The sequence below is a fragment of the Panthera pardus genome, unplaced genomic scaffold (genome assembly GCF_024362965.1).
Source record: "Panthera pardus isolate Hobbes unplaced genomic scaffold, ASM2436296v1 HiC_scaffold_22, whole genome shotgun sequence".
NCBI classification, from domain to species: domain Eukaryota; kingdom Metazoa; phylum Chordata; class Mammalia; order Carnivora; family Felidae; genus Panthera; species Panthera pardus.
In genome coordinates, this window is record NW_026526788.1 from 50,721,048 (window position 1) to 50,792,364 (window position 71,317).

The 71,317-nt window shown below is 41.7% G+C and overlaps 2 protein-coding genes and 1 long non-coding RNA gene across 3 annotated transcripts; 2 read left to right on the plus strand and 1 right to left on the minus strand.

Moving 5' to 3' along the window:
* The first annotated feature begins 257 nt into the window (after nt 1–257).
* On the plus strand, nt 258–26,554 carry RPP30 (ribonuclease P/MRP subunit p30). The gene is made up of 11 exons (XM_019445054.2): nt 258–377; nt 1,790–1,845; nt 2,461–2,517; nt 3,160–3,234; nt 6,451–6,522; nt 12,654–12,743; nt 21,556–21,672; nt 22,246–22,275; nt 22,672–22,709; nt 23,092–23,171; nt 26,359–26,554. Exons 1-11 carry the CDS (start codon nt 296–298, stop codon nt 26,466–26,468), a joined length of 807 nt encoding a protein of 268 aa, XP_019300599.1. The 5' UTR covers nt 258–295; the 3' UTR covers nt 26,469–26,554.
* Nucleotides 26,555–28,776: 2,222 nt separating this feature from the next.
* On the plus strand, nt 28,777–30,661 carry LOC109264640 (uncharacterized). Its single transcript, XR_002078817.2, has 2 exons — nt 28,777–29,235; nt 29,359–30,661. It is a non-coding gene; the product is annotated as an uncharacterized LOC109264640 (long non-coding RNA).
* Nucleotides 30,662–34,482: 3,821 nt separating this feature from the next.
* Nucleotides 34,483–44,289, minus strand: ANKRD1 (ankyrin repeat domain 1). The gene is made up of 9 exons (XM_019445056.2): nt 44,075–44,289; nt 42,989–43,168; nt 41,961–42,098; nt 41,724–41,831; nt 40,164–40,262; nt 38,505–38,603; nt 38,198–38,296; nt 37,961–38,059; nt 34,483–35,349 (listed from the first exon to the last, which is right to left on the minus strand). The coding sequence occupies exons 1-9, from the start codon at nt 44,099–44,101 to the stop codon at nt 35,239–35,241; spliced, it is 960 nt and encodes a 319-aa protein (XP_019300601.1). The 5' UTR covers nt 44,102–44,289; the 3' UTR covers nt 34,483–35,238.
* Nucleotides 44,290–71,317: the final 27,028 nt, after the last annotated feature.

The following is a 71,317-nucleotide window of genomic DNA, read 5'->3' on the forward strand; positions in this document are numbered from 1 at the left end:
AAGAATCACTTTCTACAGTATTTTCTAGGAGGAATGGTGGGAGTTGTGAACCCCTCCGGGGGGGAACCAAACATTTTCATTCAGAAGGAGGCAAAGGATTGGAGCGAGGTTGCTGATTCGGACACACTAACTTTTGTTGGTACTTGAAGGCGAGGCAAGCGCCGCATAACCTTGAAGTGACTACTTAGGAGGAGGGAGGGGCGGACTGTGCAGGTCAACTACAATTCCCAGGATGCCAGAGGGGGCGGGCCCCGCGACTGCGCTAACGGGCGCGCGGCGCTCATGTGACTTCAGCATGGCGGTGTTCGCGGATTTGGACCTGAGAGCGGGTTCCGACTTGAAGGCGCTGCGCGGGCTGGTGGAAAACGCCGCTCACCGTGAGTCTCCCAGGCGCGGGCGGCGGTGCCTGCCCAGCCTCGCTGCCCCTCAGACCATCGGCCACAATCCGGAGGAGCCCGGGGCCTGTCCTCGTCCAGGTCTCCTGGGATCTCTGGGATGTCCCTGGAAGCTGATGCCCCCGCGGTGTTGCTCTGATCCCGGGCGCGGGAAACTCGAAGGCACTTGGGAGCTTTTATCCAGTCTAGCTCCTTCTCTCCTGCACATTGAGGAACACTGAGGCTTTGAGAGGATGGGAGATTTGTGTAGAGCCCCACGGCTGATGGATGGAAGAAGCCAGGGCTTCCGAGTATATACATAATGCTTAGCTTGTACTTTTAGTATTCCCCCCCCGCTTCCTGCCTCACGGCAGTATCGCAGCAATTTGGGAAACGGGTGCACTGATGGGGAATGCTGTGGAGATTCAGAGAAGGGGGCAGGGACCTGAGGGTGACATTGTTGGAATACTGTTATTAAAAAGGGGAGGGTGGTGGGGTCGTACTAGGGAGGGAAGCAGCATGGCCAGCGTGTTAGAATGTTACTCATATTTGAATCCAAGGGAAGCAGAAGCCCTGAGAGATAAGATCCTGTTTTAATTATTGGAGTTAATGACAGTGACTGCTGCCTTCTTCCTTCCACTGTAAAGTGTGAGGATAGAGAGGTTTAAAAATAAAGAGGTTCTGCAGAGCCTGTCAAATACTGGATGCTCAATAACTATTTGAGAGGGGAAGGAAGGAAGGGAATCGGACCAAATCTGATGAGAGGGAGAACCACTCTTTTGGCATTAATAAGCATTATCTTTTAATATTAGTATCCTGTCATCCCCATTGGTGTTTAAATAACTTGAAGATAGGAGTCATGATTTAGACGTATTTTTGGTTGTCTGAATGTCCATAACAGTGCCGCATTGAGGCTGATAAAGGCAGGCCCTGCCCTCACAGAGTTCCCAATCTATTGATGGTGGATAGCTGGAAAGGGGAAGTGAGCAGTGGCATGAGGGAGTTGTTATTCCATTTCTCCCTAGAAAAAGGGCCTCTGCAGGAAGTAGTAAGGGTAAAAAGCAAAAGAAATGAGCGAGAAAAAAGCTGTCACGCTAATAATACACCACAGAGGTCAAACAGAGCCCTGCTTCTGTGCCTGCACCTGCTCTAAAACATCTCTGCTTATTATCTTAATTTTCATGACAGCCGTGTAAGAGAAGTTCTGTTGTTAGCACCATTTGATAGTTGAGGAACCTGAAACTCGAGGTTGAGTAACTTGTAAGTGGTAATGCTTAGATTCGGAAGAAGGCAGTCTGAAGCCAGAGCTCACATGGTCCCTCTTGACCCGTAATCTTGACCTGAGTCAGGCTGAGCCTGTGTGTACAGCAAAGAGGTTGTTACATTTAACAAGAATGTTCAGTTTTTCTTTTCAGTGGGCTATTCAGTTGTTGCCATCAATCATGTTGTTGAATTTAAGGAAAAGAAACAGGTAGGTAAAGAACATTTTCTGAAGTTAATAATAATCAGCTTTTACAATTGTTTTTGTTTATATGGGTAATATAGAAGCTACAGATGAGCATATTTCTTAAATGCAAGCTCTTTGGCACTATCTTATTTTGTATGTTAAGAGTGGGGGAGATGCAGAGTTTTCTGTCAAGTACCAGGGCACATGGAAGGATTCTTGAAGTTGAGTTGATGTTAATTAAATAACTTGCAATAACTTTTAAAAGTATATTGTTATTGACTGAATGGTAATCACAGTATTTAGTCCTTTTTATTTTACTGACTTGGACTCGTTACTAATTGATTTCCTTCTTAAACATGCTAGTAAATATGTATGTTTCTCTTTAGGCCAACAGCTGTACCTTATAGATTATTCCAGTCTAAAAACGATTTTTCATCCCTTTTATCCATTGATGTTCTCAGCTGCTTCTCTGCTTATCAGCTTTCTTCCTTTCAAAACAAAACAAAACAAAACAAAAAATATATTTAGTGTTTCTGGATGCCAGAAATGAACTTTTCTGAAAAGCCCTTATAAGTTTTCTATTATGCTTCATTCCATTCACATGTAAAATCTAGGGTAACTGTTTATCATTTGTTGTAGGAAATTGAAAAACCAATAGCTGTGTCTGAACTCTTTACAACTTTGCCAATTGTACAGGTGGGTATTTTGTTGCTTAAGAAGTATAATACCTATTCAGACATGCCCAGTTTTATGTAGGGTTCTCTAACCTGCTTTGCTCCTTCCTACCTGCCTTACTTTTCCTTCAAGACTCAGCCCTTTCATGAAGGAATCAAGTCAATACTATCGAGTCAATACTTCCTTAATGGTCTTTTTTCCTGAAGTCCTATAACCTTTAAAGAATCTCATTGTGTAGTTTAACATATGTATGTCTTTATTTCACTTATTATATTATAAATTCCTTGAGAAGGAAGAATAGGTTTTACTGATCGTTCCTACCCTTTATTGCTAGTGCCTTTTATTTATTTAAAAAAAAATTTTTTTTAAACGTTTATTTATTTTTGAGACAGAGAGAGACAGAGCATGAACGGGGGCGGGGCAGAGAGAGAGGGAGACACAGAATGGAAAGCAGGCTCCAGGCTCTGAGCCATCAGCCCAGAGCCCGACGCGGGGCTCGAACTCACAGACCGCGAGATTGTGACCTGAGCTGAAGTTGGATGCTCAACCGACTGAGCCACCCAGGCGCCCCTATTGCTAGTGCCTTTTAATGACCATTTTCCAAAATGGAAAATCATTCATTTGTATTTTGAGATTTTTTTGATAGAATGTTTTTGATTATAGGGAAAATCAAGACCGATTAAAGTTTTAACTAGACTGACAATTATCGTTTCGGATCCATCTCACTGCAATGTTTTGGTAAGTTAATTTTGCTTCTTTTTGATCCTGTAAGTTGTATTGGTTGAACAGTGTTGTAACAGTGTTTTCATCTCACCCCCTTCTGACATTCCCTGCCCCCGGGCATGACACCTGCCTGTTCTCCCTGTCCTCAGAATCCACATAGCATAACAATCTCTTCTACTCTTGGCACATATATAGGGATACCGTAATTAAAGAATCCTTTGACAACTGCTATTCGCTGAATTTACATGAATGAGACCTAAGGTGGGTGCTGGGGATATTGCTGTGAATAATACACAGTTATTGAACTTAGGAAGTATAGTTTAATGGGCAAGACAGGCACTAAACAAATAATTTAAAATGTGAGGAATATTTAAAAAAGGTGGAGGCAGTAAATAAAGGATGCTCTGGGAGTGTGTAATGGGGGAGCCAACCTAAGGAAGTTGATACTCCAACTGGGGCCAGAAGAACCAGTAAGTGTTACATAGTACTGAGCAGAAGAGAGAGTGTTCCCACACAGGATGGATTATGTACAGGTCCTGGATCCAAGGAAAACATGGTGTGTTCTGGGAAATGAAACAATACCAGTAGGGCTGAGCCTAGTGAGCTGGTTAACCTGAGATGAGGTTAGGGAGGTAGGTGAGGGTGAGCAGTTGGAAGCCCTTGAAGGTTTTAACTGAGGAAGTGAAATTATGATGTTTGCATTATTAGGAATGGATCAGAGGGGTTGAGTGGATTTGAGAGGTTTGGTGAGGTGGTGGGGGGGGGGGGGAGGGGGGATTGACAGAATTTTATGACTGGATACAAAATGATGGGGTGGGGGGTGATTGACAGATTTGATGATTGGATACAGAGTGATGGGGTGGGGGGTAATTGACAGGATTTGATGGTTGACTGGACAGAGTGATGGGGTGGGGGGTGGTTGACAGGATTTGATGGTTGATTGGATATAGAATAATGACTCCCCAGGCATGGCCTAAGCACCCTCCTAGGTAGATGGCGGTACCCTTTCCTGAGAAGGGATGTACAAAGAGCAGGTGTGAGGGCATCATGTTTGGAACATCATTGTGAAGGTCAAATGCGCAGTTGGAAAAAGGGGTGTAGCCTTCAGAAGAGTGGTCTGATGAAAGATACTGATTTGGAAGTGGTCACCCTGTAGCGAACAAATGAAGTGATGGCAATGGATGAGAATCCCTGGTCCAAGTGCAATGTATATAAAGAGAAGTTCTAGGACAGAGCCTGAGGAACTTCAGCATTTAGTGGTAGAGCAGAGGAGGAGGAGCTAGGATTGGAGACTGAGGAGGGACTGTAAGAAATAGGAAGACAGTGAGCAAAGTGAGGAAGGGTGAGCAGCATCAGTGGGCCCAAGCAGTCCAGCAGGAGAAGGGCTAAAACATGTCTTGGATTTATTGCCAAGGAACTCCTTGGTTGCCTTAGCAAAAACCATCTCCATGGAAATGGTAGGGATGTGAGGAAGTGCAGATGGCGTGTGATGCTGACTTTGCTCGAGAAACTGACTCCACAGGGGAACAGAAGGCACAGGGAAGTTTGGATGAGAACCTGCTGTCTGGGTTAGTCAGGTGGGAGAGGGAAGTACTCCTGCGAATGGGAAGAATCTCACGAAGGAGAGAGAAAGATCCCTGAGAAACTGAGTTTTATCGGGAGCTGGAACAGACTCCTTTGCCATAGAAAAGGAGTCATCAGGGAAAGGCTGGCCTCATTTATAATGATTAGTATTGCTAAAGAAATTGTGGAAAGCCAAACTTGGGGATTTTATACAGCTGCAAGGCAGGGTTCTGGTTCTCTAGGCCCAGGTAGGTGTAAAGGAGCTGACTTTTGGTGGGTCACAAACACGTTCATTTTTTTCTTGTTACCATAATATCCTGGTGGCCCCTTTTTGTCCCGTTTCCAATTGGGAGAGGCCAAGTAGAGGGCAAAGAATCCTAGATCTGGACTTTCCTAAGACCAGGAGCTGCCCTGTGTTAGCATGGGTTTTCCCAGCAGCTTTTCCTGTCTGCTTCAGCTTCTCTTCACCCCTCCCCTTTCGTCTTCTGATTTTTAGAATGCCTTTTCTTTTTACAAAGTAAGAAGTAAACATTTTAAAGGTGCAAACAGGCAAAGAATAAATATCACATATTATCCCATCATTCAGAGACCGTTTGAGTATACAGTTGGCCCTTGAACAACACTGAGGTTGGGGGCACTGACACCCCACCCCTACCCCACGCAGTTAAAAATCCGTGTATGAGTTTTGACTGATAACATAAACAGTTCACACACATTTTGTATGTTATATGTATCATATGCCATATTCTTAGAGTAAAATAAGCCAGAGGAAAGAAAATGTTATCAAGAAAAAAAAATCCATGTGTAAGTGGACCTGTGCAGTGCAAACCCGTCTTTAGGGGTCAGCTGCGTGGATTTCCAGCCTTTTCATATACACACACATACAGCTTAAGTTGGGGATTTTCGTTTTGAAGCAGTAACTCTAACTGATACATTCCTCCCTTTTTAAAAAAAATTTTTTAAATGTTTATTTATTATTGAGAGGCAGAGAGAGACAGAACATGAGCATGGGAGGGACAGAGAGAGGGGGAGACAGAATCTGAAGCAGGCTCCAGGCTGTCAGCACAGAGCCCAATGCAGGGCTCGAAATCACAAACCGCGAGATCATGACCTGAGCCGAAGTCGGACGCTTAACCGACTGGGCCGCCCAGGCGCCCCAGTGTTCTTCCCTTTCTGTCCTAGGACTGTAAGGTATATTCTTGCACATCTAGCATTTCAATTTCTAGTTAAGAGTATTCTCATTGTGAACCTGACGGTATCATACTTAGTACATGTATTTCTTGTCTCACAAAAAAATGGTGAGTTCATCGAGAGCAGAGGTACACCTTAAATGATTTTGTATCCCTCGTGCCCTGCACACAGGAGATGCTCACTGTCTGGCAGGCTCCTCCACTCCCTTGTAGGAGCAAGAGCTATCCAATTTGATTCTTCTATCTCAAGCACGGTTTGGTACCCAGTCACAGTGTAACAATGTAGGAAGGAGAATAATTGGTGGGATCTAAAATCTCATGTGCTTAGGCAGTCTTTTCTGTCAGCATGCAAACCAAAGCAGAAATGGCATATAAGAAGTATTGCATGATTGCAATGTAAGTGCAGTTAGACCCTGAGTCAGAATTCCATGTGTGTGCTCGTCGTTATTGTACAATAACATTCTTTTTGTATTGCCAGAGAGCAACGTCTTCAAGGGTCCGGCTGTATGATATCGTTGCTGTTTTTCCAAAGACAGAAAAACTATTTCATGTAAGTAACAGTTAGTGAAAGAAAATAGGATTTGTTATTTTACGTAAGAAGTCTGATGTTGTGCTTTTGCAGGTGCCCTGTTTCACTCCGTCTGGAAACTTAAGATTTTTCATTTACACTTGGAATTCTGGAATTTCATGAGAGGGTGCTTAGGTGGCATGTGGTTTTTTGTTTTGTTTTATTCATCTTGCTGGATATTTTATGGGCTCAGATTGAAAGAGTCCCTCTGGGTGTTTTTCTGTTTCTTTTTCTCTGCTTCATTCACTTACTCGTTCATCCATTTGAAACTGCCCTTAGGTAAATATTGGTCTGTCTCTTTCTAGCTCAGAAATCACTTCAGTTTCTGCCCTCCATGCTGCTCACTGCTGCCTGTGAGGAGAGAAAGGTGCAAAGTTCTACTATGGCATAAAAGATCTCCTCCCTGTTGTTAGCTTTCTCCTTTGCATGTTCTGAGGTGTGGTCCATATGCCAGCACGATTAGTCAGCCTTTAGTCTTTGAAATCCTTCAGCATCAGCCATCTGCTCCTACTATTACCCTTCCTGTTCTGAGAGCCTTTATGAATTTAATTCCCTTTGTACTTTTAAAATTGCCATTTCCATGACTTCTCAGGAGGAAAGGTTGTTAAACATGTCTGGTCATTTAGTCAAATTGAGACCAAATACATTGAGTATTTTATTTTGTTTTGTTTTACATTTTATTTTTTTTTTTTTCCACACTGGGCATTTTAAGTGATTAACAGGAAAGAAAAAAATCCAACTGTAATTTTTTTTTCCAGGAATATGTTTCACTCTGTGTAATAGGTACAGCAGAAAGTTCTGAATGTTGTCTTCATCTAGATGCAAGAAAATAGCCATCTACCAAACCTATATCCACCCAACGGATATTGTAGGGAAAAAAATGTACTGGTATTTGATGTTTTAATTTTATAGCATGGTTAATTTTTAAGCAAAGTCTGTTCTAAAATTATAGGAAGTTTTCCTTTAAGTTTATCCAGTAGATGGAGCTGTTGACTAGGGAGGCTGATGTGTGATTACATTTAGTTTTTAAGGCAACTATCAATTCTCAATTATTCATATTAATTCACACAAAATGAATTAGCACAAATGAATGAAACAGCACAAATTATCTTTGAATGCCTTTTTAAAAAAATTCTTGACAATTCCCTTCGTAAAATACCCAATTATAGTAATTCTCAAGAATTTTGTTTCAGGAAAAGATGAGTTGGATCAAGTGGTTCTGTTTTCAAGAGGCCCTTGTGGAATTTTTAAAAATCAGGAAAGTCAGATCTCCCACTACTCAGGATTCTGATGTAGTAGGTCTTGGGCTTGAGTATCTTTTTTTTCAGGTTCCACAGGAGACTCTCATTCAGTGTTGAAACCCTAAGGAGGAGGCATGGGTGTGTGGAGCTTCTTTAAATAGCAACTTAGTTTTGTTATTAAGTAACAGCAACTTAGTTATAATGTAGACTGAAAGTTGGCTGTGTACCTCATTTTGTGTTGTCCATTTGTTTGTTGAATTGATTCTGAAGCACACAGTTTTCATTTCCATAGCCATTTACTGGTGATTGGAGAAACAAACAAAACACTTAAAAAAGACATACACTTATATATACTTCCAAAGACTTCTATGTATTATCTTTAACACAACAATCCCGGGAGTAAACTGGACAGATATATTTTATTATCATCATTTTTTAGAAGAGAAAATTGAGAGGCTAAATGATTTGCTATTAATCTCAGGTAGTATGTGGTAAAGCCAGGACTTTAGGTTTTAGAGTACATTAAAATTTCATTTCGCCATTTTATCTTACGACAGTTGATCCTTGAACAACATGGACTTGAACTGCAAGGGTCCACTTTTATGCAGTTTTTTCAATAAATACATTGAATAAATGTACAATGTAATTCAATAAATACATTCAATAAATGTACAATGTAATTTCAATAAATACATTGAATAAATGTATAAGTAAATGTATTTTCCTTATGATTTTCTTAATTTTTTTTTTTTTTTTTTGGTCTAGCTTTGCTATGAGAATAGTGTATCTAATACATAAAACATACAAACCTGTTAATCGGGCCTTGATGTAATCAGTAATGCTTCTAGTCAATAGTAGGCTATTCGTAGTTAAGTTTTTAAAGAGTCAGAAGTGGGGGGTTGGCGCCCCTAACCCTCACATCCAAGGTTCAGCTATCCTTGTTCTTCTCAGATTATTCAAAAGTGTGACTTCAAAAGCATGAACACATGCTTTATATGGTGGGTAGAACTGTCAGAAATACTCTGGGAGATGATTAAAGCTATAAATAACATGCAAGATATTTGGAATTGACTATACAGATATACTCAGAAAGTGACATGGTGACAGTTTTTGAAATTGGAACATCTTCCTCTTCTCTGTCCAGATCTTACCCATTCATTAAGACGCAGTTGAAGTTAGCACTCTCCCCGTTTTCCACAGAAAATCAATTTAAAAAAGACATTTTTCTTTTAATCATAACGTAGGTATATCACGGTCTGGAATTGGGTCAGATGCAAGCAGTTTGTTCCTTAACAGGTTGTATTCTATAAGGGATTTTATTTGTTTGGTTTTTAAGTTGATTATCTAGAATTTAAACAAGCGTCCTTGTAGACGTAATGTTCTAAAACTGAGGTCTCTAAAATGAGTCATAAAAGCAAACACACACACATATGTTAACAATTAGTAGTTTAAAACCTAACCACCTTAAATAGCATTGTTTCCATGGGAAATAACATATGATTTTCCATTCTGAGTGTCTGGAAGATGTCTCATGGATAAACCCTCCCTCTCCATAGTTACCCCAGGGGATAAAGGCGGAGATGAAAGATTGTGAGGGGAGTCCATTAGCCAAGGCTTCTTGGGATGGGAGATGGCAGTGGAATTTGGCAGACAGTGTTATACAGAAGCTTCAGGAACTTTTGAGTTAGTTATTCCCATTTGAGATTTAAAGTAACTGGAGGAGAGGCGAGGAGAATTCAAGTTATTTAGTGCAGTGGTCGCCAAAGGGGTCTCCCTATTGATTTAAAAACATGCTGAACCTTCATCCCCAGTACATGTATGTTTATTTTCGTATAAATTGTTTGTATGTTCCATTATATCAGTGTGATTTACGAAAGAATATACACACACAAAACAGATTTTAAGAGAATGAATTAAAAGTAAATGGAAATAGAAGTTCTGTTTAGTTCTTCCTTCCAAAATCCGTGCCTTACCCTTTGAAGAGCTGTGTTGCAGAGTCTGCTCCCAACACCTGAGGCCCTTGAGGAGACAGGGTACCTTGTGAGGCAGTGCTGCTTCAGCTGTAGCCTGACTCCACCAGCTTCAGAATTGGTAGGGGTGTTTGTAAGATGCAGGTTATTAGGCCCTACTTACTGACTTTATTACTGGGAGGAAGGCCTGGTAATCTCCATTTTAAATAAATGGAGTTTGTATATATATATTTACATATATACGTACATATATGTATGCACACACACACACTTTAGATTGGGAGGTACTGTTTATGGACATCTCTCTTTTCCCTGGGTAAGTCTGGCTCTCTCTTGCATGTTACTTATCATAAAGTACCACCGTGTATTAAACTGACACCCGTGAAGGGGATTTGGGGAAGACTGAATCTCTACCCTCCTGTTTCCCTTGTTTCATAGAATCAAAGGTAAATGTATCTGGGGGTACGTGCAAACCCCTTAAATCCTTGTAGGAGTCCTTGGCCAAAAAAAAAAAAAAGGCGAAGAACAGTTGATATGAATTCATACGCAACTTGCCAAAACCACCATAATGAAGTTCTTAATTGCAAATATTTCTTGAACATAATTTAGTCCATTTTAATGATTTGGAAAGTATTTCATTATAATGTGAAATTAGCTCTTATTTCATAGTTACCGAAATGTATCGATTAAACAGTTGTATTAATAGAAAAATAACAAAAGAATTCGGCTTGAGACATTTTACATTTGAGGTGTTAGATGGAGCAACTGAGCGTTTATTATAATACACGTATTTACACCAACCCAAGAGATATTTTTGAATTAGCTGCTGTTACATAAGAGGGGGAAAAAGCAATACATAAGTTAAAATGTAACCTAATTTAGCTTTGTTGTGGGGAAGAATGCTTAACAGACTTTGAAAAAGTGAATCTGTTTTTAAATGAAAAATAATGATAATAAACTCAAACAATATAGAGCAGTGTGCAATGAAAAGTACGCTTTCTTCCTACCTAAAATTCTCGGTCCCTTGTCTCCAGAGGCAACCGCTACTAACAGCTTTTGTGTATCTTAGAAATAGGTATTTACCTACTCCTTCCTTCCGCTCCCTCCTTCCCTTCTTAACACCATGCTTTTTTTTTTTTTTTTCATCTAACAGTGTATATGGTTCCATAATATCAATTGGAGATGTACCTTATTCTCTTGAAGGACGCAGCATATTCCATTGTTTACAGGGACTGTAATTTATTTAATATAGAGGGATATTTAGTTGCGTCTTTTGTGATTGATATTGCAGTGACTGTCCTTGCACTAATTAGTATTCTCGAGCATTTGTAGGGCAGATGGCTATAAAATATATTTCTAGAGGGTCTCTATAGGATATATTCCTACAGGTGAAATTGCTGATGTGTGTTTAAAATTTTGATACCTTTTGCTAAAATGCTTTTCAAGACCCCGTACTAATTTAAAGACCCAGCGAGTACCTGTTTATTCATTCCCTTGTTAGCAATGGATTACTGAACTTTTTGATCTTTGCTATTCTGGTAGTTTGAAAATGGTGACCAGAAGCTGAACTTGTTTTGTCTTCTGTTCGGAGCTTTTCATCCATTCTTATCAAATTTTCAATGAGTCTTTTATGAGTTGGACAGCTGTAGCATTTGGGATGGGGCAGATTCTTTATAAGCCAAATGTTTCTGCCAAAACAGCATTACTTCCCAGGCTTACTAAGTTACTATGACTGTCTAAAGCCAAGCAGTCTCTGATCACTGCTTGCTTCCTAAAGCCCTGCTGTGGGGGTAGGAATGACCAAAGTGGGAATTCTGAAGAAAAAAGGCGAGGTGTGACATTCCTGTCACTGGTAGAAGGCCAGGCCAGTCATATGGGGGACATTATTGCATGTTCTTTACCCCTCTTCCTTACCCTGTCCTTCCCCTCCGTGCATGTCCCTGATGTTGGTTTGCCAGCATAGCCATCCTGGCAGTTTGAATTTGTTCATCAAGCCTATATGCACCACATTGTCAGTAAGGCTTATTTTTAACACGGTATGAAATGGCCAATTCTGTCACCGTAAATCAAGTCATGGTGAAGTCAGAGCCAGATCTGCATCTTCTAGCAGTGGTTTTGGCCTTATACTCATGCTTGTAACCTTTCCCCAGCTTTGTTTGCTTCCCTGATTTTCCATTTATCCTGTTTTCCTTATCTACTTGTTTGGTTTTGTTCTTGGTAAGCCATTTCTAAAGCCTTTTGGAAGTAAATGCTGACTATTGATCAGTAAATAAGAGCAAAAATTAGAACAAAGGAAAAGGAAACTAAAAGTTGAAAAATGGATTCAGTATCATTTGATTTGTAACAGCTCTGCTTGGACCATTTATGTAGACTATTTCTGTTAGAATTTGAACAGAATGCTGTTGGTAGGGCCATGTTAGTGTTCCTCTAGCCACTCAGTAGACTGATGGTAGCCACAGGCCTGGGGTAATTCCTGGCACAAAAATAAATCTGTGGAATAAATGGACCATGCCTATATTCCTTTGGCTTATTTTTTTTCCCCCTTGGATTTCAGAACAACTAATTGCTTCTTTTCTGGAACAATCTGAAGTTACTTTCCAGAAACTGAGCCTCTCTTAGCAACCCATCCTTATGTAGCAGACCAGGAGTTAGAGGGTCTCTAGGCTCCGTCTGTTGAGATGGTCTGTGGACATATCACTGCTTCAGCTAGATTACAATTAGACCTTTCACCCAAACGTGAAGGAATGGCTAATCACTGACAGACACATTTCAACACAGAACCATTATGATGCCTCTGGAGTGAACCACGTCTATTTATATTCCTTTAAATCAAGTACAACCATATTTCTTAAGATGAACCAGTTTTTCCTTTGGCTTTACCTATTTTTTTTCTTCTTGACAGGTTGCTTGTACACATTTAGATGTGGATTTAGTCTGCATAACTGTAACAGAGAAACTACCATTTTACTTCAAAAGACCCCCTATTAATGTGGTAAGTGTCATACTTTCCATTCCACATGTGAATCTGTACAAATTTGCACTAACAAACTGGAAAGGGGGCAAAAGGAACTAGTGTTCTTTAGAAGGAAAAAGCAAACGCAGTTTAGAAAAGAGGATTTTATTCTTGGAAGCTGACCAAAGGTAGAAAGGGAACTTAAAAACTATCCAGTAAATTATTGAGATGTTTTTAAAAGGCTTTAGAAACCCGAGTTTATGAAGGATATTTCTTAAAAGGATAGCCATAATGACAGACACTTAGAGCCTGAACGTGGAACATGAAGGGGACTGGGCAGTTGAGAAAGAAGAGGTAGGGGGGAAAAATACATCGAGGGTTCCTGAGGCACCAGTGAGCGAGGACGGGTAGGAACAGGAAGGAGCAGGGCACGGAAAGCACCGTAGGCAAAGTCCAAGCACAATGAAAACCTGCACTGATGCCTGCCGTTTTCGCACAAAAGCCCCAGGGTTACTTTTATAATCACCTAAGAGGGCGGCCATGTGTGCAGGGAAGTTTGTTCCTTCCCCTGCGATAGAAGGTTTCTCATTCCCTTTCTACGTAGCTTCTCTTGTTTTTCCCTGCCATTTATCTTCCGTCTGTCACACCTTCTTGTCCGTCTTCTCTCACCGTAAAGGTGGCAGTAGCTCACATCGATAGCCGGCAGGTCAGCACGCTGTCAGCTGTTTGGCTGGGCAGCCAGATCCTGCGGGAGGCTTAGGACGTTATTTTAGAATTGCAGCCCCGAAACCTGTCTCCCATTCTCCAAAACTACTCTTGAAGGAGAAAAAGGGTTCAGCAGACAGTCCAGATGACATGCCCAGTCCTGTCAGAATTGGAAAATTAAAAATGTATGCACTTTTTCAAGATCGATAACTCCCCTATTCTTTTGTCTCTGTAGAATCACAACTTCGTTGGGTTTTGTTTTGCTGTCGCCGCTGCTAAGGAATTGGCTCAATGCCAAGAATAGGGGGAGACAGTGAGAGGAGAACATTGATCTATGTGGTGTGCAAAAATTGAATCCGTGTGGAAAAATTTCAGTTGGCTTATGTTCTACCCCTAAAAATATGCTACTAAAAAACTTGAAAAGTACTCAGAATTTTAAAGTCATATATGTAAAGGGGAAGCTATAAACCATGGCTTTTTTGATAAATAGAGAGTGCTACTGAACATACAGTATTCATTAAGCTCAAATCATTGTTTCCCATGTTCTTACTGGTACTTATAGATAAATAAGTAGACAGTAAGAGAAAACCCCAAATCATCACATTTTGGAGCTGGAGATCTATGTTGTTGAGCAGCTCGCTTATGAAGCGTGGTAGAATGAAGGCCAGCACGGAGAAGGTGTGCAGCTCTTCAGTCATAGGGTTGGGACTGGTCTGGTCGATACCCCGTCAGATGAGATCTCTGCTCTGCCCCAGCTACCTGTGGTAAAAGGCACAGACTAATACAGCACCCAAGGTGATGGCAGTCTTGTTGGCCTCACGTATTGTTCCTCTCCAGAGGTACCAGTCTCTCTAGAGGTTTGCCAAGGCTTTTTACCAGCCTCAACCCGCCGGTCCAGTTTCCACGTAAATGGCACCCCCTAGAGTTAGGAGGTGCAGCCACTGGCAGTTGCTATTCAGCTTGCAACTTGTTTACCTTTCTCTTCATCTTCATGAACAAGGAAGGCCATTTTCCAGAGGCCTTGGCCTGAGTAAACCCACGTGTGGTTTTACCAACCGTGTCCTTGGTTGGGAGGACGTAGTAGCATGTGGTGGATTCTAAGGCCAGGTCTATGGTCTGGAAAGCAGTGCACCGCACACAGTTCCTCACGTCCCATGACAGTGGAAAGCTTCTCAGTGGCTGTTTTGGTAAAGGCTTTCAGTTTTTTGTTTTTGGGTTTTTTTTTTTTTAAGTTTATTTTGAGGGCATGTGTGCACAAGTGGGGGAGGGGCAGAGAGGGAGAGAGAAAATCCCAAGCAGACTCCACGTTTCCAGCTGAGAGTCCCAACGCGGGGCTCAAACTCATGAGCTGTGAGATCACGACCTGAACCGAAATCAAGAGTCGGACACTCGACCAGCTGACCCACTCAGGCGCCCCTCACTTCGTTTCTTTGGAATGTGCCCTACTGTTCAACCCTGATTGTGAGCCTCTAGAGAGAACCACCTGTGGGTTGGGCCTTTTTGAAATTACCCTACTATCTTGCCTATGCTGGATACTTCCTAAAATTTGTCAGTGGAATGAATATATGTCTAATTTAGCTTCCTAAGGTGCAGCTCGTGGAACATGGATAAATCCTGCTCGTCATTAGTCTTGAGCGGGTTGTCAGTATGTGGCAGGAAGCAGAGGCCAGGAGGGAAGTGGGGCACTGGGGCAGCACGAGGAGGATGGCACTGGGGACAGTGGCACTAGGACAGTCCACTGTCCGGTTCCATCTGTAAGTTCAGGAAAACTGATGGATATTTTTGGCTTAATTCCCACATACTTCAATTTAAGAATTCTGAAAAGTAAAAATTTGACAAGTGAGAGGGATATGCAGTATTTAACATAGTGTCTGCTTTTTTAAAAAATCTGGTGTGAACATTTTACATATGTTGTTTAATAAAAACTACATGATGGAGTGGAAGGAAAGGCTGTGCAAGATTATTTTTAGTCTTCATCTAGTGTAGGAGTAGGCTGTGGTGTGAATTGGTCAGGAGGCAGAAAAGTCCCTATTAATTTATTCACCATCCATTTTTCATTTGAGAGAGGAAACTGGAAACATATAATAAGGTAGCTAGCTTATTGTTCAGGGGGAATGAGAGTTGTATGGATGCGTATGTATTATTTGTATCTCATAATAGCTATTCTAGATATGGAGCAACGTGTTTACATCAAAATATGGAAATAACATTCACCACGAAAGTATGGAACATGTAGTATGTGGGTAACCGTTAAGTCTTAAGTCTTAGTCCTTGCATGCTTCTTTGGACTTGAGAGTAAACTTGTCTTTGGCCATGAGAAGTTGATAGGTTGGCTTTATAAGGATCACTCTATGGGGCACAGATCTTAATTTGGATAGGATTTGTACTCTTTTCTTTGTGGTGGTGAAAAGCATTAAGATATTTTATTCACTAGTCCTTTACCCAGAGGCTTTAAGCCATGGGACAGTTATCAGCTCAAAAGGCTGGGATGATTGGAGGATGTGAATTTTCTGTTATAGGAAGAGTAAGTTCTGAGGATCTAATGTACTTGGGTGACTACAGTTCATAGGAATGGCGTTGTGTACTTGAAAGTTGTTGAGAGTAAATCTTAAGCATTCTCACCAAAAAAAAAGTATTGACTACGTTAACTGTCAGGCGAGGGCTGTACAAATTATGTGGATCTTGGTAACCATTCCACAATGTGTATGTGTACCAAATTATTGCATGGTATACTTTAAACATGTACAATTATATTTGTCAGTTATTCCTCAATAAAGACAGAAGAAGAAGGCGGTTGGGATTATGAAGGAGGGGCTAGAGCAGCACACCAGAGCACTCCATTTGTACAACTTACAGCTCACAACCCCTCAGTTGTCTTCAGCACGTGCTTAGGGCACCATGATATCAATTATGTAATTTCCTCTAAAATCTACAAACCTCTTCTGGAGCCTGGGTAACTTGTATGGGAACCACAACTTTACCATGTGATAGTTGGATTTCAAAAAAATTGAATTCAGCTCCTCTTCTTGGACAATCAGATGACTTGTAATTAACTTATGGTGTAGGGCACTCACCTGCTCTAGCCCAGTAGCTGTAGGGTGGGTAGATGTTGATGACCTCTGTTATGCAGATAAGGAAAGTTGACTTGGGAATTGTATTCAGCTCTGATTCTAAATCTGCTATCATTTCCCACTGGGAAATGCTATTTAAAATTACTTTACAGCAGAGCTCTTTGTTAAGCATAGAATAATTTCATAGTTCAAAATGTGATCTTTAGGAATTCAGGTTTTTGAGAAGAATTTTTTTTAAGCAGTACATACTTTTACCCTCGCTTTGATTTTTTTTTTTTTTTTTTTCGGTGTTATTGCCATTCAACAATGACTTCCAGTCTATGGAGTTATTTCGGTGCTTGTATGTGTTCTGCTCTCTGATGGTTTCCTCTCAGCACTTCCTTTAACTGTAATACATTTCTCTCTTCATGGTCCCATTAGTCCCCACTGAGAACTGTCCAGTAAATAGTGTCTCAAGCGGTGAAATTGTTCCAGGAATCATGCCATATATTCTTGAGCTGGGTGAGAGTGCTCTGTAAACTTTCTTTTTCATCACACATATTATGAACCTAAGTGTGTTGAGTGCTTTATCGATCCAATGTTCCACCAGTGCTAGCAAACTTGCCGGTCTCAAAAATTTTTGTGTGGCATAAAAACCAGAAAGAAAATTAAAAGACCAATGACAGACTGGCCTTAGATCAGAGACAAAAGGCTAATCTCTCTAATATATAAAGAGCTCCTAGAAAAGAAGCTAAGAAAGCCAGATGAACAATCCCTTTTCTAAAATGGATTAAGAAAATGAAAAAGACATTTCACAGGAAAGGAAATACAGATGGCTCTCAAACATGAAAGGTACTTAAATTCATCAGAATAGGAAAAACTCACATTCAAATCACCTAACTGGCACAAACCCAGAGGTCTGATGATACGCTTTGTCGTAAGGTTGAGGGAAAGCAGGCATTCTCATGCATTGCTTCGAAAAGTGTAAATTGGAACGATCGCTATTGGGAAGTGGGTAATTAGGCAACAACCATCAAAATCCCAAATGCTTTACATTCTGACCTTGTGTCTTAGTTTCCGGGGCTGCCATAACAAAGTACCATAAACTGGGTGGCTTAAAACAACAGAAACTTATTGTCTCAAGCTTCTAGAGGCTAGAGGTCTGAAATCAAGATGCCATCAGGATCATGCTCCCTCTGAAACCTGTAGGGGAATCCTTTTCTTCCTCTTCCTGGCCTCCGGGGCTTGCTGGTAATCTCTGGCAGTCCTTGGCTTACAGCTGCGTTACTGCAGTCTCCGCCTTTGTCCTCACAGTGTGTTCTCCCTATGGTCATCATTTTGTAAGGACACCAGTCATCCAGTAGACGCCAGTGACCTCATCTTCAGTAATTACATCTGCAACAACGCTGTTTCCAAATAAGGTCACATTCTGAGGTACGGAAGGGTAGGACTTCAACATACCTTTTATGGTATGTTGTCAACCCATAATACCCAGCAATCCCACTTTAGTGTTTATTCTACAAGTATATTGAAACAACCCAACGTCTGTCAGTAGAGGCTTGTTTAATTACATGCCATACCTCTAAAATGAAATACTATGCAGCTGTAAAACAGTGCAGAAGTTATGAGCTGACCTGGAAAACCCTTTGAGTCAGAACAAGAATGTGGTAGGCTACCTTCTGAGTAAGAGGAAAGATTACATATATTCATATTTGCTCATATTTATTTGTATGAAGACACTCTGGAAAAAGACACAGAAATTAATAGAAATTATGGGAGGTGGGGATGGGGCAGATGGGAGCAGAGGTACAAGTAAGACTTTATATTGCCTTCTTTCTTTCTTTTTTTTTTTTTTAATGTTTATTTATTTTTGAAAGAGAGAGCATGAGCAGGGGAGGGGCAGAGAGAGAGGGAGACAGAGTTTCTGAAGTGGGCTCTGCGCTGATGGTAGAGAGCCCGATGTGGGGCTTGAACTCATGAACCATGAAATCATGGCCTGAGCCCAAGTTGGACACTTAACCAATTGAGCCACCCAGGCGCCCCTTTATACTGCTTTCTTATGTTCCTTTCATTTGTGAATTATATGAACAAACTACCTGTCTTAAATAAATGACACGCCAAAAGGGTGTTGAATCCTTTTGAATTCAATTAAGAATTTTTATGAAATTAACAGAGAATCCGTATATTGTCCTAGTAATCAACTGCCTATTTTCATCCTGTCATCTTAAGCTTTGCTTAGTTCTTGGAATTTTACCACCAGTATTTCTCAATTCAAGTATCACACACCTGCCCTTGGTTTGTAGTGTCATTATGACTGTTATTTTTCATTAGTAAAGAAATCTAATCATCTGCCAATTCCAGAACCTTGGTCAGAGATATGAACAAAAGCCAATCAGGCAGGCAATGTCATTCTTCATAAAAGAGGCTGTTAGAAACAATCATTTGATGAGCTGTAAGGCAATTTACATTAGAATGGTCTTGGAAGCAGGCCCAGGTAATGAGTCTGTATTTTATCTATCTAAAATTTAAAATACGGTAGTATTATGAAGGAAATATTCACAGTCTTCAATAGCACACTATGTATGATTTCTGTATCAGACTTTTAGCTATTTAAAAGTGAACTTGAAAAAAAACAAAAAAAAAAAATAAAAGCAAACTTGATTAATGTACTAAGAGCAAAGGCAACTTTTTTCTTAGAAACTAATTAAGCTGATAATTGTCACTTTTCTTCCTCCCATCCCCAAAAAGAGGAGTTTTTCATTTTGATCTTATCCCCAGTGGGGGCTAAAATTGTAGATACAGTTAGGAATACTTTATGACCTGATCACCCAGTTGTGTGTTTCGTCCACATCTTTTTATTTCCCCTCTTCTCTACTCAACTGCATTGTGTTTTAGTTCAGCAAATAGAAGGATGAAGAAAAAATGTCAGCTTCTTTGGCTAACTAGTAGTTCTGGTAAGAGAAGTATCCAACGGGATAATAGTTGAAAGTATGGCTAAAGGAAGTGTTTTGGTTTCTCTGTTGAATAATTAGCCAAGTTCACCCTGTTTCTTTTTAATATGAATAATCCTTGGTGAGCAGCATTATCACATAACCTCTTTTCTGTAAGCTACTGTGTACTCAGAATATACATATATTAAACGCTTTTTATATAAAAGACAGTTACATGTTTTACACAGTACCATGACACCAGCTCTCGAGAAGTGTACAAGACAGGCAGGAGGAATGAGGTGTATATTTAACTATGGCACAAAGACTGTCATAACAGACATCATTCCTGGAAATAAACAACACAGGCCCAAGGATTAGGAGTGGGAAAAAGTTGTCAGAAAAGGGGAGAGGGGAAGGTTGCAGTATGGAAAATAGCATGTAAATTTTAACTAATATCAGATATGTAAGGAAATCTAAAATAAAATCTCAGAGCCTTAAGGCAGGAGGCCAAGTTAAGTGAAGAGAAGATTGGGGGATGGGAGAAAGGCAGTGTCTGTTCAGGGAGGAAAGTAGGAGCCTGAATTAAATCAAGGTGGGCTCCCAGTTCTGGAAGAAGACAGGTTTTTCCATTCCCTGTGGACACTCAGGAGTAGACCTCCAGCGGCCATAGCCCACCACCCCCAACTCATCCTCTGGGTGATAGAAATTCATTTGCCAGACACAGACTTGGACCATACTGCCTGGTTTGTGCCTGCTGTCCTTCCTTTGTTCATTCAGAACACCGCTGCAACCGAGTGACTTTGCCATTGCCCGTGGTAGCATCCTTCAGATGCTTCCCACTGCTGTGTCCTGTCCCCAGTCCTAACGACCTGCACAGTTGGCCCTTCCCATCCTCCTTAGCCTCCACTCCCACCATAGGGGCCCCCTCACTCTGTCTTCCCCAGCCCACAGCCTCCTCCCAGTGCTCCCATACTCCCTCCAACCCAGAGCCTCTCCATGTGCTCCTCCCTCTGAAAATGCTCCTTTCTCTACTGTTGCCTCAATTCCTTCCTCACCCACTCCTAAATTTCTCTTTGATCGCACTTCTCAGAGTTGGAAGTTTTGTGCTTTTGTGTAATTATTTGATAGTCCCCTTACTAAACTATAAGCTCGGAAAAGGGAGGAGCCATGTTAGCTTTTGCTCACCATTTCCACACGTGGTTGGCTTAACACATATCTGTTGTGAATGGATGAAGATAACTGACTTGCTCCTCAGAAGAGATAAACAGTGTAGTGGTGGGTTTCAATTGTTTCCACTCCTTCCAGGCTGTTTTCTTACCTGTGGATGCCTATCTATTGAGAATGCCTTAAGTTGGAAAGAACTTTTCTTTTCCTTGCGTGGGAGGCCAAGCTTGTCTGGTGATCTGGGCGAAATCGTCAAGAGCCCAGGTTTCTTCCATCTTTTTTGTTGGGCATCCATGAGCCCAGCCAAAACTCAGGGACTCTATTAGTAAATAAAGAAAAAGGAGAGAACCAGGAAAAGAAAAAAAAAAAGGTGGGGGAGAACAGATACTGGGGGCAGTTAGCAGTCTGTGCCACAAGGCCTGATAAAGGTATCATAAGGGTTAAATATATGCAGAAGATTCTTAGCACAGTGCCTGGCACTTCCTTCACACTACTTCCTTCATTCAGCGTATGTAATAATTGACTTACCTGAGATGTCTTCCCACGCCTGTTCTTGGAGCTTTTTTTCAGCTCTTCATTTCTTTGTCTCTTCATTAATGGGTCAAATTACTTTTTTTTGGTTTTATTATATTTGCAAATAGTTTATTTACCCTAACTATAGGGAGCATGTCTCCATTTTCCTTTTAATAGTTCATGGAGGAATGGTGCATTTGCTACCCGCCCTGGGACTTTGCTCTCCATAGCCTCCCCATGATTCCTGTTAATATAAAGTCAGCTTTTCCACAGCCAAGATGAACTGTTGATCAAACAGAGCCACATACCTACCTTCTCCTGTGGATGGTGCCATCCGGGCGTAAATCTGCCTTTGTTTAAGGCTGTACCTTGACATGCAGGAGGTGGGCGGTGGGGTTGAGGAGGAAGATGAGGGAGAATCTTAGTGAAAATAAAGTAGGGCAGTGTGTTTTTATCCGGGACGGTTTATTTTCTTTATTTCCTGTGAAGGCAATTGACCGAGGTGTGGGCTTTGAACTCGTCTACAGCCCTGCCATCAAAGATTCCACAATGAGAAGGTACACAATTTCCAATGCCCTCAATTTGATGCAGATCTGCAAAGGAAAGGTATGGTCCCATAATTTTCAGATGTTTTTCAAATCTAGCGGTTAATTATTATTAATACACTAGAATTGTTTAACTAATTCCTTTTCCCTAAAGCACAAAATTCTTGAGGCCCAGAAACAAATTCTCTCATCTCACTGAGCCCTGAAAATTTTAAGGGAAAGAAAAATACCGAAGGAAAATAACATGAGGTGGGGTGGCGAGATGTGTTGAAACCCTTTATCTTCCAATAAGGAATTTGCAGTTTACCTACTGTGAAAAGAATGGTCTAGTTTGTCATCAGTGAGTTGAATTAAGATTATATGACCTTTTCGACTAGTTTTTTAAACAAATTAATCTTTTCTAAGATCTGGTGGGAAGGCTTATTCTATTTCTTGTTATATATAGGCTGCTGTTAATGATAAGCTCTTTCATTCTTTGACTTTGATTTTTTACCTTATCTTTAAAAGCGGTTGGTATTTGTAGAACCTTAAAATGTTATAAAGTGATTACTGGTTACTTGTATTAGAAGATTTCAATTTTTTTTGGTTTACATTTATCTAAGATTAATAATATTGGTCACTTTCTGTCCTGTAGAATGTAATTCTGTCTAGTGCTGCGGAAAGGGTAAGTCTGCTTTTGAGTACTTTGTTTTCACTTTTCAAGTTACAAATCCAGAGGAAAATTTAAAATAGTCATGTAATGAATCTTTATTGTGTATTTTCATATTGAACTGCATTTGCTCATTGTAATTGCTGAAGAGTAAAATGTATCCCCATTCCTTTTGGGCTACAGTTTTTGTTTATATGAAATTTTGTTTTTATGCTATTCTAAAATGCTTTCAAGGTTCTTTTAGAAACTTTTAGCAACTTAAGAAAACCATCAAAGTTATAAGAACTGAAATTTATGCAATTGATTTCTTTATTTTTGGATGCTTAAGCATCCTGTTAATTAACTGCAGGTGAAATCATTGAAATGTTATGAATAACTTCTCTCCTATTTTTTTTTTTCATTTTATTTTAGCCTTTAGAAATAAGAGGCCCATACGATGTGGCGAACTTGTATCCTTTCCTGCATTAGAAGTTGTTGAAATGTTCTTTTAGGAAATTTGGAATTTGATGTGCTATTGCGGCTTAGCAAGATTTTTTTTAACCTTTTACCATAAGGTTACCAATTAATAGCTTCAAAAGCAAGTTACATCAGGCCAGAGAGAACCTCATCCTTTTGTTTTCTGGGTCAAGGGTGAAGTAGAAAAAGGGGAACGAGGGACTCTTGAAGCTTAGAGCGGGTCTCCTTGCAGATGCCTGTTCCATTCAGGCCAAGAGCTGCTGTAGAATGAGAGTCTCTTGGCGCGAGCAGGTTGGGCTGGCCTTGGCAGTTCTGTTTCTGTTCATCTCCCGTCTTTGGCTGATGCTGGGTTGAAAGCTTTAATGGCCCCACCAGAGGGTTGCTGTTCGGGCTGTCTGAGAGTGATGCCAGGGCTGCCGTGTCCACCAACTGCCGAGCAGCACTTCTACACGGAGGTGAGCAGGTTCTTCCAATAAAGACACCAAATGGGCATTTTAGGAGCCAGTCTTTGTTATCAGACAGCAGAGCCATATTTGCTTTTACCGTCCTGCTCTGCAGAGTTCCCTCAGGGTCGCCTTCGCTCAACTTGTTTTAACTATACCTGTCAACGCTTTTTGCCCTTCATTTTGGGCTTTACTCTGTGTAGTCTGTGGAATGAATATAGCCTGTGTTGCAGAAATAAGGACGGAATGTGTCTTTCCAGCTCTGTGTGTGTGTATCCCTGTCTATAGTTCGATAGGCTTCTAGTTTCCCTTTCTCCCCTGCCTTCTCTCCGGAGGGGCATGCTTCCCTGCTGAAAATCACTGTTTTAGAGAACTGAAACATGAAAAATTGATGTTAAGCCATTTATTAGGAACACAAAACAGCGGATGCATTTTCGAAACCCAACCAACAAACCCAAATAGTCATTTTTCACACGTATTACAACTCGTGATCCTTTTTCTCACGTTTTGTTTACATGCTCACCTATGTGCTCACTATAGATACTCTTTACTCCCATTTCATTTACCTATATCTACCTCCTCACCTTAATGCCCCTACTTGAAGCCACGGAACCTCCTATTCATCAGATGATAAAAATTAAACCACAAGTATTTGATATGCCAAGACTTTGGAGAATGAAAATGAGGTTTTATTAAAAGAAAAAAATGTACTCTTTGATCTGCTGTCCTATCTTCATTTCGTGATTTTTAGCATTAATAGTAGTGGTCACGAGCCAGTTTACTTGATATCACCTAGATGAATTTTAAACTTCAGAAATAGGTTGCTACATGTAGATGAGGTTATGTGGCATATGAATAGGTGAGTTACTGAGGCCCGTGTTGTTGTGTCTAGATTTTAATAATCTCATCTCCACTTGGGAGAACTGGGTACTGTATTGCCTTACCATGAATTAGATGATTTTCCTTCAGTTTTCAACATTTTTAGTTTGAGATTGTTATATGGCCTAGACTCCATCACATTAGCTCTGGGAATGGCCACATTAATTAGGACTTCATCAAGATTTGCTTGAAATTAGGGAACAGTTGGTTCATGCTTTGGTTGTTCTGCCATTATTTTTGTCTGTTTTAAATGAACATAAGGAATCCTTGAGATTTTGGATAACAATTGGTTTTCCAAAATAGATTAAACAAGAAAGGGAAACTAATAAGAACATATAATGGGAAAAATATGAAGTTCTGCCTTTGACTTTAAAAAACTCAACTATTCAACATGGGTCATATATAAAGCTCGGCTTTTCTAGAAGCTAAACTAAAGGAAGCCCTATGGACTTTAAGGTAGCAGTCATCTTCACCCTAGTGTGACAGTCCCAGTGTATGCCTACTGTCCCTGCAGAATTATCAACACATCTAGAGGAGACAGTATGGTTACCCAGGTTTTAGTTGACATTGAGATCAGTATTAGATTGTGGTGTGGTGGGTTCCTAAGATTGCTAATTCGGCTTCAGGTTACACTAGAAGAAATAAAGGAATCTGAAGCAAGAGGATTCAAAGTCTCATTACCCTCTGCATAGATGAGGTCCCAGCTGATGTGTATCATCCTGAGCACCACATGTCAGAAGGGCAGCAGTACACAGGAGCACTTCTTCTAGAAGATGGTCAGTAGGTTCTGAAAGGGCTTGGAAACCTCATAAGAGAAAGTGTTAAAAGCAGTGCCGGAATGCATTCCTGGAAAACAGAAGACTTAGAACACGTAGTAGCTGCCACTCAACACCGGAAGGCTTGTTATGGGGAATCAGAATTAGGTGGATCCTTTGGGCTTCCAGAAACCAGTGAAGAGCAATTCTAAGGAGGTTGTAGAGAAGGGACAGGGGAAGTTGGCATTTTAATGACCTTGACAGAAGTTCTGTCCCTTTTATAAACTAAAATGCTTTAAATAACTGGCAAAGATCTAGTAGACCTGGTAAATTAATCCTGATAAATGAGAAAGTAACTCTCTTGCGTAACTTGCGTAACTCTTTAGAATTAACTTTACTTTTATTACTTCAAACAAGAAATAATTCTTAACTAAATTTATGTTCATGAAGTTATTTTGATTCTGCCTCTTTGGTGCTAATGGATCTCTCTCCTCCCTAGTCCTTCCTTATTTCATAAGGATTAAATTCGGATCTGTGTTTTCATGGCATGGTAGTTCTTCACAAGCTCTCCCTCCTGCCCTGTTTCCCCCTAATTTTTTTCACACTCCTCCTTCACACCAGCTTATTGTCTCTTAAACATACTAGGCCCTTCCTACTTCTCTCTCCATGCTTTTGCAAAGGAATCCTCTCCTCTCTCTCTCTCTCTCTCTCTCTGTCTGTCTCGTATTCCTAGTGTTACTTCTGTTACAATACTTTCCTGATTCATCCAGGCAGATGCAGCTTCTTCTGGGTGCCTCCATTTCTATTACATTTGCCCCTAATGTGCTTATCTCAGTGTACGGTAGGAAGAAACACTAGGTAGGTATCTCTGCCTGGCCCAGTTGTATCTTTTGAGCTGAAATTGGGTAGATTTAAGTCGAACTCTGCTGCCAGCCTGACCTAACATCTCATAATTCCCATTCTTTTCTGTTGTCACTAATATACAAGAGATCCATAAACACGTGAGCTTGATTTTCTTCATTCACTCGACAAGTATTTATTGAACACCTGTTAGATAACAGGCATTGCTGGGAGCTTGACTGTACAATACGATTGATTCTTCAGAGGTACACTGATGACCTAGTGAGGGACCCAGATATGGTACGTGCTGTCAAATGAAGTGAGCACACATAATCACCATGGGAGCGATTCAGTTGACTGTTGACCTTGCTGTCTCGATTCATTTCTCTACCATACATAAAGCGTCTTCCACGCCAAGGTCTGTGACTTGGGTCCTGACTACAGAAGATGCCATGGATGCACCGTTAAGGAGAACCTGCCCTGCAGTTTTACCCTTGAGTAATCCCTTCAAAGGGAATTAGATGTAAATAATATACTGATGTTTATCTACCTTGGGGGGAGAAGGTAGTAATGGTGAATGGCATCAGAATCCATAGCCATTCATTCTGGTTTTATCACTTACAGATACTGTAAGGCAAAGTCACAGGGTGTGAGACTTGTTAAACCACCTCTTTTTCACTCATGTCTTAACTTTAAACACTACGGTTTGCCTGTTTGTTTTATAGAAACTAGAAAAACTGCTTTTGGAATTATTTCCACAGTGAAGAAACCTCGGCCATCGGAAGCAGATGATGATTCTCTTCCAGCTTGCAAGAAAGCCAAGTGTGAGGGCTGAAAAGAATCCCCAGTCCTTGTCAGCGCTCCCTTCCTCCATTTGGTAGTCTGTCCACCACAATGGAAATAAAAGCTTTGTATGCTTTACTGTTTTCCTTTGGAGCTAGGAATTGGTAGTCTATGAAAACAATTTTATATTCAAGCCATTAAAATAACAAAACCTAGTGAAGCAGTAAAAAAGAAGACCGCCAGCTTAATAGAATTTTGATATACTTTAAGAGAAAAACAGAGACTGGCTTATTTATTATTTGTATTAAGGATAAACAGCAGGTATAATTGAGTAAGATGCTTCAGTATTTCTGGGCAGTTGGGTGGTTCAGTCTGTTAGGCGTCCGACTTTGGCTCAGGTTACGATCTCACAGTTTGTGAGGTCGGGCTCTGTGCTGACGGCTCAGAGCCTGGAGCCTGCCTCGGATTCTGTGTTTCCCTCTCTCTCTGCCTCTCCCTTCCCCCCCCCCCACCCCCCACCCCCAAAACAAACATTAAAAATAAATGTTTTTTAAGATGTTTTCAATATTTCAAGACTCTTGAAAAATGTTTCTTCTTCATTTAAAAGTACATGCTTTGCTGCTTTACTTGATATACATGGCTTATTATTTTTCAGTCTTATGCAAAAAGTGGTTATCTTGAGGCCTGTTAAGCCATACTAAGGGGTTGGCTGTTAGTCAATCTATTCTTGTTGTAAACCTCTCTCTCATTATATTCATCAAATCAAAGTTCTTCCTAAAAGAAATTGCTGTAAAGGTTGTGGAAGGAGAAAGTGCATGTAAAATCACAGCCTCTTCCTTTGCTGGTTCTTACCTCCATGATGTTCTTGAAATAGAATTCCCTCCTTTAAGTTGAAAGTCCCTAAAAACCTAATACTGATTTTCCTAATAGCAGTATTAAAAATATCTAACCATTGTACTCAACCAACTTTGGAAATAATTTTTTTTTAAGTAGTAGAATCAGTATATTAAGAAGAAGTTGCCTTTTTTTACAAATAATGTGCATTTATGTTATATTGATATGAAGAAAATAAGTGAGAAAAAGAACACTATTGTGAAAGAGGAAAGATAATTTTAAAAAAAGAAAGTTTTCGGGGTGCTTGGGTGGCTCAGTCAGTTAAGTATCTGACTCTTGATTTTGACTCAGGTCATGCATGATCTCTTGTTCATGAGTTTGAACCCCGTGTCAGACTCTGCACTGACAGTAGGGAGCGTGCTTGGGACTCTGTCTCCCTCTCTGCTTCTCCCCCACTCACGTTTATTCTCATTCTCTCTCTCTCTCTCTCTCTCTCTCTCTCTCTCTCTCTCTCAAAATAAATAAATTTAAAAAAAGAAAGCTTTTGGGGTGCCTGGGCGGCCCAGGCGGTTAAGCGTCCGAGTTTGGCTTAGGTCATGATCTCGCGGTTCGTGAGTTCGAGCCCCTTGTCGGGCTGTGCTGACAGCTCAGAGCCTGGATCCTGCTTCGGATTCTGTGTCTCCCTCTCTCTCTGCCCCTCCCCTACTCATGCTCTGTCTCTGTCTCTCAAAAATGAATAGATGTTAAAATAAATAAATAAATAAATAAAAAACATTCTGTCAGTCTCACTTATGAATATAGTTGCTAAAGTAAAATATTGGTAAAGAGAAACTATTAAAACAGTATACCATGGCAGGTGAGATTTATTCTAGGAATGTGAGGATATTTCAGTTCTTCTTAATGTACTTTTTCATATTTATTAGTCAAATAAGGAAAATCAGAGTTGTCTTAACGGGTGCCAGAAAGACATTTGATAAAACTTAAAACCCACTCCTGGTTGTAATCATAACCAGGGCAGAACACAAGTAAAAGAATATTTCACACACACACATATGTATGTGTGTCCATATATATTTATATATTGTTTATATTAAGCATGAAGTCTCTAAAGACAAAGCATTTTTGTCTGACTTCCTCTTGAGCAATTTGATGGCTTAGTCACCTCCATTCCCCTCCGTAAAACTGATGGCTGCCGCCGCTGAGCCCGTGTGCCACAGTCGGCCACTTCCTCGAGTGCCAGTTTGCGCCTCCCTCCACCCCACTTGGATTCTCCGAAAGTTAGGTGTGTGTTTCTTCACAAGTCTGTTTATGCCACTGTGGGTAGCGTTGTAAAATAATATACACTAAACATTATGAAAACTATTGCACTATGAGGAACAAAAAAAAGAATTCCCAGGAAATCCAAGGTGATGTTTTCCCAGGAATTCTTTTTTTGTCTCTCCTAGCACAACAGTTATCACAATTTTTAGTATATATATATATATATATATATATATATATATATATATATATATGTAACATACATAACAAAAGGTGAGCCACTGAAAAACCCTGTAGGGCGCCTGGGTGGCTCAGTCAGTTAAGCGTCTGACCTCGGCTCAGGTCATGATCTCCCGGTTCCTCAGTTTGAGCCCCACGTCAGGCTCTGTGCCGACAGCTGAGATCCTGGAGACAACTTTGGATTCTGTGCCTTCCTCTCTCTGTGCCCTCCCCCTGCTCGTGCTTGCTCTCTCTCTCAAAAATAAACATCAAAAAAAAAAAAAAACAAAAAACAAAAAAAAACCATACCTGCTGTCAAAGTAGGTGTGAACAGGACAACTAGGATTTGGGGGGATCCAGTAAAAATTCCACACTTGGATTGCTTCGCTCAAGTCTTAAGTTCTCTTTCTTCTTTAAAGAGACAGGGACTCAAGAAGACAGCTGTAGATTTCCCATCGGAGGGTCCATACTCCCAAGAACAGGCGCTCATCTTTACAGACCAGCATGTGAGTGTGCATTTATGTATTTTAAACTCAAAATATTTAAGGGGTCGTATGTTCAACGTCTTTTGATGCCCCACCTTAGTCTACTTTTTCAGCCAACTAGTTACATGTGTCTATTTGCCCCAGTTGCACCAGATATCATAACTGAGGGAAGTTACTGCAGATGTGACTGTCCTCTTCATAAAAGAAGCGACTGGGAAAAGATTAGAAATGCAGGTACTTCTTTGTTTCTGCACGTTTGTTACGTATTTGCAGTTGTGCCCACTTTCTACTTACGCGTAGGTGCTCGTCCTGTTGCAAAATCGGAGGGCGTGCTGGCCGGTCCTGCGAGAAGAACAGCAGGCGGGTTTCCTCTTGAGGTTTATTCTTGTCAGAACATGACGCACTACTGATTTATTGCAACAAAATGACAATACCATAAATAAATGTTCAGCGCAGTGGTCAGTTAGGAACTAAGTGCACCAAAAGGTAATAGTTTTAGTTAGTAAGTTACTATAAAATGTCATTTTAAGATGACTCTCTTCACAAAGACACAGATCATGCCTACATAAAAATATATATAGGACCTCTGTGAAGAAAACTCTTTACATGCAATGTTTTTAAAAGCTTACTTATTTTGAGAGAGAGAATCCCAAGCAGGCTCTGCGTGGTCAGCACAGAGTGCAACACAGGGCTCGAACTCACGAACTTTTGAGATCGTGACTTGAGCTGAAATCAAGAGTCGGATGCTTAACTGACGGAGGGAGGCACTCTTTTTGCGTGAGGAGGCATTGTTCACCAAAGTCTCCCCCAGAGTATGAATTTAATAAAATCCAAAACAGTGTCTGCATATATTTGCTTCTGTATACGTTTGGATTTTAAACTACATTTTGAAAGAATAAATATGAGAACAGCTAGGAAGTTTCTTAGAAAAACACTGGGAGGGACTTGTATGCCCCGACACTAAAGGGTACAGCAGGACCCTAGTGATTAAAACTGCATGACTGGTGCAAAAATGCATGTAGATCAATGAAAGAGTCGGGAGTTCAGAATGACTCCAAATGTAAGAAGAAATGAGGGACTTTTCAGTGGCATTGGCACAACTGGTTCCCTATGTGGGAATGGCAGCGCGGCATACCAAGTAAGTGCAAAGACGAGACGTTGCCTGTGTTAAAATCTGAACTTGCTAGTACTTAGTGCCTAGGACCTTGCATGAATCACATAACCACTCTGTGCCTCACTTTCTTCATCTATTTTCATACCTGTGGTGCTACTGCAAGGGGTAAGTAGATTTATATTTGTAGAAGGCTCCAAGGAGGATCGGTCGACAGAATTACCTGCTCTTTAAGTATCAGCTATTGTTCTATCATTTAGGAAAGAAAAAGCCTAATCCCTATCTTCTCCCCAATATACACCACACTAAATTCAAGCGGATTAAAGAAATTAAAAACAAACAAACAAACAAAAAACTTGTAAAATACTAGAGAAACGGTAAGTACATTTTTTGTCTAAAACAACCTTGGGTTGGAAGAAACCTAAATGAGGTCATCAAAGCCAGAAATGCGAAGCTTGATTAATTTACATATAAATATAATGTTCTGTTAGAAACGTGCAAACAACTAGGAAAGTGCATTTATAATGCATCTTATAGAGCAGAGAGGTCTAGCATCCTTAGTAAAAGCTTAAAAATGTTTTTAAAAAACATATGCAACATGATAAATGCTATTAGTGTCCGACAGGTCCCTTTGACCAGGCTGATGTACCCCTCCTCCGGCTGCTTCAGATTTGGGCACTAATGGTTGATCTTCACTCTTCCCCAGAGCATTGCCCTTGGGCTGATGGAAGTTACCTTACCCAGGGATGCCTGGGAGGTTTTACACCCCCCACCCCTTGCAGTTGGCCCGAGGCCAATGCCTGACGCAGGGCATTCCCAGCCGGCTTTCTGGCCTCTATGGCATGATTTATGCTCCTGAGCTGGGATAAGGCTGAGGAGAGACTTCTCCTGAAAGCACATCTCTGCCTGTTTCTTCTTCTGCCCTGTCCTGTTTCCCTTGTTGCCTTCCTAGAGCACGCTCAATAAATCACTTACGCAAGAATCCTCATTCCAAGTGCTGCTTCCAGGGAACCTGACTTAATAGAAAATGCAACAAAGATTGAACCAGAAAAACGCTCAATAAACATGAAGCTGCTGAACTTTCTAAGTAATCAAGGAAAATCCACCAAAAATAGATCTTTTGCTGATCAGGTTGAAAACTAAAAAATTTAGGGGCGCCTGGGTGGGTTAGTCAGTTGAGCATCCGACTTCGGCTCAGGTCATGATCTCACAGCTTGTGAGTTTGAGCCCCGCATCTGGCTCTGTGCTGACAGCTCGGAGCCTGGAGCCTGCTTCAGATTCTGTGTCTCCCCTCTGTCCTACCCCTGCTCACACTCTGTCTCTCTCTCTCTCAAAAATAAATAAACATTAAAAAAATGGAAAAAAAGAAAGATAAAAATGTATAAAATGAAACTTCATGATTTGGGGGAAATTTCTTCTACAAATGTATTTCTTCAGAAATAGCTGCTTAGGTGTAAAGGGTGCCTGCATCAGGACATTCATTGGACAATGTCTAAAATAATGGGAAATGCCCTCTCTGCACCCCCCCACTCTCTCTCTCTCTCTCTCTCAAATAAATAAACCTTAAAATAAAATAATGGGAAAATGGAAACAACCTAAATGCCCAATATAGGCCTAGTTAAGTGATCATCGTAAATTGAAACAAGGATACTATCTATATAGATGTGTAGACTAAATTGTTCAATTGAAACCAAAGTTACAAAACTAAATGTACAGTGCCTATGTGTAATGTGCACAGAAATAGCATGAAATAAGGATTATTGGGGGTGTTTGCTTTCTTCATTATTCATTTCTCTAATTGGCTTAATACTTGGTGAGTAGGTATTACTTCTTCAAGGGGAGAGAGATTTTTTCCCCTTGACAGGTAAAGGCAATCCCATAGATGTAAGACACCACTGGACTAAAAACAAAGTTCAACAGGAACCCAGGTGGGGATGGGGGACTCACAGTGTACGTAAGGGTCAAGGACGGCTTTGTGGAAAGAAGACAGCTAACCCGAAGGGGAGGAATGAGGAGAAATGGTGGGGTAGGGTGGGGTGGGAAGGAGAGCCTCCCAGGGAGCTGGCACAGTATATGAAAACAGAAAACCAAGTGCCTGGGTTTTGTAAGAACTGAAAATTCCAGAGCTGAAATTCAGAGTTTAGCTAAGAAAGTGATGAGAAATAGATGAGAATAGGGAGTTAACAGCAGTCAGATTTCAAGGATTTTTGAAAACATTAAGGAGTTTTCATTTCATCCTAAGGGAAACGGGAAGCCACTGAAGAATTTTAAAGAGGATGACTTGACCAGATTTGCATTTTAGCAAAGTCACTCTGGCCGAAACTTCAAGAACAGACTGGAGGGAAGAGAACCAGAAGCCAGGAGCTGGGCAAGGGGCCATTTGAGTAATCCGGGGGACACTGTGGCCGTCTGAACGTGTGGCTCCTGGGATGGGGGAAGTGGGCAGACTACAGAGCTGCTTAGGATTCTTGGTAAGAAGACTTGGAGGTGGGTTGGAAGAGAGGGGTGAAGAAAAGAGAATCAAGAACTAGCAGGAGTCTGTCGGTCAATGGGACATTCCCTTCACTGAGGAAAACACAAGACGAGAGACAGATTGTGGGCAAGGAGCTGGGTCAGGTGGGAAGAGGAGGAGCTTACAAGTTGACCACCTGTGTGACAGAAACTTGAAAGTTTTGCCTAAAGCGTTTATCTTTTCCATTAACAGAAGGTGACTGAGCTGGCCTTGTTCCAGTGGGACTTACCCATGCTGTTTCTCATGCTCTCTGCCTCTGTGCTACTGGAAATCTCTCTGTGGTGACACGGAAGTGTTTCAACCCTTACCCTCTTCTCCCCTCCCAGCTCTGGCGGGGAGGGGGACTTGAAGGTATCATAGAGAACTTGGTCACATGATAACTCACTAAGTTATGCTGTGGGAGACACCAGTACCAGCAAGAGAACTGTGACTCTCGTCGTAGGTGCTTTACTAGGAAGAAATGGGAGGATGCTGAGCCTTAAGGCAAGACTAGTTAGAGCCAGGACCCTAGCAGGAGGACAGAGGGATGGCAAAAGGGGATTGATTGAGAGGGAGGGAGACAACGGAGGGACTGAAGCTCCTGATGCCCTTGGAGGTTAGGAGACTAGATACAAAAGACCCAAAAATATTTCAGACTGTCCTCACAACTTAGGTGCCCATGACCAGCTAACTGGGACACCTGGTTGTGGACGGTGCGAGTACACACTCTCGGTGTTAGAGGCAAAGCTGAGGCTGTGTGTTAGTTATCCCATCTGGGATGAGTTTTGAGGGGAAGGGTACCAGTACCAGCATTTCACGTTGGCCTTCATACATTTCCTAAAGGGCCAGACTTTTCCCATGACCTTGCCCTTGCCTGTGTCTCTCTGCTGTCTGGAACACTGGGCTTGAATGGTTTAGTTTATCCTTCAGACTCCCCTGAAAAGTCTGTAGACATCCCTGCCCTTTGCAGCTGAGACTCTCACAGGACTCTGTTTTTTTACTTCGCTGTACTTACCTCAGACCATTCCTATATATTTCTAGGATTATTTCTTTAATATTTATCTGTTCCAGGAAGGCAGGGCAAGGACCATCCGGTTTTCTCATCACAGGTCTTAGCACCTGGTCCAGCATCTGGCAACAAAATGGCTCCCCTTGAAGGTCAAATAGCATTGACCAGGTGTGTTTCCCCATGGGCAGCCTCTGACACCAACAGTCGGTGTCCACAATAATCACTAAACCCCAGATTAGCCCTGATGGGAACTTCGTAAAGAGCCCTTGTTTAGCTTGCAGTAATCACTCTGCCCACCAGGGGTCTCTTTCTCCCCATCACTGGGGCCAAAAGAACTCTGGAACACCCCTGTATCTTGACGATGGTTTTCACAGCCTTGTTGCTCTACGTGCTGTTGTGGTGTACCCCCACCTCTGCATCACCTGGGAGCTCATCAGAAATGCAGAGTCCCAGGCCCTGCCCGCCACGGGATGGATCAGAATCTGCATTCTAGCAAGGTGGTCTTGCTTAGACCACTGGCGGTCTGTGTACACATTAAATACTGAGAGGTCCTATTTCACAGGACATTTCTAATCTGAAAAACTCGGAAGAGAAAAAAACACTTCATCGAAATGGGCTTTTTCATCTGGTTCTTTCCCACCACACTCATAGAAGTACTTAGAGGTTCAGAATTTGCTTTTATTATGAATATAAAATAGACATACAACATAATATACATTTACACATTTACACTTCGCAGTCCCTTTCATCTTTTTCGAGCAGATTCAACTCTGCACGGCCCAGCGGTCCACTCCCGCCACTACATCCCACCCTTTACACTCACAACATTCTCTTCACCTTGGTACCACATGTGACTTGGTAAGAAATACCAGACCCAGGCATAAAACAATTGGCTTTACCGTCCTTCTCACAGAATCCCTTTCATTCTACGGTTTCCTTTCCTGTCACGTCATGCCTTCCGTTGCCTCGAACTTCAGCATTGAAAATTCAGGAGAAAAGAGGGCTGCAATAATCACCCTTGTCTTTTAAAAACACCTTGAAATAGCTTCCACGAGCGAGGCGCACATAAGTAGACACTGACCACATTGCTCGTTAACATGGTTCAAGATCTGCCGGAAGGATCTGAAGTGTTCTATACAAATGAAGCTTTGCTCACCAAATGGATGATTGTGAAGGATCTGAGTATCAGCGGTGTCGAAGTAAATAAATAAATAAATAACCAGGAACAAATAAAAATAGAGTGTGCTTCACTAAGGGACATGTCTATACCTCTAGCCCCGTGCTTTCTCAAAACCTCATTAGGTGCAGCTTTACAACAGGTGGATAGAAGCTGGGTTTTATGACTAGTTGCTCTTCTTTGGGGCCGTGCCCTCAAAATGCCAGTGAACAACGATGAAAGAGGCGTGGTTTCCTTCAGAAGGAGGCCAGGCGACAGGTTTTGTAGGAGTTCTCCTTGAGGCTGTCAAATATTGCTTTGGTTCCATTCTGCCAGTGTAGCACCAGATCCATCGGGGTCTTCCCAGCCTAATCAAAATACATGAGGAAATTTGACTTCCAGATGGGAGGCATTTATAAATTCGCATCCTCTGTGTGTGTGTTTAATGAGGTAATGGATAGGTGTATGCTTTATTGAACTGTTTTATGCTTTCCACTATGAGTGATTTGCCGTTTATATTCAAATCAGCCCTTCACTGTTTCTCACAGTAATGCTTTTGGCATTTCAGATTAGCAATGTTTGTTGTTGTTGTTGTTGTTGTTGGCATTTCAGATTAGCAATGTTTGTTGTTGTTGTTGTTGTTGTTGTTGTTGTTGTTGTTGTTGTTTTTCCCTGTGGGACTATCCCAGGTTTGGGTAAAAATCCCTGGTCCCTAGGTAGTAAATGGCAAGAGCATGCAAAGTCATTTTGAAATTCACAAAATGGCTCTATGCATCTTCAGGATCCTGCAGAATGGGCACGGGGAAGTGGTGGTCAACAACCAGTTCCGATCAATTTGGAAAATGATTCCCAATTGATAAAAACTGGTGGTAAGTGAGCTGCTTTGACACCCTGGCTGGTGTCCTCAGGTACCCTTCAGAACGATTACTGCTCAGAGGGGTAGAGTTTTCACAACTGCTCAGAAGTTACATTGGGATCTCCCAGGAAATTTCATTTTTTCTTGGAGGTGACATCAACAGTGTGGAAGTAACTTTTGAGACCAAAATTCCTTGTCCCTTATGCATGTGTCTCAAGACATTTATAAAAAGGAAAACCATGTCACTTCTCAATTCTTGCCTTTAAATATGAGAAGTCTTAAATTTTTCCACCTCTATTCATTTGGAAGTCTCTCTAACTCAGAGACGGTAACTCAGACACTGGCAGCTTTGAGATGCAAATCAGTCTAGAGACCTGTTTTGTTTGGGCCCAACCAGAGTTTAGATTTTTTTTTAAAAGCTGGACATAATTGGCAACAGTTGGAAATTAGATTTCCCAACTGACTTTGTGAGCTCTCTGAAGAAATCAGAAGAATTGGTAGCATGATCCCTGTGGATCCACAGAGCAGCAATGGACTGGGCTAGGGACAAGCCCTTTAAAGTTTTGTGCACAGACTCCTGCAGCCGCCATTTAAGTAATTTAGGTGCTCTGCTGCCATGTACTTATTTGAACTAGTGGCCCTGTAACCTTGATTTTGGAACTTCCCACCTCTGTAGCATCTTCCTTGAGAAACATTCTCACGGACACATGATGGCGGAGTTTTGGACAACAATAGAATAATGTATTGTGTGTCATTTCCAGTTCCCTTCAAGATGGTGTCCAATGGCTCACAGGTCCATTGGGCAACATCCAGCCATTGGGCCAATGACATTAATCGTTTCTGGGCGCTTATGCTGTGGTCTGATAATTCAGAACCGTTGGTATATTTTGGGCTATTCTTCCATGAGTTCCTTCAACTCTTCTCTGTTAGAATTTATCTTCTAATTTTCTAGCTACTTACACAGTCTCCCCAAGTATGTACGCTATTTCTTTCTGCTGGTAGTGTCTCACTGCCTAAACGAAATCATTTTTTCTGCAGTTTCAGAGATCTCATTAAATCTCTTTTTCTGGTAATTTATTTACATTATTAGATAAGACCAATCTCACTATCAAGGGAGCCTACTATTAATCCCATCCAAGCAGTCTCTATTTACTGCTTTTATCTTTTGTTCTTATCACCGAGACAGTTTTGTGGGTTTTTTTTTTTTAATGATAAAATATTCCTCTCGGTCTCATAGTAACACAATAAGGGGAAGAAATTATTCACAGTATATGATGACTGGGGTTTTCTTTTCCTTCTTTGTAAAGTGATTCTCCACCAAATCTTTCAAATTATTTCTTTAGTAATTTATATCCATTCCTCTCAGTGGTATTTTTAAAGCTTATATTAGATGATGTTTGTCTGGAAATTGGGACCATGAGAAAAAGTTGGTTCTATTCCCTGGCTTGCAGATGAAGCTAAATTAACACGTACTTGTAGAAGGGACTTATACGAGCATTTTCAGGGCCTAAATATAGGAAATTATTTTGAGGGATATGCAGATAAACCAAAGTGGAGAATGGATAAAAATTATCTCAAAAATATAGGCAACAGCATGTCTAGCCTTGGAAGAAAGGGGTAGCATGGCATGCTGTTGTAAGGGGTGGGGGTGGGGGAGACTACTCAGAATTACTCCTATTAGATCTTGATTAATTTCAGTTCATTGGCTCTTGGCCACATTGACCAATGTGGAATTTTATCACTTCAGGAATGGCGTCTGTCTTTATACCTGACTACCCCAGGCCTGGCTCAGCCAGGGGTGGCCAAGGCAGATTGGGCTTGGGCTTGGGAGAGGGAACAATTTGACCTGTATTTTCAAGACCAAATTTTAAAAGAATCACCAGACACTATACCAGCGCCAAAACAGTCATGGCGGGCTACACCCATCTCTGACCAGGTGACCTTGCCAAGGTTAGCAGTGTCTTCATGGCAACGTTAGCAACGTTGTTACAGGGCATTTAAACATCAAAAGGCTGCCCCCAACCCTGAAATCCTACAGCTGTGGGACTATTTTCAAGTACATGAGATATGTTTTTGTTAAGAAGAAAGCCCCCAAGCAGGAACGGCTTAGTTCAGGTACTTACACAATTCTTGATGTTGAGGTCAGCCCCGTACATAATTAGGAGTCTGATCATCTTGTAACGGTTCAGCCTCACGGCGTCGTGCAGAGGGGTATCTCCTTCCTAGAGAAGCAGAGTCAACAGGCTAAAGGTGGACCTGAGGCCAGGAAGTGAGTCCCACAAGGGCACCTAGCTTGGGGAGGGATTCCAGATAAGTGAGGGACGAAGTTGCAGGAGGCGGAGCTTGGCCCAGGTACTCACTCGGTCTTTGGCGTTGAGGTCCGCTTCACAGGCGATGAGATGCTCTGCACACTCGTAGTGACCGGTCCTCACCGCCACGTGCAGTGCTGTGCTGAGCAACTGGGAAATTGAAGAATGCAACCGATTCGCTGGGTGCGGGGACAGAGGCCATCCCAGACCCCAAAGCATGTGGGAGGGGGACAAGTGGCCACTCTGGTGTCCCACACAGCCTGAGCTTCCAGCTGACCCAAACAGTGAGGTGGCTTTGGGAAAGAAAGGGGAAGGGGAGGAAGGTGGTGGAGGGGAGGAGCAAGAAGAGGAGAAATACCTTATCCCGAGCACTGATTTTTGCTCCTTTGTTCAGCAGCAATTTTAAGACATCCAGGTTTCCTCCGCGGCTTGCCCAGTGGATGGCTGTGGATTCAAGCTATAGCAGAAGGTAAAGGGGTGCGACTTAATGTAAAGAAGAACTGGTCAGAGGAATTAGTGCTTGGTTCTGAGGGCCAGAAATACCCGATTTGCTAAGGCATCCATGGTGACACGGGATTGTCCCCCTCTGGGTTGCTAATTCTAAGTATTGTAGCAGAAGGCTCTGGCCAGATGCATTCGCTAAACTGGACGTGTGTGGACGTGAGTGTATGCAGTCCTATGTGTGTATCTGTGTGCATGTATTTGCATTGTTAGAAAACTCAAATCTAACAAATCTTTTTTCTTTCTTTTTTTTTTTTTTTTTTTTTTTTTGGTAAAAGCATAAAAACTACAACTTGTAGAGAATTTCCACTTGCCAGAAAGGTGCTACACACTTTCAATGGGTTGGTCCTCCCAGCAGGTGTGACTGCCCTCATGTTGCAGGTGAGCAAACCAAGTCTCCCAAATAGTCAAGTTTTTTGCCCGAGGAAGCGCAGTTAGCAAGTATCAGAATAGATATTCAAACCCACATCTGCCCAGAACTTTCATCCACTTTTGCCAAATAGACTCAGAGTTCTAGACAAACGCATTTTAAAATTCTGGCAGAATGCAAGTAGTCCCTTCCAAGATTTTAATCTGGAGCTGTCACCTCTTCCTGTGTCCCTGTTGTTTTGTCTCATCTCTTGCTGGTTCTCTGCTGTCATCTGCACCAGCACAGCCTCTGTAACTCAGCTGCCACCGCCGGTGGTCACTGCACACTGCCCTTACTCTTAAGAGCTGCCCTCTTCCCCACTCTGGTATATTCCTGGCCTTCCAAATCACACACTCAAGAATTTGAGCGTCTTTTCATGCAAACTTTATTTATTTTTTATTGTTTTTCTGTGTGTTCGTCTTTTGGGTTCAATTTCGTTCAAGTTCTTTGGACTTTTTCTTTTTTTTTAATATCCCTTTTCCACTTTGCTATAAAGTCAAATTGAGTTGCATTTAAATAAATAAAGCCTATTCCCAGCTCAATCTGCAGTTCATGAAATATGCTGTCTGCTGGTCTTTGTAGAAATCACAGTGGTTGAGTTATTGAGGTCTGAATAGCAGCTACTTTCCATAGATGCAATTCATTCCGTAGGCAGTTTAGCCCCCAACCTCACTGATGGCATCTATCATATAAGGTGTACAGCTAGAGAATTCTGACACATTGCTGGCAGCCACGGGGCCATGAGCAGACTGCCGTGGATAATGGAAGGACAGGGACACTGAGAGGCAAGTGCTGACTGTATTACTTCTCAGTAATGCTACTGACTTGATACTGACCCAACTCTCTGATGAGGATATTGAATTCTGTGCAGAGGCTTTCACTGCCTTCTTTTCCCTGGAACACTCCTCTGCTTTTCAGTATGTATGGAAAATACTTTCCACATGACCTAGTCCCATCTCCCAACTTCCCTTTGTATGGAGAAATGAGCTTTCGCCCTGTTCTCTCAGATCAATTTTCAATCCAATCAACCCCGTTTTTCATTGTAGGTTTTCACGAGCGTATAGTCTACTTATTTTGGCTCATTTCCAAACAAAGAAATATATTTACCATATCACGGAATTCGATCTGGGCTCCAGCTTCCATTAACTTCTCCACAATTGCCAAGTGTCCTTCTAAGCAGGCTCTGTGAAGGGCTGTCCGTTTATACTGTCAGAATAGAGATTTAAAAAGAGAGACAGCGATGCATATAAAAATGAGCATAAATCCTTCTAAGGGCTGTGGAGCTGGGGACTCCAGTGACCTAATTAATAGAAACTCGAGTGCTTCTTTTGGAATTAGAAATGTCAAATTTACTAAAATTGCAGAACTAGAACAATTATCCTACAAATGAGGTTTGAGTTTCCTACAGGTACATTTCTAAGCCCTCAGAGGTCTATGTGGAGGGATATGAATTTAAAGTTCAAAACTACCTACATGCTGACATTTCCCTTTCTTGAATTCTGTGCCTTCATTGTTTGTGTAGAATTTGCCATGCAGATCAGATGGCTTTCTTCCATCTGGGACTGTTGCTAGGTTGAATATCAAAAAGCATTCAATTCTTTTTTAAGAGATTGGGGGGAGGGTTAAGCCTCTGACTTCGGCTCAGGTCATGATCTTGTGGTTCGTGGGTTCAAGCCCCATGTCAGGCTCTGTGCTGACAGTTCAGAGCCTGGAGCCTGCTTCTGATTCTGTGTCTCCCTCTCTCTCTGTTCCTCCCCTACTCGCGCGCTCTCTCTCTCTCTCTCTCCCTCAAAAATAAATAAACATTAAAAAACAATTAAAAAAAATGGAGGAGTCATTTTTAGTTCACCGCCTGAAATGATTCTCCAGCCGGGAAAGGATGCAAAAAGGAGTAGAAGAAGGCTTTGTATGAATGGATTCATAGCCTATTTGGCCTAGAACAATTGTTGGCGTTATTCACTCCAGTGTGCTCTATTTACAGATAAGAAAACTGAGGTCTAGAAAAAGCAAATTAGCTGCCAAAAATCAAATAGCCAAGTAGTGAAAGAGCCACCACTTGAACTCCAGTCCACAGATTCCTTGTGTAAGGCTGATGTGTTTGGGTCCAATCAAGGATGATGCTGAGGTGCCTGGGTGGCTCAGACAGTTAAGTGTCCAACCCTCGGTTTCAGCTCAGGTCATGCATGATCTCATGGTTTGTGAGCTCTCGCCTCATATCAGTCTCTGAGCTGACAGTGCAGAGCCTGTTTGGGAATCTCTCTCTGCCCCTCCCCCACTTGCACACATGCTCTCTCTCTCTCTCAAAATAAATAAATAAACAAAAAAGTTATTTAAAAAAAAAAAAAAGATGATGCTGTTATGTATTTCTCCAAAAGGGATTCGTTGGCCCTGCCTTATTAAAAGACTATCCCAGGAATATAAAAAGTTATAGACAAACTGAAAAAGCAGTCAGAAGTACCAAAAAAAAGATGCAATCCACAGCGCTAATCCAGCCTCTTTTTTCTGGATTGCCGTGCTATCCTAATATGCTACCCGCATATGTGGTAACAGCTGGGGAAACTGTTTCAGGTGGATTGGTTTTTGGCATCATGTTAGCAAGGCTGAAGTTAAGCATAAGAAACACAAAATTAATGAGCTGGATTTTGCAGTGCTTTGTGTAAGCCTTACCTCATCACAGACATCTGGATTGTTCTTGTCTGACAAGAATTTTTCTACTACTGGCAGCTTATTCTCCAGGGCAGCCTTCAGGAACCTAGGTACATCCACAGGTTCCGTCTAAAGCCAAAAAAATAACGTGAGAGTTACCGCGAGCTTTCCAGCATTCGCCCAAACCCTCCACAGATATTTCTTCCCCTGTAGCATAATGCCAGACGTGTAGTACCACAAAAAGCAGACAGTCCTTACAATGATTTCAGGTTCAGGTTCCTTCACGACCGAAACTTTAGTCTTCCTGTATTTTTTCCTTTTCTTCAGCTGAATGATTATTTCAAGGTCTTCTAAATTTTCAAGCTTTGATCTTTGTTCTAGTTTTTTCTTCTTGAGCTAAAAAAGAAATCCATATTTCAAAATATGGTGAGTTCTACTGACAGGCATTCTGGTTGTGTCTAAACAAAATTGTGCAAGGTCTGAGAGAAGTATGTGAACAGTTTGAGCAAAAAAAGAGAAGAAACAAAACAACTTTAAAACTAATCTTTGATTTTGACTTAGTGACTTCTTACTCAAGTATTTGGGGTCTAATCTTTCAGCTAATTGCCTTCACCTTCGTATCTCTTGTTTGTAGTTTTTGACTAATTGGAGATAGGATCTAGTCTATAAGTGACGATCTTGTAACCCTTTCCATAAACAAACCCCAGATTTCTGTAGACTTTTTTATTTAACTCGAAAGAATCCAACAGTAAGCGTTAAGCCCTGAAATATCAATGCCAATCTCTTTCAGGTGGCTTAGTAAGAAACCGACTGTCCTGGGACTACTGCTAACTAATGCATGCTTTCTCTGTGATTAGTAAGCGATGCAAATTCACCCAGCAACACAGAATTTGTCAACACAGATAGTAAACGCAGCCAAACAATGATTCATGGACCACAAGCCACATTACTGAGAAAAAGAGGTCTCTCTTGCTTCGGACTACCTAGACCGTGTATGACATCAGAAAGTCACTGGACATGTTTCTCTTTCCAAGTCTTTCAAGCAGAAGATGATCATAGAACAGTCTGTCATTGATTTGGAATCCAGAGGTCATAGTCTTGCTAAAGAATTAGTTCCTACAACCTGTCCTATAAAAGTTGCCTCTTTATGGATTTGAATTTGGCAGAGAAACATCTTTGGAACGGCTGCTTTTATTTGGTTCTCTCTTTTCTCCTTCCTGCCTGGCACCTCTTTCCTCTGTCCCGTCCCCAACTTCCCATTAGTGGAATCCAGGGAATCTCCTTACCTCTGCCTCTCGCTCTTTCTCAATCTTCCACTGCTGTTCCCCCAGGCTCAGGGAGTGGGCTGGAAGTGTTTTCAGGTCCTCTTGTTTCTCTACGGTAACAGCAGCTTCATACTCCCCATCTCTGAAATCCTCGGGAAGGAACTCCCCAGTCTCTCCGCTGTTGTTCTTCTTCCCCGTAACCTATGAGGGAAGAAAACTGTAGTGTCAGAAGCAGCAAGACCTGTCCTGGAGTCATTCTTCAAAGAGGATGCTGCAGGAGGGCTCTGGTCCTCCCTGGCTGGTGACAGCCTCCTCTGTGAGATGTGCTTTCAGATCCCGGGCTGGGACACACTGCGGCAGGATTCTAGGATTACCTTCAGGTGATCGTCCTCTTCTCTAGCTAAATCAAGGCTTAGATTAGGTTGATATGTTTAAACCCACTTTGAACCCACTCAATCCCATTTCTCCTAGGAAAACTGCCACCCCTCCATGATTATTTAAAATTCTTCCGGGGCACCTGGGTGGCTCAGTCGGTTAAGCGTCCGACTTCAGCTCAGGTCACGATCTCGCAGTCCGTGAGTTCGAGCCCCGCGTCGGGCTCTGGGCTGATGGCTCAGAGCCTGGAGCCTGCTTCCGATTCTGTGTCTCCCTCTCTCTCTGACCCTCCCCCATTCATGCTCTGTCTCTCTCTGTCTCAAAAATAAATAAACTTAAAAAAAATAAAAAAAAAAATTCTTCCGTGATTATTTAAAATTCCTCCATTCATAATTTCTTCCAATTCTTCCATGACATTTGGCCTTGAGTTGTAAAGTTTCCAGACATATCCTCACAATAAAACTTCTTCCCTGAGGCATCCTCATACCTGCCTGTGAATCTGCGCTTTGGTAAGAAAACCAAAGGAGAAGATAATAAATCGGAAATAGAGAACTCATTACTACCAGCTCCATTTTTCCAGTTTCACTTATTTCATCACATAAGCCAACCATTTTCCGTAGATGACATCAGAGTCCCTGCGCATCATGCCTGAATAAAAGGACATTTCTATTTTCAAATACAAATCAAGACCGAACTGATTTTCGCTGCGAAATGATAACGTGTCTTACGTACCAGCTCTTCTACCTTCATCACCATCATGTCTGCCTGACGTTCGGTTTGTCTGTGTGTTTATTCCCCCGTGGAATGAATCCCTTGAGTCGGCCCTGCCGAGCCCCTCCACCCCGGCCAGCTTATATAGCGAGGGCTGGGTGAGATAATCTTCCAACCTGGGAACCCAAGTAACAGCCCGGCCCCCACCCGTGGCCAACTCAGAGGCAGGTGAATTTTCATTCCAGACTCAGTGTCTGGGAAGCCGAAGAGGGAGGGGATGACCAGTAACCCCACTTAATATGTGAATCAGGAAGAAATGTGAGAGGGCCATTCCTTTGGCGGTGACCACACCGCTCAGCAATGCGAGCCATCTATTTATCGAGAAGCCAGGGGACAGCTGTCTGTTGCTATTGCACCACAGCACTGCTCCTGTTCCTTCTTTGTCAGCTTTCATATGACTAACCCTATCAAGAAAATGTAAATGCCCTGCATATCACACTGCCAATAATATCTTGCTGATAACCAGACTTATCAACACTTCACTTGGGGGAAGTGTTGCTTCAGGACATCCTATTCGTGGGTAAACAGTCTGAGAGGAAAGGATCCGGGGTTCTAATGGCCCTTGTCTATATCTGTTTGGAATTCTCTGGAGTGATGTCTGGGGCTAAAAAGGCCCCATGACATGCCATCTTACCATCATTGTAAGAAATTGAAAGCATTCAGTGATGCACTTTTATTTCATGGTGTCACTGGCCATAATTAGCACATTACGTGCTCGCTGTCATCTAAAACTGCATACTTACCGGAGCCTTTTTGATTCAGATGGTCCCAAGAAAGATTATAGGAGATCAGTATTAGCAATGGCATGGTGTCGATTAGGTCATAGAGCCGAAGTTCTCAGATGCTATCGGTAAAACACTCGCCTGTGGGAGCTTGTCAAAAATGCAGATCCCCTGGCCCCACTCCAGGCATTCTGAATTGATTTATGATGGGTCCTAGGAACCTGCATTTTTCAAAGCACCCATATAACTCTGATGCATCAGGCTTTGAGACACATCGCTAGAGGGGCAGAGAGCTTTGCTCTAGGGAGGGATGAAGAGGACCTCTGTTTCTGGTTTCTCATCTGAGGCGTTAAATCATGTAAAAATATTTAGGTCCTTTTACGGTTCAAGAAGAGATTGGGATTGTACCTTCAAAGCCATTCAGAACCTTAGTGTTTTCAGTAAGAGAAAAAAGGGGAAGAATGAGAGAAAAAGTAGTATTAATGGAGGGGAGTATTAGGATCTATGTTGACCTTTCTGGATCTGTCACCCCTCAGACTTACCCACCCCACAAAACATGGCTGCCAGTCTCTTCTCCCCTTGATCAGCCCATGGACATTTTCTGGAACTGTCAGAATGAGACATTGACCCCCAAAGGAAAAGCAATGGTAAAGAACCCTCCTAATAACTCCCGTATCTGTTCTGGTCCCCTAATGTTCTTTCCTAAAAGGGGTTTTACTTAAAGGAAATCTCCTGGTGTTTTCTTTGAGGTGGACACAGCTATTCCTGTCTTCATTGATTTCTTCATCTAAGTGAGAAGTGGCCATTTTAGTTTTTCCTACCATTTCTCATGGCTTTTTGTTCCAGGCTTGACCCAAACTGAGGACAGTATTAGGAGACATCTTTGGGGAAGGGCCAGGGGGTGTTTAAGGGTCTAGAATATGGAATCTCACAGCTATTTGTACCCTCAAAGTTTGAGAAAGACCAGTGCTTTCATTTTACAGAGGGTGGTGAGGCATAGAAATGTTGAGTAACTTGCTGCAGATACACAGCTGGTTGGTGGATACTGGGTTGAAGAGTTTCGATTGCATCCAACAGGAACAGAGAATCACTGAGCACAGAGCAGCTTTTCAAGGAAAGTTCATACCTAGACCCACTCAGGGCCCAACCAAAACTGGTAGGTAATAGGCTCTTCAGTGTTCAGATCACTTCAAAAAAATGCAAGCAGTGGTGGGGGGGATGGCTCATCAAGCTCTGCTCTTCCTCCAGTCACTGAGTTTTCCCCTCAAGCCTGGCTGATTCTGTCTGGGAAGCTCCAGGAAGTCTTGAAAAGAACTTCACAGAGGCCGACAGTTGAGGACGGTTGACCGAACGGGCTGAACCTAGAGAAAGGAGCGAGCTGGGAAGATCCTCCCTTATTGTCAGGTCAGCAAAATCCCTGTCGGACCTCTCCACTCCCCTTTCCCCCATGTTGATCCAGTCAGCATTATAAACCAAGATGAGATTGTCTCTTCAAAAAGTGGTGCCAGGGGCACGTGGGTGGCTCAGTCAATTAAACCCCCAACTCTTGATTTCAGCTCAAGTCATGATCTCACAGTTCATAGGTTGAGCCCTGCATCAAATGATTCTCTTTCTCTCAAAATAAGTAAACATTAAAAAAAAAAGAAGAAGAAATTCTAGATACATTTAGCTCCCTAATAACACATAAGACAAAATTGCATTTTCAAATCATTCCTTTTCATCAAAATTGAGAACTTCTCAATTAGAGGCAAATTTTTAAAGAACCTCCTTCCTGTAAAAGTTCACCTAGTGGGGTAAGTTCTGAAAAGTGTATATTTGGCTGGATCGTACTCTCAAACTAGGCATAACCTTTCCTATCCAAGATGAATTAAGACAAAAAACCTTCAAGTTAGTTCTACAATTATTTAACAACCCAGTGTCAACCACCTATGGACAGAATGAACAGGGGAATGGTTCCTGAGCTTTGCCGGAATTACCCCCATGAACCTTTTCCCCAGTTTCTGCAGAGTTTATGCATTTTGAGTGGGGCCAGAATTATAGCCCTCTTTACAGCTGGAGAAAGTGAGGCAGGGGAGCAGAGCATATACAGCACTTACTGTCACCCAGGGTTCCAAAAACTTGCCTAGACACCACCCTGGCTGTGGTGCCAGAGCTCAGCTCCAAGGCCAATTTCATGTCTCCAAATTTTTGGACACCGTACCTCTATGTACTTCATTATACGTCTACTAAGATTTTTCTCTTATTATATTTTCTCCACTCTGTAAGTAATATATGCATGTTATTGTTAAAATTTAAAAATGACACAGAGTGTTGCTTAATTGCAGTCTCACTGAGTGTTGATTTGATACTTGATTTTTTTCACTCGATAACATGTCTTAGGAATTGTCTTCTACCAACATAAACAAACCTATTTCATTATTTTAATCAACTGCATGGATTTCCTTGTGTGGACAGACCGTTGCTCATTTAGCCAACTCTCCCATCTATGGATATTTAGGCTGTTTTTCAAAACAGTCACTTTTATTTGCTACAATCAAAGGCATTTCATGGCACATAAAATTTTATTGTTATTAACACTCCTTGTCCTTAGAACCCCCACTTCGATACTAAAAGGAAGCACTCCAAGGACTGTGGCCAGATTCTGGCTCAGAAGACACCTTGTTCCACTGTCGCACTTATAATTGCTCATTTTGCTGTCCCTCTTAATAGCCTTCCCAGAGCCAGCTGCTACTCACCTCCCCTGGCTCAGAGAAGTGGCTGACTTTGCCTAACTAGGAATCCAAGTATCCTTACAGCCAAGCCATGGCTCAGTTACACACTTGAAAATGCCAAAGGGAGGTCATAAAAGTGAAGCAAACAAGGTTCAAGGTTGTTTCCCTTCCACCACCAACGGGGAATGCAATCACCTGTATTTGGAAAGCTGAACAGCCTGGGGACATTTTGAGCAGGCTTGTGGTATCTGTCTTCACCTCCTCTCAAAGGACAAAGTCAAGACTAAAGTCCTCTTCTACCCAGGGCTCTGGATACAAAGTGCATGCACCCTGCTGTAAGCAACAGGGCACAAGCTTCCTTTTTGTGGGTATCGGTGGCCCCTGGCGAGAGAGGTAGGTGAGGGCTGTAGTTCTCACCGCCACACCTTAGAGCAGGTGCTTTGTTCTAGTAAATTACATGTCGCAACCCAAATTCTGCTACACACTTGAATCCATGTCAACCAATAGGCTCACACAGCCACACAGACTGTTCTGCACGCTCAATGAAGCCAGCCCCATCTTAGGCCCTCATACAGCAAACAGCATACAAGGTTCAGCTGAGGCAAATGACACCGCATCCTAGCAGCACGTTTTGGCTGATTTTCTGGTGCAATCAGATGACAGAACGTTTCAGGTATGGCCCGATACACGATCTGACAGAGTCCTCGTACTCACTGTGGGACTAGGTCTCCAAGGGCCATAACAGAACGTCTGACCCAGAGCAGCGCCATATTAAGCTGACACCTAGCAGGGTTGCTACATGCTCTTCTAGCCAAACCGCAGGTCTTGAATCCTCCTTTCGATGACAAATAATCTGTACCATTTCTAATGCTAATTAACAAAGAATTCTTCAGTACTAATGAGAGGTAAAGATAGTTAAAGTGCTTGGGGTAGCCTCTTCTGGAACATGCACAGCTGATTGGCATCTTATAAATCCTAACCACAACAAGTGTAATGTGCCAGCTAGGGCACCTCGGGTATAAATTAGTATTCCCCAGTGGTTCTCAGGGCTGGGTGCATCTTAAAATTGGCTAGGAAGCTTTTAAAAGATGCTAATACCCCAGCCTCACCCCAGGTACATGAAATCTGACTCTTTGCCCTAAGATCCAGGTATTGGCATTAAAAAAAATTCTCTAGTTGATTCTAATTTCCAGCCAGCATTGAGAATACCAGCATAAGATACAGATTTCAGTGAATGTGTATGTAAATATACGTACATAAATTCTTTTTTTAAAATAATTTAGTTAGTTAGCATATAGTGCAACAATGATTTTCCTTAATGCCCCTTACCACTTGGCCCATCCCCCCCCACACACACAACCCCTCCAGCAACCCTCTGTTTGTTCTTTTATGTTTTGTCCCCCTCCCTGTTTTTATATTATTTTTGCTTCCCTTCCCTTATGTTCACCTGCTTTGTATCTTAAAGTCCTCATATGAGTGAAGTCTTATGATGTTTGTCTTTCTCTGACTGATTTCACTTAGCATAATACCCTCTAGTTCTATCCACGTTGTTGCAAATGGCAAGATTTCATTCTTTTTGATTGCCGAGTCATACTCCTTTGTGTGTGTGTATATATATATATATATACCACATTTTCTTTACCCATTCATCCATCGATGGACATTTGGGCTCTTTCCATACTTTGTCTATTGTCAATAGTGCTGCTATAAACATTGGGCGGAGGGGTGCATGTGCCTCTTTGAGACAGCACACCTGTATCCCTTGGATACATACCTAGTAGTGCCATGCTGGGTTGTAGGATAGTTCTATTTTTAATTTTTTGAGGAACCTCCACACTGTTTTCCAGAGTGGCTGCACCAGTTTGCATTCCCACCAGCAGTGCCAAAGAGATCCTCTTTCTCCACATCCTCGCCAACATCTATTGTTGCCTGAGTTGTTCATGTTAGCCATTCTGACTGGTGTGAGGTGGTATCTCATTGTGGTTTTGATTTGTATTTCCCTGATGATGAGTGATGTGTAGGTTGGCCATCTGGATGTCTTCTTTGGAGAAATGTCTATTCATGTCTTTTGCCCATTTCTTCAGTGGATTATTTGTTTTTTGGGTGTTGAGTTTGATAAGTTCTTTATAGATTTTGGATACTAACCTTTTATCTGATATGTCGTTTGCAAATATCTTCTCCCGTTCCGTCGGTTGCCTTTTAGTTTTGCTGATTGTTTCCTTTGCTGTGCAGAAGCTTTTTATTTTGATGAGGTCCCAATAGTTCATTTTTGCTTTTGTTTCCCTTGCCTCCAGAGACGTGTTGAGTAAGAAGTTGCTGCGGGCAAGATCAAAGAGGTTTTTGCCTGCTTTCTCCTCGAGGATTTTGATGGCTTCCTGTCTTACATTTAGGTCTTTCATCCATTTTGAGTTTCTTTTTGTGTCTGGTGTAAGAAAGGGGTCCAGGTTCATTATTCTGCATGTCATTGTTGTGTTTTCCCAGCACCACTTGCTGAAGAGACTTCCTTTATTCCATTGGATATTCTTTCCTGCTTTGTCAGACATTAGTTGGCCATACGTTTGTGGGTCCATTTCTGGGTTCTCTATTCTTTTCCATTGATCTGAATGTATGTTTTCATGCCAGTACCATACTGTCTTGATGATTACAGCTTTGTAATACAGCTTGAAGTCCGAGATTGTGATGCCTCCAGCTTTGGTTTTCTTTCTCAAGATTGCTTTGGCTATTCGGGGTCTTTTCTGGTTCCATACAAATTTTAGAACTGTTTGTTCTAGCTCTGTGAAGAATGCTGCTGGTGTCATTTTGATAGGGATTGCATTGAATATGTAGATTGCTTTGGGTAGCATTGACATTTTAACAATATTTGTTCTTCCTATCCAGGAGCATGGAATATTTTTTTGTGTCTTCTTCAATTTCTTTCATAAGCTTTCTATAGTTTTCAGTGTATAGATTTTTCACTTCTTTGGTTAGGTTTATTCCCAGGTATTTTATGGTTTTTAGTGCAATTGTAAATGGGATCGATTCCTTGATTTCTCTTTCTTTTGCTTCATTATTGGTGTATGGAAATACAACCAACTTCCGTACATTGATTTTATATCCTGCAAATTTGCTGAATTCATGGGTCAGTTCTAGCAGTTTTTTGGTGGAATCTTTGGGTGTTCCATATAGAGTATCATGTCATCTGGAAAAGAGTGAAAATTTGACCTCCTCCTGGCTGATGTGGATGCCTTTTATTTCTTTGTGTTGTCTGATTGCTGAGGCTAAGACTTCCAATGCTATGTTGAATAACAGTGGTGAGAGTGGACATCCCTATCTTGTTCCTGACCTCAGGGGGAAAGCTCTCAGTTTTTCCCCATTGAGGATGATATTAGCGTTGGGTCTTTTATATATGGCTTTTATGATGTCAAGGTATAATCCTTCTATCCCTACACTCTTGCAGGTTTTTATCAAGAATGGATGCTGTATTTCGTCAAATGCTTTCTCTGCATCTATTGAGGGGATCATGTGGTTCTTGTTCTTTCTTTTATTGATGTGATGTATCACATTGATTGTTTTGTAGATATCTAACCAGCCCTCCATTCCAGGTATAAATCCCACTTGGTTGTGGTGAATAATTTTTTAAATGTATTGTTGGATCCAGTTGGCTAGTAGTATCTTGTTGAGGGTTTTTACATCTATGTTCATCTATGTTTGGAATCAAGGTAATTCTGGCTTCATAGAAAGAGTTTGGAAGTTTTCTTTCCATTCCTATTTTTGGAACAGCTTCAAGAACGTAAGTGTTAACGCTTCTTTAAATGTTTGGTAGAATTCCCCCTGGAAAGCCATCGGCCCTGGACTCTTGTTTTTTGGGAGATTTTTGATTCCTAATTCGATTTCTTTCCTGGTTATGGGTCTGTTCAAATTTTCTATTCTTCCTGTTTCAGTTGTGGTAGTTAATATGTTTCTAGGCTTTGTCTATTTCTTCCAGATTGCCCATTTTATTGGTGTATAATTGCTCATAATATTCTCTTATTATTGTTTTTATCTCTGCTGTGTTGGTTGTGATCTCTCCTCTTTAATTCTTGATTTTATTTATTTGGGTCCTTTCCTTTTTCTTTTTGATCAAACTGGCTAGGGCTTTATCAATTTCGTTTATCTTTCAAAGAATCAGCTTCTGGTTTCATTGATCTGTTCTACTCTTTTTTTTTTTTTATTCGATAGCATTGATTTCTGCCCTAATCTTTATTATTTTCTGTCTTCTGCTGGTTTTGGGTTTTATTTGCTGTTATTTTTCCAGCTCTTTAAAGTGTAAGGTTAGGTTGTGTATCTGAAACTTGTCTTCCTTCTTTAGGAAGGTCTGGATTGCTATATAGTTTCCCCTTATGACCGCCTTTGCTGCATCCCAGAGGTTTTGGGCTGGGTGTTATCATTTTCATTGGCTTATGTGTACTTTTTAATTTCCTCTTTAACTACTTGGTTAGCCCATTCACTCTTTAGTAGGATGGTCTTTAGTCTCCAAGTATTTGTTATCTTTCCACATTTTTTCTTGTGGTTGATTTTGAGTTTCATAGCGTTGTGGTCTGAAAATATGCACGATATGATCTCAACCTTTTTGTACTTGTTGAGGGCTGATTTGTGTCCCGTATGTGATCTATTCTGGAGAATGCTCCATGTCCACTGGAGAAGAATGTGTATTTCACTGCCTTAGGATGAAATGTTCTGAATATATCTGTTAAGTCCATCCAGTCCAGTGTGTCATTCAGAACCATTGCTTATTTTCCTTGCTTATTTTCTGTTTAGATGATCTGTCCATTGCTGTAAGTGGGATGTTGAAGTCCCCTACTATTATGGTATTATTGTCAATGAGTTTCTTTATGTTTGTGATTAATTGATTTATATATTTGGGTGCTCCACATATGGAGCATAAAGGTTTACAATTGTTAGGCCTTCTTGGTGGATAGACCTCTTAATTAAAAAAAATTTTTTTTAATGTTTATATTTATTTTTGAGACAGAGAGACAGAGCATGAGCAGGGGAGGGGCAGAGAGAGAGACACAGAATCTGAAGCAGGCTCCAGGATCTGAGCTGTCAGCACAGAGCCCAACACAGGGCTCAAACCCACAAACTGCAAAATCACGACCTGAGCCGAAGTTGGAGTTTCAACCAACTGAGCCACCCAGGCGTCCCTGGATAGGCCCCTTAATTATGATATACTACCCTTCTTCATCTTTAGTTACAATCTTTATTTTAAAGTCTAGATTGTCTGATATAAGTATGGCTTCTCCGGCTTTCTTTTGTCAACCATTAGCATGATAGATGGTTCTCCATCCCCTTACTTTCAATCTGAAGGTGTCTTTAGGTCTAAAGTGGGTCTCTTGTAAATAGCATATAGATGGATCTTGGTTTTTTTTTTATCCATTCTGTTACCCTATGTCTTTTGATTGGAGCATTTGGTCCATTGACGTTTACAGTGAGTACTGAAAGGTATGAATTTATTGCCATTATGTTGCCTGTAGAGTTGGAGTTTCTGGTGGTGTTCTCTGGTCCTTTCTAGTCTTTGTTGTTTTTGGTCTTTTTTTTTTTTTTCAACTCGTCTTTTCTCCCCTCAGAGTCTCCCTTAAAATTTCTTGCAGGGCTGGTTTAGTGGTCATGAACGCCTTTAATTTTTGTTTGTCTGGGAAACTTTTTATCTCTCCTTCTATTTTGAATGACAGCCTTGCTGGATGAAGAATTCTTGGCTGCATATTTTACGATTCAGCACATTGAATATATCCTGCCACTCCTTTCTGACATGCCAAGTTTCTGTGGATAGGTCTGCTGCAAACCTGATCTGTCTTCCCTTGTAGGTTAAGGACTTTTTTTCCCTTGCTGCTTTCATGATTCTCTCCTTGCCTGAGTATTTCGTGAATTTGACTATGATATGTCTTGTTGATGGTCAGTTTTTGTTGAATCTAATGGGAGTCCTCTGTGGTTCCTGGAGTTTGATGTCTGTGTCTTTCGCCAGGTTAGGAAAGTTTTCTGCTATGATTTGCTCACATAACCCTTCTACCCCTTTTTCTCTCTCTTCATCTTCTGGGACCCCTATGCTTCTGATGTTGTTCCTTTTTAATGAGTCACTGATTTCTCTAATTCTTAAATCATGCTCTTTTGCCTTAGTATCCCTCTTTTTTTATACTTTATTATTCTCCATAAGTTTGTCCTCTGTATTGCTGATTGGCTGCTCTGCCTCATCCATCCTTGCTGCCGTGGCATTTATTCATGATTGCAGCTCAGTTACAACATTTTTTATTTCATCCTGACTAGCTCTTACTCCTTTTGTCTCCACAGAAAGGGATTCTAATGTATTTTCAACTCCAGCTGGTATTATTATCGTGGTTCTAAATTCTGGTTCAGACATCTTGCTTGTATCTGTGTTGATTAAGTCCCTGGCTATTGTTTCTTCTGTTCTTTCTTTTGGGGTGAATTCCTTAATTTCATCATTTTGAAGGAAGAAAAGAAATTAATAAGGTAAAAAAAATTAAAATTAAAAAAATTAAAAAGAACACACACAAAAAGTCAAATAAATGATACTAGATCCTAGGTGTGTTTTGTTCTGGTTGTTGAAAGGAACTTGATAGATTAAAGAAAAAAGGGAAAGATAAGAAACGAAAAAACAAGAAAGAAAAAAAGGAAAATGTTTGAAAATTTGAAAAAATGAAGACAGTTAAATAGAAGAAAATGAAATGATGGAAATAAAATAGAATTTGAAAATTTACAAAAAGTAAAAAATATGGTAGAAAAATTAAAGAAAAATATTTTTAATAAAAATGGCAAATAAAAGTAAATTTTTTCTTTCTGTATTTAAGAATAAGAAAAGAAAAAGAAAAAGAAATTGAATAGATGGACCAGCAAACAGACTGAAATACGATTAAAATTACATCGTTTTCCTCTAGAAGTCAAACTATAAAGCACTTTATAGTCCGTAAACTAAGCAGGTAGAGAGACTTGTGTTCCTGAAGAGCAAGGTTGGCCCAGTTGGGTGGGGCTTAGTGTAACGATTCCGTTCTCCACTAGATGGCATTACATAGCTTACTGGGGTGGATTGTTGTGGTGCCTGTAGATGTGTATGTGCATGCGTGGGAGGGGTGAAAATGGTGTCACCCAGCTACCCAGTCTCCAGTATTGGAACTCTGTTCTCCCTGGTCAGCAATTGTGCACCAGTCTCCAACTTCCGTCCACTCCCTGCTTTTACACTGTCCGTGACTAAGCCGTCAGGTTTACCAGGCTGTACCTCCCTCCTGAGTTTTATCTCAGATACTGCTGTGTTTCCCAACCCCTCACTTCTGAGGGACTCTGGCTTTGACCTGTTCTGACCTTCTGGGGGAGGGTCTCACTGAGCAATGGCTGGGGTGCCGGCTGCATCCAGGAACATTTGCGGGACCGTGCTGCTGCTGATGCCTAGAGACTGTGGACAGGTGCCAGCCCACCCCAGGAAAAAGTTCACGCAATCATGTAGCAGCAGTGTTTCAGGGATTATGGAAAAATCACAACACACACCTGGCACCAAGCTTCACTTAAGGTCCTTGTTCCAGCACCAGCAAATGTGGTTGTTTTCCAGAGTCCTCTGGGATCTTTGCCTGTGGGGTGGCTGCACAGCCTCTAGCAAATGTCCTCCCAGCAAGGGAACCACCTCTCCCCATGTGGCCTGACGACCCCGAGGACCTCGCTCTCTGCTCCTGGGCATTTGCCCTTCCCACTAGAGCACTGCCAGGTATCGAGCTGTGGAGTTTCCAACTCTGCACTCCCCCTGTTTATAGAGCCTTAATGGAATTTAAATCCTCTCCTTTCTCCTTTCTCCTTTCTCCCTTTTTTGTTCAGTCCCTGCTGTTGTTTCCAGTTTTCCACTTTCTTGCCAGCTGCTTTGGGGGGAGGTGCTTTTTCCATATTCTCCCTGTCTCCATCCTCTTTCCACAAGCAAAAACAGCTTCCTGTCCTCCTTGGCTTTTCTTTCCCCCAGTTCACCTCACTACGCCACATACCTGCTGAATTCTGTGGCTCAGGTTGTGCAGATTGTTGTGCTAATCCTCAAATCAGTTTTCTAGGTGTGCAAGATGGTTTAGTGTTGATCTGGCTATGTTTAAGGGAAGAGAGATGAAAAAAAAAAAAAAAAACTTCCATACTGTTCTGCTATCTTGGCCCCTCCCCACTACATACATACCTTCTTGAAGGTGGAGGAGGCAGTTAAGCGATCCTTATCCCAGTCTCTGAATTTTGATTCTTAAAGACTCTGCCTTTGCTAAGACTATGGAAGACACACACACACACACACACACATACACACACTTTATTCATTCAATATTTATTTGGCCCTACTGTGTGTCAGGCATTTTTAAAGAACTGAGATATACCAAATCTCACAGCAGAAAAATTCCCCTGTCTTCTTGGAGTTTTTACAGCTTTACTGAAATATTTAAAGGAAACCGCAGACCATATGACATGCTGCTTCTGCCACAAAGTATGGAGGGTGTGGGATGAGGAAATAGGGAGCCTGGCTTTTAATCCTGGTCCTGCTCTGTGTCTAGTTGAGCAAGCCCTCTAACCTCTTAGAATCTCAAATCCTCCAATTACCAAAGGAGAGCTTTCAATGAAATGATCTCTGGGGCCCTAAAATTTTATTGAGGTCTTCAAACCACTGAATCAAAAGGTAGAAGAAATAAACATTCATGACTACAGCATTCTATGCAGATGGCAGATTTGATTCTCCAAAGCCTCTAAAATGGGAAAATGGTCCATAAAGCCTTCACTAGCCCTGGGTATTTCAGCCATTTTAAAGACATACCCCCATTTGATAAACATGAAAATCTCACACCTTCTGTTAACATGAATAGAAATGTCAAGATCAACTTGGGGCCAAAACCAAATCAAAGCAATAGTAATTTTGAATATGCTTTTCCAATCTTCCCCAGACCTTAGAGATCTTCATAAAGCTTCTTCCCTCCTTCTTCCCCTCTGAGAATCTCTGCCCAAACAACTTCTTGCATTTTTGGAATCCATGTAGAAAAAAGGCTGATAAATGGACAGGAAGGACTGTCAGAGACTTTGTATTAAATGTCTTATTTCCCCCAAACAGGGATTCTTTTTTAGGCCCCTGCATTAATTTCCATAGTCTTAGTAAGGCAGAGCCTTTAACAATCAAACTCGCAGAGGGTGATAAGGCTGAGTGGATTGTCTCTCACTTGGAGAAGAGTGGGTGTGTGGGAGAATCGGCTAATTTGAATGCATAATGATACCCCTTCCTGCCCCTAAAGTTTCTGAAAAGCTAAACTTACTTCATAAGATGAAATTTCACTGAATGGACAGCGGGATGGTGGAGAGTTTGCATTGAAGCCATTTCAGGGGGAAAAAAAAAGAAGTCTGATTGTCATAGCAATGCTTTGAAAAGATTTTGATGCAACTTCACATCCAATTACTTAGGGCATCCACTTGGGGTGAGAGATAAGTGCTTCTGTGACCACAAACATAGAAGGAAAATCCATTTAACCTTTTTAGCCAATTTATTAAAGCAAGGGAGAATTATTTTTTAAATGCAATTTTTGACTTCAGGTAAGGAGAATTGGAAAAAAATGTCTCGGTATAGTTTGGAGTTTCCTAATAAAAGAGAAAGTGCTGCAAGACAGCTTAGGTATGGGCTCTTTGGGAAGCAGAGAAGTTTAGTAAAAACCAGTAAAAGCACTGACTGGTCACTAAGTCCACTGTCTGGCCATCAGGAGAGGCCAGGCTCAGGTAGGCAGGACCCTTATTTTAAAGACTGAGACCTCCCTTTGTCAAAATCCTGATTGTTACAATCTCACTGCAACACAGTTTCTTGTGGCTTACCTAAAATCTTGGCAGTTTTATCTGTTTGTCTCATTCTAGCTTCAGAAAAGACCATCACCAACAAAAACATTCACTGAACACATTTTACAATGAGTCTTACTAGATCAAGGGAGTCAGAGCTAAAAGGTGAAGTTCCTGCCACTGAAATCCTACAGGAACTAAGGGCCTTCAGTTGGTTCAGAACGCTTCTTATAACTAGGTAGTGTCGAGTTCTTTTGAATACTGACTTTTGGAATGTAGAGAAGGCTTCAGTATTGTCTAGCCCAGTCCCCTAGTTAAACTTGCCTTGGGGCAAGTGGTACCTGAAGAAGTGGCTCGTCCCAAATTGCATGCAGGGTCAGGATACAAATCCAAGTCTCCCTACTTCCAGGCTCACACTCCATCCTCAGATTAAAGGTATTTTTCTTCACAAAGATATGTTAGCTAATATCTGGTGCTCTGTTCCCTTCAAAGTTAATGTTCCTATATGTACTATTTCATGTTTTCTGTGTCCTCTTATACAGGAGTTTATATCTCTGTCACTTTAAACATATATATTTAAATATATATATATATACATATGTGTGTGTGTGTGTGTGTGTGTGTGTGTGTGTGTGTTGGCTCCCATTCCTTGGAGTAATTGCTGGTTCCAGGTTTGGGACAGGGAAGGTACAAGATGAACTTAGAATATTCGATGCCAAAAAGTAAAAAGGCGCTCATGGGCTAATGTAGTACTTGCTAAAGGAGCAGCCATAAGGGGCTCCTGCTGTCTGAATTTGGGATATGTTGAGCGTCAAAAGGAATAATGATGGTAACTTATGTATGAAACAATCTATTGGGTCCATGGCAATATTCAATAAATGAATGTTTCTATATAAATATATAGACAAGTAAATAGAGAAAGGGCAGGAAAGGGGAAGCCCTTCCCCTTTCGCGGAATGCCAGCTAGTTAATGTAGAGAGAAGGGTAAAATTAGAAAGTTCACCCCTGTAAGATAATTGATTCAAGCAAAAATCATCAGTGAATGCTAAAGTGATTTTATGAAAGGCCACCGGGCATCAGGATATTCTCCTAGTACTCCCGGATCACAAAGATTATTTATTAAATAATAAGGGACAAAAGGCGTCTTTAAAATGGAGAGACCCAACAAACCCCACTTTCATGAATGATCAAACTGATTATCAGAGGAAGTGCTGGGGCTCGGTATTCGTAATTTTTTAAACTTCCCAGCTGATTCTCTTTTCCAGTCTAGAGTTGAGAATACCATCGTAGGGTTGAGATTTACACGAGTATGTGTGTATTATATACATAGACATGTATTTTTGAAGCTGTAGTAAACTGAAGCCATCCTGATCACAGTCTCAGAATTGTGGCAGTAAGACTATGGGAAAGAAATGCACCTTTTATACAATTTATTCATTCAGTTTTAGTTAGCCTGTGCCTGTGGAACCTGACATTATGCATTTCCTGAAGTGTTGAAATCAAAAGTGCACCCCATCCCTTATGTACTCTTCCTACCCAAAATGATTAACCTGAATCCAATCACGAGACAGCGTTCAGACAAATCCAGAATGTCGGACATTCAAAACAGAAACAAAAACAAAACCAGTTGGGCTCTTCAAATAGGTCAATGACTTGAAAAGCCAAACAAAAAAGAATTGGGTGTTCTAGATTAAAAGAAACTGAAAGAGACATAACAATCAAACACAATGCATGAACTTTCGTTGGATCCTGTTATCTAAAAAACAAAACCATAAAATGCATTTTGGGGACAATTAAAGACATTTGAATATAACTTGTATTTTAAGCACTATTAACAAAAGTGTTTTTTAAGTATATTTATTTATTTTTGAGAGCGAGAGAAAGAGTGTGCATGAGCAGGGGAGGGATAGAGAGAGGGGGAGAGAGAGAATCCCAAGCAAGCTCCACACTGTCAGCACAGAGCCTGATGGAGGTTTGGATCCCACCAACCGTGAGGTCATGACCTGAACCAAAATCAAGAGTCTTAACCGACTGAGCCACCCAGGTCCCCCTAATGATAGTATTATGTGCAGTAGTGGTTTTGAGGTAATGTAGGAGGGCGTCCCTATATATTCTAAATTATTTAGTGGTGAGGTGTCATGATGCCTACTTCCAAATGGTTTCAACAAAAAACCTCTATGTGTGTATATGTATGTATAGAGAAAAAAGGCCGAGAAAGAAAAAAGAACACAACTGTAAAATATTAATTGAATCTGGGTGAAGTGTGTACGGGTTCTCACTGTCGTCGTTTCAATTTTTCTGAACCTTTGCAAATTTTAAAATAAATAGTACCTTTTAGTGAAATAGGAGCCCTAGAACATTAGCTCCGTGAAGCAAGGGGTGTCTGTTTGCCTGTTGGTCTCACCGATCTATGCCAGGCACTTGGAGCAGACCCCGGCACCCAGTAGGCACTCAATAAACCTGTGTTTAATGCAAAGCAAACACGAAGAGGGAGGCAGGCTTGAGGCCCGGGGGGGGGGGGGGGGGGGCGGGTTGGAGCAGGCTGCCTACGGGCACCGCGCCCTGCGCATCAGCGACTCGCAGACCTCCAGCCTCAGGAATGCCCCGCTCGGAGCCCTCTGCCTGCATCTGCTTCCGAGCAGCCAGCCGGGCAGCTGGTTGGGGAAAGCGTCACTCAGCCAGAATGGCTTGCCCATGACCCGCTTTTCCCACCACCTCCAACGGGAAATGGCAAGGAGATGCTTCTGATGAGAGATTAAAAATGTGGCGTCTGTCAGCACACACCTGCTCAGGCACCCGGTGGATCAAGGGAAAACTTTTTGTCTGTTAAACCTCCGGGGTCGTGAGGTCCGAGAGCCCCCACGAAGGTGGTGAAATTGAAAGGCTTAGGAGAGGGCAGCAGCTGACTTCTCTCTCCATTTTATCCCCTTCGCTGCCACCAAAACCATGTATTGTTTTCAAAAGATGAGTTTTCTAACATTCCACCAGCTGATGACTTCTCACTTCATTTCCAAATTCTGGGGCTGAATGTGTACTAATGGCTAGAATATGAATAAAACAAAAATGGCCCTGGAGGTTCGTGGAGGAGGAGAGTACCAGGCGGTGGTGAGGGACTCAGGTGCCGACACAGTGGTTCAGCCCAAGGGCGGCCAGCTAAAGGTTTCTTTCTTTCCTCCTTCATCCCTCCTTTCCCTTCCTACCTTCCTTCTTTTCTTCCTTCTTTCTTCTTGTCTCTCTGTCTGTACCACTCTGTCTCTCTCAAAAACAACAGGGACTGAAACTAAAGGCAGGGGTGAAGTTCAGATGAGCCCAGACGCCACCCCCTACCACCTGGTAAGTGGAGCCATGCCCCTCCTAATAAGTGCCTGTTTCAGAAAGAGGTTCAGACCCTGGTAACTAGAAAGCCCGGCCCCAGGCATGGCATCTCTTTCCTGTGTAGACCTGCAAGGGAGGTGATCTTACCTCTCCCACTTAGAAGGAGCCTGGCAGGGCTTTCTGAACTGAATTCCCATAAGAAAGGGAAGAGCCTGTTTGGAAAAACACACTCTTCTGCTGCCAACACAAGCAGACCTTTAAAAGGGAGGAGGGAAACTGTAACCCCTCCAAGATCTTTGCTCTCCTTCGGAGCCCAAGCTCTCAGGTTTCACAAAGGAATTTATAGAGCAGACTGACGCCTCTGGGGTTGGAATCAGCTCAGGACTGAGTGGAGAGCCGTGCAGAGGGACAGGCACCCTTCTCTGCTTTGTGCAGGCTGGGGATTGTTTACCAGGGGATGAAAACGTCCTCTCACTGAAAAGGAATGTTTGGCAAGAAAATGACCTCTGGAGGCACAACCCAATTGCTCCCTGGGGACTCAGTTTGGGTTGGTAACTGATCAGAACCACCGACCTGGACAAAGCGTGCTGGGTGGGGAAGGGAAGGGGAGGGGGCTGAGGTTACAGGAGCTTCAAAGGACAGCTGTCCTCTTTTCTAGGTAGGTTCTGCATGGCAGATGAAGGAAAAGGAAAACACAATGAGAGGTTAGAAATCATTTGAGAAATAAAAGAAATGTTTGATTTGTTCATGAAAGTGTTCCCTACTGCACCACTCAGCTCAGAGCTTGACCTAGGTCCTTGTGGGGTGATGGTGGTGTTCAAAGCCCACTGCCAAGAAAAAATTCTTGAAGACGTCTTTGGTGCAAAAAGGTGATTTTATTAAAGCATGGGGACAGCGTTCATGGGCAGAAAGAGCTGCACTGGGGTTGTGGTGGGTAACTGATTCTATATCCTTAGGTTGGGAGGGGGTCAGGGATAGAGTTAAGTCTCTAAGGAATTTTGGAAGTGAGGTTTCCAGGACCTCGAGGGGCTAGGTGTTGTTAGGAAAATGGCATTTATTACCGTTTAGTAAAGCCTCAGTCATGAGACCCTTCAGATGTATATCAGGGGGCCATAGCTGGGAGTATGATTGCTAACATATATCTTGGGGGAGTTGAGATAAAGGAAGTTTCCAGAGGAATTTTTATATGTTAAAGTAGACTTACAGGATCCTGGGGGCCAGGATAATGTTAAGCCAAGATTCTCTTTTGTGCCTAGCAAAGTGTCATCACTGAGGCAGCTCAGCTCCTAGAGGAAGGTCACACTGCCTGTTTGAAGGACTTGTCAGTGGGCTTTAGGCAGTAAGGGAATTTAATTTTCCATTTGCCTTTGTTTCCCACATCACCATGGCAAGCGCTTAAACCCCTTTACATCTTGATGAGGGTGATCTTAGGGCTCCAGGAAATGGAGTCTATAGGTGTCTGGAGATTAGCCTATGGATAAGATTGGTTTTTTTCTTGCAGTTTACTAAATTATCCGTAAACTGAAGGAGACACCTGTCCCGCGTGACTGTGACCTCTGTCCGTCAGCCATTTGCTCTCTTTCCTTTCCCCTGTTCTTGGGCAGCCAGGAGTGTCCGAGGAATAGCACACATATCCCACCTGGCGGGGACACGGGTGCTGTTAGCCTGCCCTTTGCGCTCAGCTTTCCCCATGCTCCCTTGTCACTTTGAAACTGGTGTTTGGGGGATACTAGACGGTGTTGGGTGAGTTGCTCTGGTGGCTGACATCCGTCCTTGGATAAAGTTGAGAGAGAAGATGTCCTTCCTTATTTGGTGGCTCTAGAAGCCACGTTCCCTCCTCATCTCTTTTTTCACAAGGACTTGGCCCTAGTCAGCAGAAGCCCAGGCCATTCAGCAGCCCCCACCCTTGGCACTTCCTTATCTCAGAGTCTTTACTGTGGAATTCCGCGGCCTACCCCGATATGCTCCGGATGTGCTTCAATCCGTGGCCTGCCACTTGGCTCCTCTTGTGATGACAAGCAGATAACATAGCTCACATGCCTGCTCCTTTTCCTGCATACCAACCAGACCCCAGCTCCGAAAAGGAAACGCACCACAAACCAAGAGAGATGGAGTTTTATTTTTATAGAGACATTGTTAAGACGGCAGTAAGCCTAGAATTATGGCAAGTGCTTCCCCATGTTGCTCCAGTAAATCTCCTCAATCACCTCAAGATTTTTACAGATGGGGAAATTAGTAGGTGCAGGGGTTAATTAAATACCCACAGTCACATAGCAAGCGTGTGTGTGTGTGTGTGTGTGTGTGTGTGCGTGCGCGCGTGCGCGCGTGCAGGGGGAGCATGAAAATTCAAAGCCCGGGCTGACTCCAAGTCCAAAGAACCTTTATTGTAGTTAAATCCCATCAGAACTAAGCCTGTCTCTGAAGGCAGTCACTATCAAGATTTGCCAAGTTTGGGTATCATTAACTTGGGAGACAAGTGTTCTTTCTTCAAGGCATAGTATCAAAAGGTACAATTCCATTATTCATCAACATCACTGTGGTTACACCATAACTCACATACGATGGACAAAGTCTCTATATCTGAGAAACAACAAGAAAGCAGAGGAAATATTTGCTAAACAAACGAACGGGCGTAAATCTGAAATCAAGTGGCAGGAGATACATCCAGATGGATACATATGAATGAGTTAAATGCCTCTTTTAAAAGACAAATACTCTTATATGGGGTGAAACAATACAAAGCAAGCTATCTGCTGTTTATAAGAGACACATGTGTGCCAGAACGAGATTGAGAGGGTGAAACTAAAGGGATGGGCAAAGAGATCCTGTGTAAATGCTACCAAAATATGCAGAGGGGAAATATTAGTACCAAACAAAATAACTTTGAAGCAAAAAGCACCAAGTGGGAGAAAGAGATGAAAAACTCCACCCAACAAGAAGTTCTAGAGATAATTAAGGTTCATGCAGTCGATACCATAACATTGGAAACATTGAAAGACCAAATCTGTGTACTCAGGCATGCTAAAAACAGGTACACATAATAAAAAGTTCCTTTTAGGCCTGATAGAAACTTGCCATCTCTTCCAATAATGGCTAATGTGTCTGCCATGTATTTAAAGCAGGGAACTTAAGCTCAGACTTCCAGATTGGAAAGACTCGAAGTATTTCAGGGAGAGCTTATTTATGCTGTATGAGTATTTTACGTCAGGGAAGCATTATGACAAATAGACCGTGAAAATCACACCACATCCTAAGGAAAAACAAAAAGCCAAAGAAGATTCTTGGAGTGTCTCTTCAGGAAATCCTCAAGCATTTAAGGCTCTTGGCAGTTAGGGTAATGTGTTCATAAATTTCCCCTAACAAACTCATTCCAGCATCAGAACATGACAAATCAATCAAACTTTAGAGGATTGATAGCTAAACTCTTCCAGGGCTGTGGGCATGAATCCAGGAAAGGAATTTATGCCAGACTATTGAACCCCTTCCTGCCAAAAATGGAAATAAAGACAGAAAGAAAACCAGTTACTTTACTTCAATTCATATCTACCACATTTTGGGCAAGAGAGTTAAGGCTTCAGTTAGAGCTTCTCACAGGTGAGATGAAATTCCTAGCAAAAGTAAGTAACTAAAGCAGTCAATCCTTAAATCTCATCTTCTCCAGCAGGACATGGGGCAATGGAGGAAAGGGGCCAAGAAGCTAATGAGGGAAAAGGTTGTCTGTGGACAAACTTGGGCCTCCAGGAATCTAAATGATGTCTTTTGAAGGGACACAATTTGAACTGATATTGAAGAAAAACCCAAGAACTCGTTCGTGCTAATCTAGAGTTTATATATTCTAATAAGTATAAATTAGACAAGGAATTGGTTAGAAATGCTAATAGTTTTCAAGAGAAGAGGACTTTTTCCTCCTGATCCTATGTCAGGTACATAGGTGAGATCCCCGTACTTGAAGGGGATTTGATGCAGTTGAGGTCACTAGGACCTTACATTCTACAACCAAACCAAATGAACACCTCCGAACTCTGTAGAAACAGGGACCAGAGACCCTACTAGGTCATTGACCAGCAAGGTTGGCTGTGAAAGGGTTAACCACGCGCGCGCGCGCGCGCACACACACACGTAACATGTGTATATATTTCTATATATAACTTTACATAGAAAGAGAGAGAGGGGTGCCTGCGTGGCTCATTTGAGTGTCTGATTCTTGATTTTGGCTCAGGTCATGATCCCAGGGCCATGGGATCGAGCCCCACATTAGACTCTCTGCTGACAGCAGGGAGCCTGCTTGAGATTCTCCCTCCCTCTCTTTCTGCCCTTCTCCCTCTCATGCTCTTTCTCTTTCTCTCTTTCTTTCAAAATAAATCAAGAAAAAATTTTTAAAAAGGAAGGAAGGAAGGGGGGAAGGAAGGAAGGAAGGAAGGAAGGAAGGAAGGAAAGGTAGAAATAGATATCAACTTGGGTCTCTTTCTGCCTCCTCTCCATTCCTTGCCTCCTCTTTTCTCTTTCTCCTCCCTGATCTGACTCTCTGTTTCATTTCCTGTGTGTCTGCTGGTAGGTAGGTCTTGTCTCTGAGTGTCTCTCCATGGGGCTCAGTGTATTTCTCTTGGTCATTGGCTGCCTGTCCCTCTCCCTTCCTCTCTCTGTTCTCCTCCCTTCCTTATTCCTGCCTTTTGCTCTGGCCATGGCTGCTGCTGCTATGATGTGTTTTCTATTGATGGAGTGAGCATTAAGGATGCCCAAATATGGTAACGCTTTCAGTCAGGGTTGAGATCATGGTAGCAAGGCAATGCTCACACCCTGCTCAGGCAGTGCTCAGGAAACTCAGGACTGTCACAAACACGGGCCCACCTTCTATCCAGCCTCCTGAGATCAGAGGAAGCAGAGTGATGCAGCCAGACCCTGGTCTATAAAAGGCAGCAGAGGCTTTCTTCTGGCAGCTGCCACTTGTTACAATTCAGTCAATTTTCCATCCCAAAGCAATTTACATTCATGTCTCTGTTATGATCACTAGGCTGTGCCCTTACTGGAGGGGAAACCATCTTCCCTAGAAACATTTAGATCATTAGAGTAAATCCACTGGAAGAGGAATGCTCAGATACAACAATGCAACTATTGAAAGATTTTTTTTTTTTAATCCACCCTCCTTTTAAAAGAATGTTCAAAGAAATTGCCACATCAGAGTTCTGAAATGTCAAGAATTCCTCTCATTTCTTGCTGGAGTTAATGCCAGGAACATTCTAGAACACTACAATCGCTCATTCCTTACAATGAAGGATAGAGGATTATTTGCCTGAGATTTAACCCACCTGAGAAGTATTTTTCCAAGGTGCTCCTCAAGGTCAAGACTGGCTGCAAAACTTTCAAACCGATCTATGGGGAAAAAAAAAAACAACAAATTTTTTATTAAAGAGGTGTGCTTAATCAATCATTCCTCCGTGGCACTTTAGGGATTTTATTTTTACCGAATCTTTCTAGAATATGCGGGAAATCTCCAAAATGGACGGCACCAATTTCAGCTGCAGAAAACAGCGTCACTGAAGGTGAGCAAAGACAGGCAATTGTGAAGAATGTAAAGGGTACAGCTTCATTTTTCTAGATTTCCCTTTTGTGATTTCTTTTTTGAAGGGGAGTCCAAGTCAGAAAAGCTGGGAAGCCTATCCCTTAAATTCATGGCTCATGAAATTGATTAAAAAAGGCTTTTAAAGTCTCGTCGAAGGGCTATGTAGGGTGTGGAAATTTCCACCTAGGACAAATTCTGAACTGTACTGGGACTTTCCCTCAACCCAACCTGTTCATTACCATTTATTGAGCACTCACCATACGCCACGCCCTGGGATAAATGTTTAATTAGTTCGCATACATCTCATACTCATTTTTAATACAGATATGATTATTTTACCTATTTTACAGATGAACACACGGAGCCTGATGGGTTAAAGAAATTTGTTTACACAGCTAAGAAGGAAGAGATCTCAGATTCAAACCCACATCTGCTAACCTTACAGTCTATGTTTTCAAATACCTGTCTCATGGCCAGACTCACCACATAAGAGTCCAGATACGGAGAGAAAATTGGCTCTGAGCACCAGTGGCAAAAATGTCCCAGATGGGGAGCCTGCTCACCCTCCCTAGGCCTGTTCAGTAGATCTCAGAATGTTATGGGGATCATTGTAGGAAGAACCACCCAGGTTCATCAAGCCCTATACCACTTGCAAAGCCTGATTTCTGTTATCTCAGATGATCTTTTCTAGAACTCTATGACTTAGGGGTTGTCATTCCTGTTTTAACAGAAAAAAAGACAAAGACCTAATGAGGTGAGGTACTTACTCAAGGTCACATATCTGGTAACTTCAGAGCCAAGGCTTGGGCCAAGTCCACCTAAGTCTTTGTCCAGTGACCTTTGACCAATCTGGGCCAACTCCAGTCAATTGATCATGACTACTCCGAAATATTTTTGAAAAATAGTCTCAGGATGGATCAAGACTTGGTGAGAAAAATTGTCATGATTGATTAGCCATGTCTGCACGGACACTAAAGTGGGGTAAGGTCATTTCTGATCTATTTTGTACAATCTCAAATCTTCCAGAAGAAGGAATGAAGGCTGATCTCAGAAATTCTGAGAATACTCAGAATTTGAATTGAGATGATTCCAATTGAACTGGAACAGAATTGAATGAACTGAAGTGAAAAACTAATGTACCTGGACCAAAATAATAATGTTAGGCCTGGTGATCGATATATTACACAATGAAATATTTAAATAAAAGAGGAATCAGCTAGAATTGGTGAGAAAGAAAATACAAAGCATCGCCGTATCCCACACTCCCAATATCTAGAAAGCACCAATAAATTAATAATAGTAAATTTTGTTAATTAATTTACACCTATAATAAGATGTTGAGATGTGGTATGTATGACCTATGGCTGAAAAATGAAGTGAGCATCTGCATACTATAAGATTTGGGGCCAAAATCCTTACCACAGGGAAGAGATAGTAGAAAGCCCTGTAGAAGCCCCATTACCACTCCTCCCAGTGTACCTTCTCAGTCTATCTGAATGACTGTCAGGTCCCTTGGACAATACACCTCCTTTAGCAACAAATATTATGCAATGCCAAGTTGCCATCACAAAATGTAATTGACAGATATAATTTGTATATACATACAATTACCCTAAACACCAAATATAATGCCCTAACTTGACAGAAATAATATAAATAAAAGGGACATAATTTGTAATTAAAGTAATAATCTGCTTTAGTACTTATTTCCTGGGGCACAAGAACACTAGAAGACATAATGGAGTAGTCGATTGCTTGGCCTACTTATAATGAATAAGTTTGGATTAAAAAAAAAAAAGAGGAAGCCAATACAAAGTTGAATATTGTTAACATCTTGTCTTTATACTTAACATATTGAAATAAGACCTAAATAAGTAAATTTGGTTTTTTGTATAGATTTATTGTCAATGGAACAGATAAAATGTGGATCGATAGATTCGCAACTTAGGCAGTACAAATGGCCTCGCCATCAGTGATTTTGATGGTCCAAAATTGTCAACAGTTCTTGGTAAAATTCCAAAAAAATAAGCACTCTATAATCTTCCCTTTATTCACAATGATAGTTACATTTCTGGAGAATTCAAGGTCTGTTAAAGCTATATAAAAATACTTTGACAAAAATACTTCGTAGTTTTTCTATAAAATGGAATTAGGTTCCAGGCTCAGATAATTATAAAATGTCTTGCAGGGAACTGGAAAGACATGCTGGTTATGAGACAGTTCATGGTATGGAATTGTCCCATGCGTTCCTGGCAGTGTGGAATCCCTGGCCTTGCCCATTAAGTGTCAGTGCAGTCTCCCATTCACTGTGTTAACCAATAATCGCTTCACATATTTCCAAAGTGCCCCTTGGAGATGGTGTTACCCTTGTTGCAGACATTGTCCTCTACACAGAAGACCAAGAAAGAAATCAAAGTCTAAGAAAGTGTTATCAGGCATGGCTACTGTTGCATTTCCCTGGATGAGATCGAGGGAGTGGCTTCCTACCTAAGCCAAGTAAGGGGAAGTGGGGGGCATCGTCAAGAGAATTGGGCATAGAGATTGGGGCTTCCGCCATGAAAAGGAGACTGACATCCCGCTCCCCAGGTTGGATATTCACAGCAGACTGCCTCTTCTGCATCTGTGTTGAGGAGAATTGGAGAGATGTGGAGGGTACAGAGAGATTGTCCACAACTTGGAGCAGCTGCATGCCCGCCCACCACTGGGCCTGGCAATGAGCTTGAATTTCCCATGGGAAAGCTGGACACAGCGGATTGCAGGGATCTGGGCTTGAGCCATCTCGCTGTTATCCCACTGAGAGGATTATCTATTGCGCAGACACCCAACAACAAGTTGATGTTGCATTTGCCACCCTTGCTGGGAACTGAAGTGGAAGGAGAGCCCAGGAGTAGAAGTAGAGCTGGAGTGACATCTGCTAGTGAGGGATTTGTAAAGTACAAAGAGGGAGGGGGACTTCAGGAGCTTCAAAGAACCTCTGCATGAATATCTATCATACTGGAGGTGTGGTCATTGACTGGCATGAGCTGGATAGTTAGCAATACAGCAAGGGAAGACCTCAACCCGTTAAGTAAAGACGAGTTTGCCCTTTCTCCTTTTCCCCACTTGTGATGGTTAATTTTACGTGTCAACCGTAATGGACAGGTTGCCCAGATATTTGGTGAAACATTACTCTGGGTGTATCTGTGAGGGTGTTTCTGGATGAGATTAACATTTGAATCAGTGGGCTGAATAGAGCAGATTGCCCTCCCCAGAGGGGCTGGGCCTCATCCAGTTTGTTCTTTGATGGCTGGAGTAGAATAAAAGGCTGAATAAGAGGTAAATGGAACTCTGCCTGACTATCTCTGAAATGGCACATTGGTCTCTTGCCTTCAGACTCAGACTCAGACTGGAACTTACACGATTAGCTCTCTTGGTTCTCAGGCCTTTGGACTTGCACTGGAACTTGAACTGAGAGCATCAGGTCTCTTGGGTTCAAATGTTTAAATCAAAATGTTTCATGTTGGGGCGCCTGGGTGGCTCAGTCGGTTAAGCGTCTGACTTTAGCTCAGGTCATGATCTCACGGTCTGTGAGTTCGAGCCCCGTGTCGGGCTCTGTGCTGACAGCTCAGAGCCTGGAGCCCACTTCAGATTCCGTGTCTCCCTCTCTCTCTGACCCTCCCCCGTTCATGCTCTGTCTCTCTCTGTCTCAAAAATAAATAAACATTAAAAAAAAAAAAACAAAAAAACAAAAATGTTTCATGTTTATACTCCAACAGGTTGAAACTCCTCAGTAACCTAGTGACATACCTGACTTGGTCCCACGAAAGACTTAAAGTAATTTATAAGAAGTCAGGAATTTGAAAAACATATATGAATTTTTTGAAGAAAGCACAATATTGGTTTAAGAAAATAGTGACTCACAGGGGTGCCTGGGTGGCTCAGTTCATTAAGCGTCTGACTTCAGCTCAGGTAATGATCTAATGGTTTGGGAGTTCGAGCCCTGCATCAGGCTCTGTGCTGGCAGCTCAGAGCCTGGAGCCGGCTTCAGATTCTGTGTCTCTGTCTCTCTCTGCCCATGCCCTGCTCACGCTCTGTCTCTCTCTCTCTCTCTCTCTCTCTCAAAAATAAATAAACATTAAAAAAAAATTTAAAAGAAGAAAGAAAATAGTGACTCACAGAAACTTTCATACTGAAGCATTAGTTTCACCACTTAAAGCAAGATCTGATTTCTGGATTATGTGAACCAATTGACTTTGAGTTCTGATACCTTTGTTTAGTATTAGGAAGGCAGCTGATGTGTAGTGAATTTGGAACCTGAAGACCAGGGTTCAGGTTCTGTCCATCTAAATTGATTATCTTGAGTGATGTTAAGCTCCCATTTTGTCATCTATGAAACTGATATAACAAATCCTACCATTTAGGACAAAGATGAGAATATATATACGTAAAAAATATTTTTAAACCCTACATTTAAATTATATGGTATGGTATTTCTGCGTTGAGTTCAAACAAAGGAGGGAGGTAGCTGGCTGGCTGAAAGAGCGCTTGGTTAAGAATAAAGAGATCACAGGGGTGCCTGGGTGGCTCAGTCGGTTGGGCGTCTGACTTCGGCTCAGGTCACGATCTCACTGTCCGTGAGTTCGAGCCCCGCGTCGGGCTGCGGGCTGATGGCTCAGAGCCCGGAGCCTGTTTCCGATTCTGTGTCTCCCTCTCTCTCTGCCCCTCCCCCGTTCATGCTCTGTCTCTCTCTGTCTCAAAAATAAAATAAACGTTAAAAAAAAAATTAAAAAAAAAAAAAGTATAAAGAGATCACAGTATTTGCATAGTGGGTCTCAGTGAGTGACCTAGCGCTCTAACTCCCTGAATTTAGATGAATCATATATTTTTTTAAAAAATTAATTTCTCTCAACTATTAAATGAAATTAATTAAAGGTCCTCTTTTGATCCCTAAATATTTTGGGGCTTGATGGTTGGTTTGCTTCAATTTACGTTTCCATTTTTGTGTAGGAATATAAATTAGGATCAGGAATATTACTGCCTGGATTTCTATTTTGAAAAAGTGTGAAATGTGAGGACTTCCAAACCTTGGTATTTGTAACTAACACATGTAAAATCACTCACAGTG

Excerpts from the sequence above, each read along its gene's own strand:
- RPP30 (XM_019445054.2), top strand. The coding sequence starts at position 296 with ATGGCGGTGTTCGCGGATTTGGACCTGAGAGCGGGTTCCGACTTGAAG. Across the intron at positions 1,846-2,460 it reads AATTTAAGGAAAAGAAACAG|GAAATTGAAAAACCAATAGC; the intron begins GTAGGTAAAGAA and ends CATTTGTTGTAG. Across the intron at positions 3,235-6,450 it reads CATCTCACTGCAATGTTTTG|AGAGCAACGTCTTCAAGGGT; the intron begins GTAAGTTAATTT and ends TTGTATTGCCAG.
- ANKRD1 (XM_019445056.2), bottom strand. The coding sequence starts at position 44,101 with ATGATGGTGATGAAGGTAGAAGAGCTG. Across the intron at positions 43,169-44,074 it reads TGATGAAGGTAGAAGAGCTG|GTTACGGGGAAGAAGAACAA; the intron begins GTACGTAAGACA and ends CTTCCCTCATAG. Across the intron at positions 35,350-37,960 it reads ACCTCAACATCAAGAATTGT|GCTGGGAAGACCCCGATGGA; the intron begins GTAAGTACCTGA and ends TATTTTGATTAG.